The sequence below is a fragment of the Erigeron canadensis genome, chromosome 2 (genome assembly GCF_010389155.1).
Source record: "Erigeron canadensis isolate Cc75 chromosome 2, C_canadensis_v1, whole genome shotgun sequence".
Classification (NCBI taxonomy): domain Eukaryota; kingdom Viridiplantae; phylum Streptophyta; class Magnoliopsida; order Asterales; family Asteraceae; genus Erigeron; species Erigeron canadensis.
In genome coordinates, this window is record NC_057762.1 from 39,342,430 (window position 1) to 39,409,753 (window position 67,324).

Below are 67,324 nucleotides of genomic sequence, written 5' to 3' on the forward strand. Positions count from 1 at the left end.
CTGTTGAAAATCGTTAAAACATGTGAAGAATATGGAGATGATAGACTATGATATTTAGAGAGGGTGTTAAAATTAAATATCATAAGTCTAGAGTAATTGAACTTTGGTTATGTTTTATTTTAGTTGGTTACTTTAAGTTTTTAGTAAACTAGAATGAAGTCATTGTGTTGCCCGATTCTTGTGGATCATGGGCTAGTTTCTAGTTGTTTAGTGGGATAGAAATAGTAGTAGTCAGAGTAGTGGACTAGTGGTCCTATTTTTTAGCATAGTCTCTGCTATTTAAACTCTTTGTCTCTTTGTTTCATATAAATCAGAAATTTAGTAAGTAAAACACTTTGTTCAAGAGTGTGTAAGTTATAATTCTGATTCAACACGTTATTTTCTGCTCAACTTTTAAAGAACACAAAATCACAATCTGCAATATTTTTCTTTCCATCGTAGACTCATTAATACCATGATTTAGATATACATATGTTATGTCTTTCTTTACATCGTAGACTCATTCATACCATGTTCATTTATATCGCGAGTGTAAATTGTAAAGATTAATATATAACCCATATATAAGAAAATTGAGCTCTACCTTCGGAGTGGAATGACCTGCTCTCTAATCTGAGTGTACCGAATCTCCAAGGAGGAGTGACTGATAAGCTGCTACGGAATGACCAAGGAGTGATGAAAGAAATGTCTGTTTCACGTGTTTGGTCATCTATTCGACAGTCTGCTGATAAAGTAGAATGGTGTGATATTATTTGGTATAGTCAGAATATACCTAAACATGCTTTCATCTCTTGGTTAGTCATGAAGAAGAAGCTGAAAACTCAAGACAATCTTGCACATTGGGATGTTAATGCGCAATCTAATAACCCCCCCCCCCCCCCCCCCCCCCCAAGTGTGTTCACTTTGCGAGCATCAACAGGATTCTCATGATCATTTATTCTTTGAATGTCCTTTTTCTCTCCAGGTATGGTCGCAAGTGAGCATCAACGCTGGACTACAAAACAATTCAGGTGTCTTGGAAGATATTGTTAATGAGATTATCCCTTTTGCAAAGAAAAATTCAGTCCAAAGTGTGGTTGCCAAACTGGTCCTTGCGGCTTCTATCTACTTTCTATGGCAAGAACGAAATGCCCGTTTGTTTAAGAAACATAAGAGGTCGTGCTCAAGATTGGTAGATTTAATTCTATCTACAGTTAAACTCAAGTTGGTGACGTGCAAATATAAGAAGACTAAGAGAGTAGAGCACTTTTTGACGTCATGGGAGCTTCCTTTTTCATTAGTCTACAATATGTAGTTTCTTATATTTGATTTGTATTCGTTTTTAGAACTGTGAAAGTGGCATGTCACTTTCTTTTTTCTGGTTGGTGCACTTTTTGTGCATGGGTTGTAAGGCGTCTTGACATTTCATTCAGTCAGTGATATATATAAAATCGAACCAGGGTATCCCTTTTACCCGAAAAAAAAACTAATAAAACAATGTGTTTATCAACTTTAAAATTCCAAAGAGTTACAAATATTTAACAAAACTCATCTCTAAAGAAACCTGGTTGGAACATATTCATTGATCCTAAGAGGAAAGCTGTAAAACTCTTCGTTTCTACTATCACCTTTCTTTTTCTGAAACGGGCCCCACCATGGTATCCCTCTCTCGTCTCTCGCATTGTGTGCGTCTAGTGTATTGTCAAGTAACGCCCCCACTATCAACGCCACCATAGGAGCCGATGCAAATACAGTGTTCAATATATCATCAAACTGCACACACACACATACCGGTCTTAGTTAAACAATCAACATAAAAGTCAAAGGATGTTTTAACTTGACATTTGTGGTTCTTTAATCCTTACCCATCCAGCACCCGAGTGCACAGGTCCATGGCCATTTCCGCCATTGGTGTTGGACACAAAATATTGAGGTATAGATATCCCAAGAAACAGTGCTAATCCCATTATGTAGATGTTCCTCATTGAGTTATTGTTTGTGAATTGAATAAAAGTGACCCCAACGGCAGCTGTTAAAAGGCAAAAACAGATTCTTAGACAGTTATTGTAATAAAAGGAAAATGGTAAAACAAAATCAAAAAAAAAAAAACACACCTACGAGACCATAGAGCACACAGTAAATGGCTGCGAATATCGGGAGTGGAATTGATGCAAAGAAAGCTCCGAATTTTCCTGAAGTAAAACATACAGTAATTAAATTGAGATATAGTGATGTAAAAGTTGTTTTGGGTAAACAAGTCAAAAAGTCAAACAGGTAGTTTTTGCACAGGCTGGGTTAAGCCGAAACATTTTTTTGGTCCGAACTACATACAGTAAGTGGGTCAAATGCGATTACAAAATATATAGTATTTCGAAGTTATGACCTATTGAATAAAATGATTTTAGGAGATTTTATGCATTTGAGAGGCAGAGGCTTGTAGAATGTTTCCATGTAAACCAACTTTTTTTTACTTTCCCCCTCTGGCCCAATTATGTCAAATAAAGCCCATCCTGACCCATCAATCCATCATAAATTCATAAGTAGATGGATCAATATTTCTGGTGAGATGAAAACAGGAAAAGAAGTAAAAAGGCAAGTGAAGATAAAATGCAGACCGAATATGGAGAAGAAGAACATGAAAATGGTGGATATCTGAACGACTCTTCGACTCCCCACGTGTGTTAGAGCAAGAAGGCCAACGTTTTCACTGTATTCAAAAATGTACATGCATTTAGTGTGTCAAAAAAATACGTATATTTGGAGATTCGAACAATAAGGCACGAGCTCTTACACTGATGCATTTGTACCAACGATTGAACCAAATATTCCATCAAGCAGCTGCCCAACACCCTTCAAGATCAAAGAAACACAAGCTTATAACTTTCTTGTAAAGTTGTAGTTTTAGGAATTGAAACGGGCACGATGAACGTGTGTGAACCTGTAGACCAATGCTTCGGCTAAGAACATGTGCTGGAGGAGGTGTAGCACCCGCAAAACGTGATGCAGCTATAAATGTACCAGTGGACTGTACAAAAACCAGCATTAATAAAATATGATATGTATTCGCCATATCTTACTCAAACAAGAATATTTAGATTAAACCTCTACTGTTGTGACTAAAGCAGCTCCCATCATTCCAAAAACATGGCTTGCTCTGAATATCGGCGTACCCCATTGAAACGGATATGGGACCTTAATCCTACGTATGGTCAACACAAGTTTATTTGACTCAAAAAAGACTAACTTTTTGGGCAAAAAATGTCAAATCACTGTAGATGTTTTACCATGGAGCAGATGACATAAGGAAAGAATGGTCGGTCCTGCAACTACGTTTGGTTGCTTCCCCAACATTGTTATAAGCACCGGCTGCAGTCAGGATGGCTGCAAAAGCCCAAACAAGCGCAATGCAGAAAAGCAAAGCAAATCTCTCGAGAATTTGATGTCCAGCCGGATGGAGGCGCTTCAAGTACTACAACATAATATCAGCAATTTTCTTTAAGTGAATACACTTTGACTTACCTAGTTGAACCAAAACTAGGCTTTTTTTCAGTTCATAGATACAATACCTGTTGAAGGACAACCAAAAATACAAGCATAGGCAGGCCAAGCTCAACACATGTTGCAAGCTGCAAATTAATACAAGACACACTCAGTTTTGTTTTACAGAAAACGGAAAAATTTTGAATACAAAAGACTTAGAAAGAATATTAAACCTGTGGAAAACCCCTTCCAAATAATCCAAGACCAACAACACAGACATACGGGACAACAATAAGCGGGGTGAGAAACCTGCACATTAAAATTTCAGCATAGAATAAATATATTATGGAAACAGAAGAAGAAAAAAAGAGGTGAAAGATTGAACAAAGATGGTTATATTACTTTGTGAATTCTCCCCATGCCCTGCTAAATCCAAGAAGCATGTTGATGAATGACGAAATTATCAGGGATCCTTGAATAGCCCTCATAGTGTGAAGAAATCTCTATTATGTAAAGCTAGGATTAAAACATGTCCCCGGTGCACCAAATGGACAAAATTTAAAGTTTGTATTCTATAATATGTGTAGTTATACCTCGTGCTCAGATGAGAAATCTTCATCTTTGAAATCATTTATGATTGATATTACAGCTAAGATATAAGCAAAAGATGGTCCCATGACTGTAGGAAGACGTGTACCAAGTAATGCTTGGAAAAGTGTATTCAGCCCCGACATGAACAAAAGCGCTTGAATAACACGGGCCTTATCACCCTATACCCCTCAAAAAGAAACAAACTTAATCTAAACATGATGAACTTCAACCATACATGTGGCATCTCACATTTTTGCAAGTGTTCAAAAGTATTAAAGAATACATATTCATGTAAGACTCACCGCGCTACCACCCATTCGAGGAACAAGAATGGAAGCGATCATGACTACACTGCCAAGCATTACAATGTAGTGTTGGAATGCCAAGATAGCAGTTTGGGCTGCATATTTTTGATCAACCAAATAGTTGTTAGGGTCGATAATCTCGTATAAAATTAATAGTTGCACCAAAACAAAATATCCAATATACTAAATTTATGTGGTTCCACATTTCGCCTATATCAACTCCTGTTTTAAAGACTTCTATTATATATCATGAGTTTGTTAACATATGAAGAGATTTGTAGTATAATTTAGGACAAGTCATGTATCATTAAAGCTAACAACTTGATGATCAACCTAATCTACCAATATATTAATCTTTCAAATAGACTACAATTCTAAAAGTTGTTAAAAAAAATTCATAAAAAAGACATAAAAATTAATTCTTGTATATCAATTTGGAATTAAAAGTTAGTTTGGCTTGACCAAATAGTCAAATAGGTCAACATTAAACTATATATGTCCCTTTCTTTCTCTACAGCAAAAATAAAGCAGTCTCTAATTCTTTGAATTTCACTAAACCATGCCCTAATAAGAAGTTACAAATTATAAGAATTTACTTTAAAAAAACGTGTTTTTAACAATAAAAATAAGACTCGTAATAAATAAATCAATAAATAAAAAGTTCCTTTAAAGATCCACAAAAGGGGGAAAGAACCATGCCTTTCAGAATTTAAGTACCTAAAATAAAAGATTTTTATGTAAAAAGATAAAAGCTTTGACAAGCCTTTTCACGAATATTCAACTTTTTCAAAGATTCAAAACATATTTCAAAGCTTTCCCACAAAAACTACTTTTTTATATTTTTGTTAAGTTTACAAAAATAAAATAAAAGATTCGAGATATTGTAAATATACATATAAATACAAAAATAAATAAAACAAACAAACAAACCCCATGAAGGATTGGAATGGATGCAATAGTTGAGCTGAAGAAGCTGTTCGGCAGGTGGATAAGCAGGGCCTCTAGCTGAACCTAGTGGCTGTTGGACGGTGGTTGGCGGCGGTGGCGCCGGAGCTGGTGGCTGCTGATGACCGTTTTCTACCATTGAAATACACCCAACTAGTAATAACTTGTAAAATCTTGAAAATTTAAAAAAACGTAAATTACTCCGAACTTGGAAGTAGTGTGTGACGGTGTGTGTGACTTTGTGTAATGAGATAGATATATTCAAAGTATGTATGTATATGTATGGAGGTTTCTTGGAAAAATGAAATGAGTAGTAAATGTAAACTATAAGTAAAATTTAAAAAATAATTTAAGTTGTTTGAATAGAGGAAAACCAGATCTTTAGCATGTTCAGAACTATTAAATAATAATAATGTGTCATATATGTATAAAAATATTAACTTTTTGATAAACAATATGTTAAAAGAGCAATGTCTCTAGACGTAAACGCATGGCCATACATGATACTACTACCATACTGTACTTGGTTTCTCGCATATTAATTAATGTGTTATGGATCACTTAAATGATTGAATTTAGTGTTTGAATTTTACATGAAAATATTCTCTCTGAAGTTACCAAGTTAGTCTAGCTAGACTAGTTAAATCGAAAAGATTTTAACATTTTTTAAGGATTAAGATTTTTCTAATTTGACCAGTCAAGTTGGTATAATTTAAAAAATTATTATCCTTTAATGGATTTTTTTTATTATTATGTAATTGAATTTTTATTTGATTTATTACTATTTGTCTTTATTGATGATTGATCTGTTAGTAAAGTTTCTTGTAATAATTTAAAGATAAGGTAATCAATTAATCATCGTACTTGATATTTTGATTTTGAAAATTCTAACCAATGTTTTAAATACGGGTAATACCGGCCGATATTATCCGTATCCAATGATATTCCGGTATTTTAAGCCCGGTATTTTTTGGTATTTTAACTATTCAATGTCGGCCGTTATTTTCGGTATTACCGTTCTGGTATTTTCATTTTTCTTTAAATGTTTTTAAAAATTATTTTTACGATACTTTAATATTATTTTTTGTTATTTGTGAACTTGAAAACTTATACTTTGTTATAAAATACTTATTTGATATTATTTTTGAGTGAACTATAGTTGTATTTTGATTATTTTCATTAAATTGTAACAAGTTTTGTAAGATTTATATAAAATAAATTAAAATAGACGTATCGGTCGATATTTCAGGTAATACCGGAAAAAATTTTCATACCGATACGACTAAAATACCGGTTTTTAAAACATTGATTCTAACATTATGCTGATAACGGTCTTAAACATCGGTCGTTAACTTGTATGAATAAACTTGTATCTTTCATATTAAAAATTCATACTCAATTTTTATTGTAAAAATACAATTAATTTATGTACGTTAACAAAATCCAAATACTCTGTATTAATAACGAATATGGAGTTATGGATTAATTTCAAGTTTATATTTAATGTTATTTTAGGTTCTTGTATATCTTTTTTGATTTCAATCAACTTTATGTTATTCTTAGATTTCAATGGACCTTCCCTACCTATGTTAGTATACGACTAGTTTGTGACTACAAATGTATATATAGGCGAATGATCATATATCGCATAGTTGTTGTAATCTTTTTTCAGGCCATCATTTTTAGCCGTTATATTTTTAGGAAATGGTGACTACGAAAAACAAAAAAATAGGGTTTGACTTGTTTGACCTGTTCTACCCACATCTAAGCATGAGCACGGTCAAAAGACCAAACCAGACCGGACCAGATCGATGTGGATCGAAGACCGAAGTGGCAGAAAAACAAAGACCAGCCTGATACCTGCTCGGTCGGTCCGGTCCGGTCCGGTCTCGGTCTTCTCCGGGTCGGTTCGGTTATTCTTCGGACAGACCGAAATGAATTGTCTCCGAGTTTGATCGGTTACAAGTAGTTTGATCTAGTTCACTATTACTTAACCGACTGGTACCTATTGAACCAAATTCTTTAAAGAAATGGTCCAATCGAATTTGCCTTTTAGAAAACATTGACTTTTTTGTGTGAAACATTAACCACACTAGTTATATACTGTAGTCGACAATGAATGACCAGACAATTCATTTTTTTATGTCAATTGTTATTTGACACGAGGGTTTAAAACCCGTCTGATGGACGGCAGGATGGAAGGAAGTTGTTTTCATGGTTGAATTGGTTGGTTTTGTTAAACAGTTAAATTATACCGAGTAGATGTTTAGTTTATCTACTAAACAGGAACATGTCCAAAAACACAGATGCACTTTTCTTTCCTGCAACTTCTACTACCTTTTCCATTGATGAGGTTAGTTTTTTCAAGACTGAGAAACTATGGACATTGCAGGGTAGTGGTGGAAAAAAATTTGGTGTGTTGGCCCATTTTGTAGACTCCATCAAATACACAAATCTTAGGACATATAACTGAAAACATTTCAAAACTATTATGATCATCAATTTTCATTAAAAAGTTTTTTTTATATAATCAATAACTCACTCACATTCCTTCCAACAGTTAAGCAACTCAAACACCTTCTCTATTAATGATTTTCAACTAATTAAAAATATAACATGCAAACACGATTATTATGTATCTGATAATAAATAAAGTATAGAATAATAGGACCTATCGAATTTTTAAAAAAAGTATAATATGATATGACCTTGTATATATTTAAATTAATTTATTTTTTGATATATATTGTCTCTTTATACACTGACTAATTCTCGAAAATTGTATAACAAATTAATTTGTATATGTGTAATTAGGAAGAATATTTAGTAATGAAAATTTATACTTTTGGTTTTCCAAAATAACTTTTGCAAGTCATTAACTTTCCTATACACATAATTTCCCTTTGCATCGCAAGTAATTAGCTTCCATGGGTATAACTAATTAACTTCCCTCAACACATAATTGACTTAATTAACATAAGTAGCTTTTAACATTACAATTATTAAGAGAGATAGTGTAGTTTTATAATTGATTTTGAAGCTCAACTTTTACATAGATATATTGATATAGAGAGATTTGTAGAATTAAACCATCATAAATGTTTTTTTTTGATTTATTTGAATGTAAATGTTTTAATTTAAGTCATTTTATATGGTGACCCATGACAATTCAAAAGATGTTAATGCATTACACTATATTACTTACATATATGCATAAACTAAACAAAATACATAACTATTATTTAGTATACTTATAATCAACTTTAATATTTATGTGAATTAATGATCATAATGAAGAGAGAAGTTAAAGTTTTAGAATTGATTCAAAACTCAACTTTTATATTATACTATGTCTTTGATCCGCACGATGCGCGATAATTTTAAAATTAATTTATTTACTTCAATTTGATTAAAATATAGATGAATAAAACATTATAAATAAAATAAGATTGAATATTGTATTAACTGTACAATTCATTAAGCACAAACAATTTATCAAGCACAAGTGTATCAATTCAATCGATGATATATTATACTTGTAAGGTCTAACAACCAACTGATTATCTTAAATTTATTATCTAAATTATTTTAGTTAGTGTAAGTTGATGTAAATATCTAAGTTCTTAAAGCCATACGCATTATGGAATAAAAAGAGTATTCTTGAAATAATGAATAAACAATGATATAAATTTAGAAATCAAAAATAAATAAAGGTTTTTTATAGTTTTAATTTTTGTAGATGTTTGAGAGGCTTGTAATTCAAGCCAAATATCATTGCGTCATATCAAATAAAATTTTTTTATATTGTTAAAAAAACATGGACTTGCGTCATATCAAATAAAAATTTTTTATATTGTTAAAAAAACATGGAGATGTCATTTAAGATAAATCCTACGTGACAATTTTTTTAAATAGTTTTGAGTTTGATGAATGATTTAGAAAGCTAAAATTCCTACTCTTTTTATATTTACTAGGTCTTTTACCCGCACGATGTGCGGATATTTAAAAAGGTTGTTTTAGTTATATGAATATTTATAATAACTTTTAACAATTATAAATTATTTAAGCATGTACATATAAATCTATATTATCATAAAATGAAAATCTTTACATTTATTGAAATAGATAAATCCAAAATATAACTCTTATGATTTATGAAAATCTTTGCATTTACAAAAAAAACATTATAAAATATTCATATTAAATGTCACATATTATACTTCATGCAATACTAATAAACATAAAATTAAGTTAAAATGTAAATGTAATGTAAAATCATAACGATATGTTAATTTTTCAAAGTGATATGTGATCTATTAGAATTTCATCACACTCATTCAAATAATATAGTTTCATGAAACTTAAGTGGTGTTTGTTTGTGACTTAATAAAATAAGTCACGACTTCATCAAAAATACTTATTCCATTAAGTCATCAAAAGTGTTTGTTTTCGTGACTTAATAAACAAAAAATAACTGTAATGACTTAATCCATACAGACATTATTTATCCATTCAGTCACTAAATCAGTTCAGTCACTTAACGGTTAAAAAATAAACATGCCCTTTTTCTTTTATATTTGATATAATGTGTTTTTTTATTTGAAAGTAATTGATATAAAGGTAATTGATGCAATGGTAATTACAATTAATTAAGAACAAACCTATGATTCAAATTAGGTTAACTTAACATGTAATTGATGCAAGTGTCTTGAAATAGTTTTTATAAAACGTAAAATCACCACCAAAAAAAGGATAAAAAATAATTACAATATGATAGTAGAATAAGATATGAACACTTTAAAAACCAATAGTATAAAATATTTTCCAATTTTAAAAATAAAATTTAAGTTCATACGCTTTCTACTATGACATAGGATTTGATTTTTTACTTTTGTTTTTCTTTTAGCTTTTGTGTATATATAGATTTTATTTCTATTTAATCTAATATTATGTTTATATAATAAAATTTAGTGGATTTATTATATTGTGAAAAAAAATATAGAGAAGCCATATAGGATAAAGACTTATGTGACAATTTTTAAAAATAGCTTTAAATTGAAGAAAACTTTAGAAGGCTTAGAATTCCTATTGTTTTAATAATTATATAGATATAGATATAGATTTATAGCCACTATGGTCCTTTTGTATGCCAAACTCGTCTTGTTGAATATATAGAAAGCCCTCATAATGACTATATTTACTCATCTCTTCTTTTTACTGCCGTTAAAAAGATATTTGAAAAAAAAAACTATCCTTTTAAACATTCATGTTCATAAGTTTTATTATTAAAAAAAATTATTATACCTAACGCAACGACTGGTGCCGACGTAAGTTGCCTTTGCGATGAGCTAACGAAACCAATGGGTAGTGGCGTCAGTTTCAAAGTCGGGGCCAATGGACAAATTTGGGACACTTCATGTAAAGTTCGGTGTTTAAATTTATGTTTGTTTTAGTTTTTTTCGGTTTTCCATTAAAGGCTATAATAAAATAAAAGTTGTAATGTCCAGTAAAATAAAGTTTCAAATATAATGCCTATTTTTGATAAAAGTTTGAAAAATTTCAAGCTATTAACACACTCTCAGTCTTACATAATTTACTATAAAACTCAAAGTTTTATTATATATCAACTTTTTATTACTAAGAATTGTATATTAAATTTTAAATCATAATAAATTAACATCTGATCTGATAAAGTTGTAAGCACCGGCTTAATATCTAGTTTTTAACAAAATATTGAAAAGTTTCAAGCTATTACACAATCTCTATCATACATAGTTAATTGTAATTTAAATAATTTTAAGCTATTTGACATTGAAGTGAAAAGTTTTTTATAAAAAGCTTTACTATTGGAGAATGGAGATGCTCTTAATAAAGTATTATTTTGTTTTTTCTTTATATTTTATTTTACAAGAGATCTTTAAGATATAATTAAAAATCATATAATATAACGTTATAAATTGAAAAAAAATATAGTTTTAAGAGGGGTGTTAGGTTTAATTTATTCTAGTTTGTTTATATTTGGTTTATTTATAAACCCTACTTTTATCTTATCATGATTCATAAATTGTTATTACAAAATAAGCTTTTAGATTAGAAAAAAAAACATAAAAACAAAGTTTATTAAACATGAACCAAAACTCAAATAAACAATAAGCTTAAAAATAAGCTAAGCCAAACACAGAAACACTCCTAAAAATGGGTGTAAAAACAAGATTTTTTTCAAATTAGTGTAATGGGTATTTACCAAATTAGTATAGTTTCAAAAATAATTAGTATAATTAAAAGAAAAAAATAGTTATTGGGTTTTCCTTAAAAACATATATAAATGATTTATTATGAATACACAATAATATAATATGTAAATTATTTTATGGTATTTTATCAAAGTTTTAACCATGCTAAGTATTAGTTAACCTACTAATTTGGTAAATGATTTTGAAACTATACTAATGTGATAAATAAATTTACTCATCTAACTCCTTTATAAAAATTATCACACCCCCTATTTTTAAAAAATAGTTACACTATAGTTACAAATTACTAAATTACCTTTAATAAGCACCCACTAGAAAAAGTTTTTATAAAATATCAAATTTTTCCTTAATGACTTAATTTACACCCTAAACCTTTATTTTAATAATTAACATTTTAAAATTTTATCTTCTACAAAATTTCTACCATCACAATTACATAAACTTACAACACTTGACACCGCCACCACCACCACTAGACCGTCTTTCCCATCATTACTGTCATATTGCGCAAATATCATGCTCGTTATACTAATCTATACAATATTATAAAGTAGATTTTCCCTAGATTTTCAACATTGAACTTGAAATTTTCAATATTTATCTAAAATAACTATAATACTATTTCTCTCTCCTCAAATCTCAACCAATCATATTTTTTCCCTCTCATTCATAAATCATTTATTCCTCCAATTCATTCAAAATCTTTTATCTCAAAAACCGTACACCGATAAATTACAAAAATTGTATGGGTGTTCTTAAAATTTCATGCTCTTTCATTAGAGATGTCATTCGATATACTTTCGAAAAGTTTTTAAATCCGAGGGCGGAGCCCATACGGTTAAGGCATTTGACTATCATACTCTATGACATATCAACTTCTATAACCTATCATACTCTATGACCTAGGTATCACCCCACCATCTCACTTCCGCAACGCGCAGGTACTTGCTCTCGTTTGGAAAAAAAACCTCGTGTAAAAACGATGTATTTAAGGCAGCATCATGGAAATGGAGGTTTATTTGGGCCGGTGCATTGAAACCCAAACAACCCAATAGGTTGAAATACGAACTATAAGGTTCCGTGTCAGTACCCACCCAATCACATGGCATGCATCATTTGATCTTCGTTTTCCTTTTCAGCCTCAAATCCTCAATGAATATATTGCAATTTCTGTTTGTGACTTTAATGTGTCATCTAAAGCAATATCGGGTTTTTTTTTTTGAACATCAGCAATATCGGGTTTTAAATAAAGGATTAAAGAAAAAAAAAATATTCTCAAAGGTTTTTCAATTTTTTGGGCAGGAAAAGAAACGATAAAGTGAAGTTTAAATAAGAGCATCTTCAAATGGTTTAGTTTCTCAATATTAGTTAAGAATTTGTTTCTCAACTATTTGAACACATCTATTCTTAGAAAGCTTAAATAAATCTATAGACAAGGATTTTGAGGATGACAGTGATAATCGTACCACAACATTTGATACATCTACCACACTGTATATATATTATAGCAATTTGTACAAGTAAGTAATGCATAAAAATGGTAGATTAATTAAATTATGTGGTACGAATATCAGTTCCCTTTGAGGATATCCTTAGTCCTTACACTTTATTTTTGTTTGTATATAAAAGATGTGTAGTGATATGAAAAAATATAAAAATTATAAGAATGTTTGTATGGTTGAAGATAAATTAATGATATTAAGGATTTTTAAAGATATAATGTGGCTGAAAGATGAGTAAGGATTCCTTAACCATTAGAGATGATCTAATGTTTCAAACGAGTTAATTCGATCCGTACTTCGCATGCAGTTGTGTTAATGGTTAAAAGTAAAGCTAAACGTACACATGCAGGGTTAAAACTTAAAACTAAGTACTAAAAAAATATAAAAAAAATACAGGAATTTTTGAAAATCTAAAAACTTTGGGGGCTAATGTTGAAAATTTTAAAAGGATAAATTAGTTAGTGTAGTGGGCTAACATTATTAATTGATTGGTGGGTAAATTGCCTAGTTGGTTGATTTGAGATTTTATAGAATGTAGTTTTGACCCAAACGTTCAAACAAGAAAGCTATGTGCCTATGTTCACAAATCACAATTGTACTTGTATACTGTAGACTGTAGAATATGTAAAATACACAATCGGAAAAGATACGAAGGCTTTATAATCCCTTTAAAAACAAAAGGGCCCAAAAGGTGAGCACAATCGTCAAATGTTACTCGATTAGTATTGTATTATTTTCTAGCAGAATGACCCAATGAGCCCAAATGAAATCAGAACCTTCAATTTATGTAGTGAGTACTGAGTACTAGTATATGAAGAAGCATTAAATTAACGATGAGAATGCAAATGAAAATTTATATTTTAATCTAAAAATTATGTTTCCCCCTCTTAATATATTCTTTGAACAATAAATAGTAGCATGGTATTACACTACCATCTAGCAAGGTGTTAGAGGATTAATTTACAAGTTAATTTACATATCCAATTGGTCTGTATCAATTTATACACGAACCTTTCCTACTGTCATTCCAAATTCAGGTAAGCAGTAGTATAATGTCGTTGATGAAAGTTGTCAAAACACACCCGGTTATGATTCCTTCAAATAACCCAGGGTGTGGTTTGAAAACCGCATTTAGTTTCAAATTTGAGGTTCAAAGCAGTGTACTAATCCATGAGCCCCGGGAAGGCGGGAAGTAGGAGACTTTTGAGTCATTATATGAAGATTGCAGATTATAAATCGAAAAATGATTGGCTATAAAAGTTGTCAAAGAGTGCCATAAGAAAACTCCAGAGTCCATATGACAACAAATAAACATCTATTGTTGGAGCGTTTAAGAGTATCATTTTTCTTAAACAACAAATAACTAGACTTGTTAATGCTTAAACGACAACAACTGCGAGCTCTATATAAGATTGTTAATCTTCCTAACTGAAAAAATTAATTTCATTAGCAATCATACCTTCTTAACCACATTAAAACAATGATGTCATACTAAGTACTATAAAAGATAAACGGATATCACTGATTGATTGATAACAAAGAGCTACTTATGTCATAATTATAGGTTTTTAAATAACCTATTTAACATTTGTTTTTAAAAAAAACAAAACATTCGTTTAATGTCAGAAACACTCTTAAAGCTATACAGGGCTATATAATATGCTGAGTTAAAAGAGATCACTAAGTCAAAATGATTTTGATATGTATTGACTTTATTTTTTGTACTACATTTAGCCGGCTATTCGTGTCATACAATACATTCAATGGTTTCAAAACTTTAGTATGGTATAGAATGTATAGAAGGGTTCATAGATGTATTAGATAACGTTGTATTCCAAAGTGTTTTTCTCATTAGTCAATTATAACCAAAGAATGAATTAGTCGAACTAATTTTGCTGAAAATGATATAAAATTATGGGCTTTTGGTTTAGTAGTTATGGACTTCTGGAGGAGAAGGTAGGAAACGTTGTTTGTCTAGGAGGTTTTAGACTTAAACCAGAACATAAGTGTTTTACTAATTTAAGGTGTCATCTTACAGATTGATTTAATGGAAAATTGTTGTTTTAAAAAAAAACATAAAATAAATGATAACTAAAAAATGAAAAAACAATTTGACAATAACAAATAAAACCATTCGTAATCATATTTATTTTATTACTTATATGGCCGTCTTTATTAAAAGTAACAAATATAGAAAACATTTTAAAAATTAATTTTATCTTATCTTAATCTTAATATATATTATAAGACAGTTGAACTAATGACTAATTAACCAATCACATCGTTCGATTTCATCAAATTGACTTTTGATGATGTCATCATTTAGATAAACTACAAATTAAAAATCATAATAATCATTATCCAAATATATTATTATATTAATATTTATATTAATTTGTAGAAAAAGTCTCATTAATTTACACTTTTTTGTTTTCCATCAATAATTTACACTTTTTAGCCTTGAATACTTCATTTATATTTATTTTTAGTCATCAACTTGAGAGAATTTTTTAAAATTTACAATCATTTAATTAAACAAAAAAAATTTAACATATGAAATACTTTTTACAAAAAATAATTTGAAAACCTAATGACTTATTAACAAATATTAGAAGAGTCCTAATCATTATCAAATAATATAAAAACAATCATAATTGTTATCATATTATCAAAAAACAAGTGATTGAAAATAAACATATGCGTGTTATGAACGTGCATCATGATTAAATACATATATTTGAGTGTCAAGTACATGATCACAAATATATTTATATTTTAATTCTTAATAATATCAAATTATGAGTACATCTGTTTCAAAATATTCTATAATGGAGAAATTATTATATATAGCATGTGCCTTGTGGAATGACTACGGCAAACAATTTCACCAATATATCTAGGCTAATAATAACAGTGAGGAACCTATGATTATTGTACTATAACTTGCAAAATATAACACTTAAAACCATATTTTTTTAAAATTGTAAGCTTTTATGACTTAAATGTATGGAGATCTAATATTGTTAATATCGTAAATCTCGTGTCCAGTGTTGGACACGGGTCTAAAATCTAGTATATACTAAAAGGGAACTAACATAACCTCAATTAACTAATCACAACTCTCAATTTATCTAATTTAACTAAATTAACACATGTCGTAATATAATTTACATTTTTTTTTGTTTTACATCATCAATTTTAGACTACAATATTGAATTCATTTCCTTAATACTTGTTCAGGGATACAAATTAACATTTACATATGATGATATATATAATTAAAAAAGATACAACCTTTCTAAAGTTTTGTAATCCTAAAACCTAAGTAGCATTTATGTGTTTCGACCTTCATTTCATTTTCTTTTCTTCTCAACTAAATCGTCAAGCTACGTTCAAAAACCTACGTAGTAGGAATCTTAGATCGTCAACGATGGTCCAAACCTCTATTAATAAAAAAATTTATCTTAAAAATTAAATCCAGAAATTCAAAAAGCTGATTATTGGCATATTATTATTTCAAGATATTATATGTAAAAATATAATATGTTTACGTTATAGTCCGAGTGCTTAATGGTTTGTCTTTTTTCTTTCAAATTAGAAATTATTTATCCTGTTAAAATTTAGCCCATAAAGCATCCAAATTAAAAGTCGTACTTGACACTTGACATAAAAATAAAAAATGATGCGAGCATATCAATTTTTAAATGGGAATGGCATCATGAACTTATCAATTTTGATGGCTCGAATTTCTGTTCATAAGAATGTAGCATTACTCGAAATGTATAACGGAGTACAATAAAACATATTACCTTCACCAGATACATTGTGAACAACTTAACTTTAATAGATTGTGTTTAAGAGCGCACATTATCTTCAACGGTGTGTCCAAAACGAGTAATCACTCTCTTAGCTTTCAACTAAGTACGCTTTTTTTTTCCTCGAAAAAGATGGTAAAACACACTTGGTAGCCAAACACTTAAAATTTGTTTAGGTTAATTTTAACAAAAGCTCTATGCACTCACATAGAGAGTTTTTAACGTCGTATGTGAATGACTAGGGCTTCAAATAAGGAAATGGAGATTCGGTCAGAAATGAGCGATTAGCTTTATAAACAAAGGAAGTAACTCTAATAAATGAAATAAGGTAGACATCTGATAGGCTGATCCACATATTTTGCTGAATATTGAAGGCAGTCTTGTATAATGAAGTCATAGTGGCACGCTGAGCAATCAGTGTAACAAGACAAAAAAACAAAACTAAATTATGTATTGTTAGTCAAAGTTAGTGCTGAATCCAGATTTGTTTAACTTACGAAGTTAACATAGATATTTAACTCAAGAAGTTAATATAGACAAAAAAAAAATTTGATGGTAAATAAGATACATTAAACTATTTAGTTTATGGTCGATAAAAGTGTATGTAAGATGTCTTTCATACGTTTGTGATTGATTATGGTACAGTATTAGCCAGTGTAACTATAAAAGGTTAACAGAGGCTCGAGTTCATCAACTCAAACCTGCACTATGAAATAAAGTAAAGATTAATTTTTACACTTTTGCCAAATCTATATATATAGACAGAAGCGACGGTCTATATTGCATCAAAAATAGAGTATAATCAGTTGTGGTGTCACTAACAGATAGATGACGAAATAAAGAAACAAATGAAAAAATATTTTCAGTTAGACAGATGTAGACATGTTCCTACTATCCAGCCTTGGATCAACTTGCATACACTTAATTATTTATGGTATACATATTGAATGGGAGAGAAGGGTTTTGACAAACCTTATAGATACCAATTGATTCCTGGGAATGCATAAGACAAAAACGTCTCTCGCTATATAAACAACCTTCCACTATGTCAGTAACACATACTCGCACCAAACTTGAATATCCCTGCGACACAATAACACACTTCATACAAATGGTAATGCTAATATACTATACGTACATTTGCTTACATACTGTATATACGTTTATTTACAACCAAGTATATGCTAACTCATTGTAGCGGAAAATATCAGGGAATTGCAGGGGATGTCGCAATGCGGCCTCAACACCAGAAAAGGCTGGGTGGGACGAGAGCTGCTCTCTTTGTATATGGTATACTAAACTAGTACATAAGTCAGCATCTGATGAAGTTTGAACATTTTTCTTTTAATGTTAGATGCTTTTGTTGACTGTTTCCATGTGTCTGTTAATTTATGCAGCTACAACAGGGCTCGAGAACATGGCATTCATTTCAACGGCTGTAAGCCTGGTAACTTACTTTTATGGCTATATGAACTTCAGTTTGACAAAGTCAGCTACAACACTCACAAACTACCTTGGCACTGCATTTCTGCTATCGCTATTTGGAGGTTTTATATCTGACACCTACTTGTCAAGATTCAAGGCTGGTATCCTATTCGCCTCATTTGAAGTCGTGGTACGTTAAAAACAGCATACCTCGACAACTCTAAATTCCTTGAGTAGATAAAAATTATTATTAGATGTACCATTTCAGGGCTATGCACTCCTGGCAGTTCAAGCACACTTTGAACAGTTAAGACCAACTCCCTGTAACCCTACCCAAGTAAATCAGTGCCAGCAAGCAACAAGTAATCAAGAGGCCATATTGTTCACGGGTCTGTATTTAGTTGCATTTGGCACTGGTGGAGTTAAAGCCGCTCTGCCTTCATTAGGAGCAGACCAGTTTGATGAGCGGAACCCAAAAGAGGCAGAATCACTTGCAAGCTTCTTCAACTGGCTCCTGTTCAGCATCACAACTGGGGCTATATTTGGAGTCACTTTTGTAGTATGGATCTGCTCCAACCCAGGTTGGGATTGGGGGTTGGGTGTGTGCTCCATAGCTGTTCTTGTAGCAGCTCTATTTCTACTGATGGGAAGATCTATGTTTCGAGATTATGTACCTAAAGAAAGCCCAATTCTTCGTATTCTACAGGTATAATGAATGATAACATTAAAAAAATTCCAATACATTATGCATAAACACATGGAGTAAAGACACATTTTTTCATTGGATTCAGGTATTTATGGTGGCCATTAAAAATCGAAATATACCATTACCGGAGAATGCAGAAGAATTGCATGAGATTCATGACAGAGAAGCAGGAGTAACAACAGATATTCTCCAAAGAACAGATCAATTCAGGTCTGTTACCTAATACTTTCGTTAAATTTTAACTCAGATGTGCAAAATTAATGTTTATCTTTCTGGTTGCTAATATTTGCATTTTACGATCAGATTTCTGGACAAGGCAGCAATAATTACTAGCTCACTTGATGCATCTGAATTGCGATCATCAGGATCATGGAAACTGTGTACAGTAACACAGGTCGAAGAACTGAAGATTATAATACGTATGCTCCCCATTATTTTGAGTACTATATTCATGAACACATGTTTGGCTCAACTGCAAACATTTACCATCCAACAAAGTACAACCATGGACAGAAACCTGCTAGGTTTTCAAGTTCCTGGCTCCTCCATTCCAGTAATTCCACTAGTGTTCATGTCACTTCTAATCCCAGTCTACGATCGTTTTTTTGTTCCATTTGTGAGAAAGTTCACTGGGATTCACTCAGGAATCCGACACCTTCAAAGAATTGGAGTGGGATTAGTTCTCTCGGCCATCTCAATGGCGGTGGCTGGAATAGTAGAAACTCGCCGTAAATCGGTGGCTATTGACAATAACTTGGTTGATTCACCCGGCCCTCTGCCTATAAGTGTTTTCTGGCTAGGTTACCAATATGCAATTTTTGGACTGGCTGATATGTTTACATTGGTAGGATTACTAGAGTTTTTCTATGAAGAAAGTTCACCAGGCATGAAGTCACTCGGTACATCTATTTCATGGTGTTCATTGGCTTTTGGATACTATTCAAGCTCAATAGTGGTGGAGGTGGTAAATAAAGTGAGTAATGGGTGGTTAGCTAGTAACAATTTGAATAGAGACAAGTTAAATAACTTTTATTGGTTATTAGCAGGATTAAGTATAGTCAACTTAGGTATTTATTTGATGTGTGCCTCCTGGTATAAGTATAAAGAGGTGAATATGAAGCAGATTGATACAGGTAGCAATGCTGCTAAAGCAAATGAAGTCAATATTCAGGTGCCTAATGCATAGAGAACTTCCCACATGCTAGAGACCCGTCCTAAGAGTATCCACAAGACTACAAATCTGTATTTTTTATGTCTCAAAAGAGTTTATAACAAATAAATTGTGAAGAGATGGAAATTTAATGCATAGATGCAAATTTAACTTTTCTGTGTATTATTAACTATTACGGGCACGATTGCGATGTAATATTGTAACTATATACTAAAATCAATCATAGAGATTTGCAATCATACGCCACCAAATTCGACCATCAAATCTCTTAGTATAGAAAATCTAACATCTCAATCCAGAGGTCACCATCACAAGAGTTGGTAATTTTTGGCCTAATTGAAGATGGAAGTAAAGTAAAAGCCTAAAAGGGTCGGCTAAATATTCCTTCCCAATTCAATCAGCAAGCATGGTGGGTAGTGTAACATCCAAAGATCATATGCAAATGAAACTAAGAGCAGTAATAAAACAGTTATACCAAAGCAAATCATATTCTTGTTGGCAACAAATCCTAGAATAACTAGGGCTACTTTTCGTTAGATAATATAAAGTTCAAACATATATGATAAAATGCGTCTTGCAATGGAAACAGAAAACTTCTGATAGAAGAACTAATACTGGCAAAGCCTTTGACTTATTTTTTCTTATGCATCTTGGTAGAATGTGACAAGTTTAAATAAAGGAGGTTCATGATATTTATAGAAGAATAGAACCACTAAAAGAGTCTACTCCCGGATGAAAGTCATGTAAAGAGAAAATGTTATTTGACGTTACATTCAAACACCCAATGTAAGATTTTAACAAGTTTCCATGTAGCAAACTATGTGACATTGAATGTTTTACCAAAATATATTCCTGGCTTCATGTATTTCATTGGGTGTATTATGGATAGGTTTCACTTGTTTTTCAAAAAGACCTTATCTACTCTTATGGGTTTAGTTCTAATAAGCCTACTCCAAGTCCCCAACAAGTTTTGATGAAAGTTTTGCCGCTATTGTTCGACATATAGTAAACTAAGTTGCCCCAAACCATCTTGGGGTGCTGGAAAATAGTATGGATATGGTGCTATGTACATTAGAAGATATTATAAGACACAAGATAGTCAGATGAACAATAGACTACTTGGCCAACATTATAACAAAAGTATCATGATTTTGCCTGTTTTTAAAGGGGAACTTAAAGTCTTAGAATAACTCACTTTAAGCTGTTAACAGGTAAAAAACAATTTGTTCTTTCGAAGAAGACTCTCACAGTTGGTTTCTTAATGACTAACTTTTTCAATAAAATAAACTTCTTAGAATGTGATATATTAATATGAAGATCTCCTAATTCCAATATAAGATTTACACTTATCGTTAAGAACACATAAAAAAGGAAGAAGAGGAAGAAGGGAATTATGTAGGCTCTTACATAATATCTTGGAAGAACAGAAGAACTTCTCTTGAGATTGTATACAGATTATAAATCTTTTTACAGCTGTAAAGTGCCACCAATTTAAGCAGCTGTAATTCCATCTTACAGAAAACAACCCGTAATTGTACCTCAAACTGCTCATTCAACCATGGCGCAAACCTGTTTAGATCAAACTATAAGAACCAAATTATATCCAAAATCTTTGTAGTAGAGCATCCAAATGAAAAAAAAAAAAATGCATCCTTCTTCTTTTTCGTTTCTCTATGTAATGTTTGAACTTGTTTTTCATTTCTCTCTATAACAAAGTGTTTGAACTTGATTTACAAAATTCAGACTATAAACTTTTTATACAAGTAATCTGATAAATAATCTCGGGATGAAAGTTATTTCATTCTACAAGAGAATTTCCAAGGGATACATGTACAAGTTTCCTGCCAATTCACATTGTAAGAGCCTCTGGAGCTACTAGGACAGATGACAACTTAGTGAAGGACATATTGGACATCAAATTACTCCAAGCAGAAGAATCTACACCAACAACAGGCTTTTTCTTTTTAACAACTAAGGGCTTTAATCGCTTCCTTTCAATTCTTGCCAGTACCTCAAACCATACATGTTCAACATTAGGCCTTGTACGCCATTCTGCCATAGTTTTCCACCGAGTATCATTCATTCTTATATTCCTTTCTAGTTCCAAATGAAAACGAAAAGTCGTTGACGCTTTAATCTTTGCTTTAAGTTTTGCCCTGGCAGCATTGCTATTAATTCTGACACCTAAAAAGCTTTTCAATATTTTTTCCAGCAGTCTTATCCTCATCCTCAAGGATACAACAGGAAACCGTTGCTTTTTATTGGTATGTTCAGAGTAACATATATCAGGACTTAAATCTATTATATCCTTGGATAGAAGATTTATTGTAATGTGTTGACCAGGATTTCGAGTCCTAAAGGCAACTACAGATGCAGAGCCAGAAATCCTGACTGGAAGTAATGCCATGCATGTCAAATATGGAAAGAACCATTGACGACACTGCTCTCTAAGAGCAATAAGGTTCCGTTCTTCTGGTCGCCCAAGATCAGTTGTTTGAAAAAGAGAGACTTCATGTGCGTTCTTGACTTCTACAGTAATGTCTTCACCAACAAGTATCCGTTTCAGACCAGCATGTGATGTGTTCCACTGAAACATATGATCCAAACGTACATGAGTTTAGCTGGACTAGAACTTAGCATATTAGAATGAGAACAGCACTCAATCAAGTAGATTGACCCTTCATGCATATTATGACAAACTGTAAACAGTGGAACGTGGCTTGTTTCCCTCCCGTCCCCCAACCTCACTCTTTGTAAAACCGACAAAACCAACAGACAGACACAAATTAATGAGCAACTGCTAACACAGTTCATGTAAAAAGCATCGTATCCGCTAAACAAGAATACAAAACACAGGGGAAGGTGCAAAGCAAAAAACCAATCCATATTATCAAGCATTCACGTACTCGAAAGATGAGTCATCATGAAACTAAGGTTGGATCACAAGAGAATAACTGTTATGCAAACTCGCAGAAAAGCAAATTTCTAAAAACTATATCAATCCTGATCATTCAATAAAATCATACACCTAATGATTACTGATAAATAACAACTTTGGGCCGAGCCCTCATGAAACTTTAGTGGTTGGGGCTCGGAAAATCTCCAGTGGAGATCCAGCCATACATTCAATTCTGAGAAGCTACAGTTTTGTGTCCAACAGACCAATGCTCACCTGTGTACCTTGGTTGATTCCAGAGGGAAGGACTTTGTGAATTTAGTGACACAATTTCCAGAATGACACACACTACCTTAGCAGGATGTTGAGTCAGACTTGAGTAAAACTTACGGTCGTCTTCCAATAGTGAGGCGTGAGTGGGCTAGTCAGTAGTGCAACTTTGCAAGGTATAAAAGTTGCACAAATAAATTGGCAAACTGACACTTAAATGAACTTCGAAAGGCCACCAATTAACTAACTATATAAAGCTACAATAATCTACACACATAAACACAAAATGCAAAGCAAGTCAATCACAAAGCTATTCAAAAAATAAAAACCATACCGGCAATGCCAACGACATTTCACCATCACCACTAACTATCAACTCCAAAGGCCCTTCCATCCGAACCGAACCAACGACCGCTCGTGAGCTAACTCGATTAGCCAAAACCTCAAAATCACTTCCTTTATTATCACCTCTAAATCTCTTCCACATCGAAACTTCGTCTCGTAAATGAAACACGTAATCCTTCTTATTCGCTAATAAAAACTCAATCTCATATCTCTGCATATTTCCATACCTAACTTTCTCTATTTCAAGTTTCGAAACCCTAATATCTTCCAACTTCCATTTTTCACTTTCAGATATTGATCCTATTACATCCTATAACATAAACACAGTTAATTTAATATATATATATACATATAAATATAGATAGATATAGCTATATGAACTGGTTAAATTGAACATACCGTGAGGAATTGAGAGGGTGGCGGACGAAATTCGTGGCTAACTTTAGGGAAAATGAAGTGTGAAAGATTAAAAGCGATTGCTTGTTGTGATATAAATAAGAGTAAAAAATTGATTCTATTGATCATCATTATAATATAATGATATATATATATATATATAAATTTGTGTGTATATTGATTGAAAGTGAAAGTGATATGTGTTACAGTATTGAATGATTGATGTTATAACAGTTTTTTCAGGTAACCAGATCTGGTGATGGAGAGAATTTGGTCTGATTTTAGGGAGTTGATTAGGATACATGTTTTCAAGCATAAGGTACAAGTAACTGGAGCGTGACATTACCTTATATACTAAATTTTACAAGTTAAATTGCATAAAGGACAACATAGCTAATGCATCATATCTTATACCTTTTACTTTCTAATTTATCCTTATAGTTTTTACTTTTTAACATTTGACCCCCACAAGTTTTTATTTCTATATTAATCATAACAAACTTTATGATCTCATGTTTTTAACACATAAACTTCACATGTTTACGGTTTTACTCTCAAAAATTATGTATTTGTTTTTTTTGCTTTCTTTCTCATCTCCGAACTTTATAGCCTTATGATTCTCATCCTTACTTTTCCTTAACATTTGGTTTTATCACTTTGAGATGTATTTTTATTATATCGCATTGGAACAATATTACATAGTTACATCCATATCTGGTAGGTTTGTTGAAATTGTTTTTATCTTACTTTAAAGTAGTCATTATCTTTTTCATGTGTATAGCAACAATTACAAGGGCTGTTTGTTGATAATTTTATTATGTTTATATCCAATTTTTTGTCGTTTGAAAAATGTGTTCCGCAGCAACGTGCGGGTAAGTTGATTAGTGTATATTGTTAACAAAGACAAGGCATGTAGAAGTATTGGTTAATTATTAGGTTTAGTACTTTAAAAAATATATATATATTCGGTTTAGAGTGCATTAAAGTTTTATTTTGAAGAGATAAAAAAAGAAAGGGTAAAAAACTTTTAGTTTTTGTATTCTTGAGTTTTTGTTTTAAAAGAAAGGGAAGGGAAAGAAAGAGAAAAATAGGATTTTTGATCCCAAAACTTTCTTGCCACTTTTGACAAAATTTGGAAGGAAAAGTGGTGAAATTATTCTTATACCCCTCAAACTTATATAAAAGTTTTAATTACTACAAGGCTATAAATGTAAAATTGTATCTTTTTATCCTTTCTTTTCCTTCCCTTCTACCTCAAGAATACATTTAACTATCAACTTTCTTTTCTTTTCTTTCAACTCGAGAATGCCTCTTTTTTATTTAATTATCTATCCTTTCATTCTCTATTCAATCTTCTCCTTTCTTTTCTTCTAATAAAAATTCGAGAATACAGTGTTAGTGTTTAATACTCGTGTTTAACTTTCACTTTTCAAAAAAAAAAAAATTTAAGAAAAAAAATTGTTAAAAAATGATCTGCAGACTTTTCCTAAACTTAGGTACTGCCACTTTAAAAAAATTACAAATTAGACCTTTGAATTTGATAAACATACATAGTCCCTTAATTTTACATAATCGACCCCTGAATTTTATATAATACTCCCCTACTTTACATAAAATAGGTACTACATGTTTTACCTCATATTTCCCATTTCATTATATACCTCTGGCCGGTAACTGGGTATGTTATATTATGACCTTTACTTTTTTGTCCATTATATAGTTATTGGGTTTGGATAGCATATTGGGCTCTTATAATTCAATATTGAAATAGTCCATTCAGAGTTTTCAATTTTCTAAATATTTTTATATTAATTTTTTTTTACAAAATGGAGTAAAGTTATATCTTTTTATTATCTTTAAATTTTTTTCATTTTTTGGTATAGGTTTTTTGGCAACATTTTGTAATTTTATGATGATATTGTTTTTGTTTTTTGTACTATAGGTGGTGTGGTACTTTTTAAAAGAAAAACGGATACTCGCAACAACGCGCAGGATGAACCACCTAATTATATATATAGATATAGGGGTGAGTTATTTTAAGAACCACTAAAAAAAAAGAATGCGAGAACCAATCTCAACCCTCCATTCATCAAGATCAGAAAGGGCATGTTTGTCATTATTAAAAAAGTTGTCCAGCACTTTCTTTCTCTTTCCTCTTATTAAATCAAAAAATATCTAAATCATTAAAAAACTTTTATCTCACAAACCGTACATCGTTAGACGGAAAAAAAAGCACGGGTAGTCTTGAAATTTCGTCCTCTTTCATTAGAGATGCGATTCGATATACATGTGTAAGTACAACCTACACATGTGTAGGAAAGACTTAGAAGTAGTGAGTTGTATAACCTGCCCATGCGTAAGTACAATCTGCCCATGGGTAAGTATGGGTAAGTTATTTATAAAGTTCAAAAAAGATAAGAACGCATTGTAAAACCCTAAATGCTAAACCCTAAAGCTTAATTTCTAATCCGAGGGGGAAGCTACTTTCTAAAAACCCTGGAAAATCTAAACCTTAAATGTTAAACCCTAAAAACCTAAAACAGATGAGGGTTCCCACTCTAGGGTTTAGGGTTTAAAGCCCGAGGGTTAGCCTATCGGTTAACCCTCGACCTTCAAACCCTAAACCCTAGAGCGGGTACACGGTACACTTACACATGTGTAAGATGAACGTGATGGAAAAAAAATGAAATTTAAAAAGTCGTCAAAAGTATATCGAATCGCATCTCTAATGAAAGATGATGAAATTCTAAGACTACCCATGCTTTTCTTTTCGTCTAACGATTTACGGTTTGTGAGATAAATTTTTTTTAGTGAACTAGATAGAATTATATTAAAGTAAGAGAGAGAAAAAAAAGGAACTGACGAAAATACTCCTCTAGTGTTGAGAGGAGTTTTTTTATTTTTAATCTTGTCCATCCATTTTCTTTGATCCAAGGGTGTAGAGGAGTTCTTGAGTTTTTTTTTTTAGGAGTTATCAAATAATCCCTCCTCTCATATATATAAAAGTGAGACGAGGTAATATCAATTGAGCTCATATGGCATCTATTTGATTTTTAATCTTTAAAGGTTAAAGGAAATATTTTATAATTTTTTAGTACAATAAGTATGATATAAAGGAAATTGAACAAATAAGTAAAAGCAACCACAAATTCCCATGCCACATGAAACATGATGAACATATCAAAAGCATGTTATATATTAAGTGGAAGTAGGAAAGCTAGTATGTTGTCGATAGGAGGTAGGTCGACCCTCATATCATCGGTTTTGGGATTTGTAGGCATTTATTATCTCTCTATTTTTCGAATGCCCAAGAAGGTTAATCAAATTTCTAATACTTGTTTTATTATACCCAACCATTTATTATTAGTATTATCTAATTTCTAATTTAGAATGAGATGTTAATTTGTTAAAAAAAATTAAAGTATCTATTTATTGGTTTACCCAAAATCTGTGTGATAGACAATCTGCCAATCAAATGGTGTCCCCATCTTGTATAAACAACTCCCTGAATATCTTGATTCATCACATACATATCTCTGACTTCTCCTTCTAACTCTCACTGGTTCACAATCTTAACCACATACAAAAAAATCCTTTTAATTTAATCCTTCAAAAAACTGGTACCAAAGGCAGAGGAAACGCAGTAGCAGAGAAGATACCTGTTGTTGAACTCCCCAAAGACGCAACTGCATCTGATAAGAAGGAGAGCCACACGAATTCAGTGGAGATATACAAGATCTACATCTACAAGAAATCATTATCTCCAGCAAGATGTCAATGAAAAAACAACCCGCTTTCTGCCAAGGAATTTGTAGCTGATAGGTTTTGTTAGTTATAGATCTAGGATTTTTAATTTTGCATTCGATTACTAAAATATATTTGTAATGTTGAAATCATATTATCTTTAGATATATGTTTATTACTCCGTAGTTGTTTAACAATTCTTAAATAATACTTTTAATTTTTCCATAAAATTGTGAATGATGTATCTATGGATATTGTTTTCATTTGTGTATTGGATTAAAAAAAATGGAAAAAACAGGAATTTTTAATAAATTCTTTTTTAAAAGAAGTCTAGTTAGAGACGGATTTGGGATGTTAATTTCCGTCTGTAAAAAGAAACACATCGGTAATTTTGATATCCCATGCCATTGGAAATCCGTTGTAAACTGGCTGTGGCGAATCCGTCTTTAGATGTGTCCGTCGGCAACTGGGCTGTTGCAAACCCATTGTTAATGTGCCATCCTAAATCTGTCCCTAAATTTATGGACGTCTCAAAATCCGTTGTTAAATTTTATCAAGGGCGATTTTAGGGTTGAACATAATCCGTTGAAAATCCGTTGTTAAACGCGATTAGGGACGGATTTGGGACAGATTTTGCCGTTGGTAATCGGAGTTTTTCTAGTAGTGAACAAAGGGTTGTGGCATACGATTGCTGATACAGCTAAATATTCTCATGCACATTCGGATTTGAACATTGATAGTATAAGTCGCAAAGTTGGGAATGGGTTACAAACTAAATTTTGGCTGGACGTGTTTGGTGCGGTGATGAACCATTAATGAATCTGTTTCCTAGACTTGTTGCGCTTGATATGGATAAACAGTGTCTTGTTAGCGAGCGACGTGATGGCTCCGGATGGCTGTGGAAATGGCGAAGACCTTTAAAGTATTCTAGAGAATGTGACCAGGTTAATCAACTTATTAGTAGACTTCCAAGTGGGATTGTTAGTGAGGAACGGGATAAGTGGCTTTGGAATTCACATGGCAAGAATAAATTCTTTGTTGCCCAAGTTCGTAAATCGATCGATCATCATTGCCTCCCGATTGATGTTAATATGAAAACTAATTGGAACTCCTTAGTCCCAAAGAAAGTCAACATTTTTATCTGGAGAATGAGACGAAACTGCATCCCCACGAATGTGAACCTTTTTGCTAGAGGTGTTGACGTGAATACCTTAGATGCCAACACTACCCTTTGGTAGTCGATTGTAGTTTTTTTTTTGCCGTAGTTTTTTTTTTTTGAGAATATGTGAGAGTTTTTTTTCTAGGTTGTATATATAGATAAATAATTTTTGAAAGACTTTTAAGGACAAAAAGAGTTTTTAATTAATAATAAGGTTGATCATTTATTAAATTAAATAAAATATTTAAAATTTAAAGGATTAATAAGCAGAGGGGATTAGGCTCAAAGAGGGGGATTAAGGTGTCAAGTGTACCCTCAACCTACTCTTTTAGTTATATTATAGATTATCCATAAAATTTCTATATCCGTATCTTGTCCAAAAAATTTTATATTTATTAAGTCGACACCAGAGATTATTTTTTAAAAAACTTTTGATATGTTTAATAAATTTAATAGTCCAATAAAATTTACCTTTTTAGTTTTTATATCTCACGATTCACTTGGTCCATTCATAATTGTATGTTTTAGTACACAATCCACAATCTTCCTCCCACAATCCACGCCTTTTCTCTTGGTATTTTCCTAAGTCTTTGTACTTTTTTGTTGGTTAGAAACTATGTATTGATAATTTGAATGACAAACTTAAATTATTAGTGTTATTTTTGTTTGATCCGACCCGATTTAGTATATTGCATGACCATAATATAATACCAGTAACATAACAATAGGGAAAAAAAATTATGGTCCCAACATTAAACTTTTAAGATCCGCCACTGGTTTCAACCATATCAATAACTATTTAACGTAGAAATAAAAGTGAAACCACATAATTACCTGTTATCATCTTCCGAGAGAAATAATATCATTGGGTAACATCTTAAGCAATAAACACAAAGCCTATTTTTTGTGAATGTCTTATCATATTTTGCACGTACTACACTACACCAAAATTGGTTTTTGTCCCTATGCATTTGACAACTAGTTTTGAAGAATCAAAACATACATCTCGATTATGCTATCAAGGCAAGGTTTGGTGAAAAAACATGATGTGATATACGAGGTTTTCAATGGAAACTATTAACTATAGTATACAAAAGACCATGGTCTTGATCAGTTAGAAAATCTATTGACTTCAAAATGGAAGTTAAACCTTTGATCATCACTTCTTACAAAACGATTGTAGGAACTTTGAAAGTAATAGTATTACCTTTAAATAGTTTACCTTTTCATACTTAGTGTAAAAAATTATTAGATAACTGATAGTATACATAAAATTACATAGTATACATACGATACCAAAAGACAACTTTTCAGGTTACCAAAGGATAACCTTTCGAGTTACCAAGGACATCCTTTCGAGTAACCAAAGGACAACCTTTAGAGTTACCAAGGGACAATCTTTCGAGTTACCAAAAGACACCCTTTTAGGTTACCAAGAGACAACCTTTCGAGTCACCAAAGAACACCTTTTCGTGTCACTAAAGGTCACATTTATCACTATAAATATTGAAACAAGCCAGGAAGGAAAAACATTAGAGTTTCAATCAAAACTCTCTAGTACCAAAATCTCTCTGAATAATAAATCTCAAATCATCGTCTATTAATCATAACGAAAACACTTATCATCACCACAGGATTAGATGGCGTAAAACCGTATACATAATACGAGTTACCAGCAGGGAATCGCCACCCAAATATCCTAATCTTCCTCACACCTTCCCATGCTAGGTGGCATGGGATCCGTATAAACCACCCTTATTATGTATAATGATATTAGATTGCATACTTCTAATACGTATATGTTAATCGACGTATCATCAATAACTGTTAATTTTTTTAAAAAAATTTTAATTTTAAAATCAATCATCACCATGATCGATAAATTTAGTTTTATATGTCTTAATTTTATTATACAAAAAGGTATGGTGACACAACTTGTTGCCCGTTACTTTCTATATCTATATAAATTACTATATCTGTTAAAAATGAACTAAGAAATCATTATCATACTAGAACAATAATGAAATTATTCATGAAAAAGACATCATTTTTCGTCTTTAACTGATTAACTTAGTGGTTGGACACCCGAACTTTTGTCCAAGATGTCACAGGTTCGATACTCTCGTCCTGTGATTGTCCGTCAAGATTTTGTCCTGACTTTCGTGTAGCTTTTACCGGCGGGGGAGGGGATCGGGTAGGTCCATGATATCCAGTCTAGATACCCGTAATCCAGCCCTTGTTATTCTAAAAAAAATATCATTTTTCAATTAATAAATCAAATAAATTATTCAATATTAAGATCGTTGTATGTAAAAAACCATGCCATGGTGACTACAAGTCAAATATTGGTCATCACTCATCAGCATCGTAAGATGCTACCCACTATTTACGGACATACATAGCATTGAATTTGTGTGTCTACTAATGCATGTGGACCCCATACATCTTTCTTCAGTCAAAATTTCATCGACCTTTATTAGTATTCTGTAGACGATAGTACCCTCTGTTTAGATATGTAAATGTAAATTCTCCTTTTTAGTTTCAAAGTGTAACACCCTTTGTATTTGTTTCGCAAAAATGTTAGCGTATAAAAGACTAGATTGGTGAACCCTCTTAGTCCCATTTATCGTTTTTGATGTGCAGATATAACTCATGCCCGATAACTCATTAGTCTCATACATGGATAACAAGATATAATTTCATCATATGACAAGATTTGAACATATGACTTACAATTTTCATTTGTGAATTACGAACCAATGTGTTCACATGATGACAGTACCAGTTGATCTTACTTCTATCATTTTAAAGCCACAAACGTTTGATATGTCAAAAGCATTCATAATTTATCAACATACCAAACAACTAAAACAAATTGTCTACTCAAAAAGTCAAAATACTCTCGATTAATTACTCGTTATTTATTTCCTACATTATAAACTCCTTTTAGACCAATTATTTTATATCAATAACTTACATTACATATCTTCAATTTTTTTAGGTTATCGCTATGGTATATATGGTTCCATCATGTTTGTATAATTACGAATAAAGTTTCAAAAATTTATAAAGATATATGATACTAACTTGATAATTAACACACTTTTAAGTCCAACAAAACTATTTTTATTTATCCGTTTGTTAATAAATCTATTAGTATATATCATTATGACATTACCATATCAAAAGCTTTATGTAAAAAATGGTTCAGATTACATCATCTAAGTAGAGGTGTAATCGAACCGAGTCGAGGCAACACAATGCTAAGCTCAAGCTCGATTTGATTTTAAAACTCGAAGCTCGAAACTCGACTCGAGTTCGACCTAGTGTAACACCCCAAAAATATAAAAAGTAAATAAATCAATATTTTATGTATTTTAATCCTTAAAATAATTTCCTAGTATTTTATTTTGAGATTCGGGGTTAATTTAGTTGTAACTTTAGTGGCCAGTGGTTATAATACCCACTAAAATCTAAATGAAACGTGGCAATGGGGAAATAGGTCAGCCAACTTGATTTCTTTAAATCATATTTCCACTAACTAAATTTCCTTCTAAAAAAAACTCTTCCATTCATTCTGACACAAACTTCCTAATTCACAAGTTAGTCTATGAAACTCAATCTCTAATTCACCTCTCTAATTCAAAAAGTTAAATTGAGGGTTTGGTTGCTCTTGTAGATGTTCGAAATTGGCAAGGAAGAAAGGAAGGAAACTTGGAATTTTAATTGTTCTAGTGTTTGTTTACAAGAGGTAAGAATTCTCCTACATAATTGAATCAAGAAATTAGGGTTTTTGATATTGAAATTGGGGTTTTTGTTATTTTTAGGATATTTTTTTAGAAAGGAACCCTAATAGAATTAAAAGGAGAAATTTGGGGTTAATGCAAATGAGTTTTGATGATAAAAAACCCCATAATGATAAACCTTATGTTTTTAGGGTGTTTGGCTAGAATTGTGATATGAAAGTTTTTATGAAAATTGTGTTGAAATGTTTAGTGTAGCCAAACACCATAATGAATGAATTCATGGGGAATTAATTTAGTTGATTGTTAAAGAGTTGAGTTTATAGAGTTCATAGATATATATCGTATATTATATAGGTGGTGAAGATCATCTTGTTGAGCCTAATAGTCATATAGTGCCAAATAGCCAAGTTAAGGTGATTGTATATACATATGATCATGTTCTTGTTAATAGATGTCATGAGTGGGTAAATTCCTATGACCCATATGTTTGTTGAATGAAAAATGCTAGTAGGTGGGTAAATTCCTACTAGCAAGATTTTGATTGTTGAACGAATAAACTAGTAGGTGGGTAAATTCCTACTAGCAACACTTGAATTATGAATATGTAAGTTAGTAGATGGGTAAATTCCTATTAGCATAATTGATGTTTGATGATAAAAGCTAGTAGGTGGGTAAATTCCTATTAGCATAATGTGATTTTGACTATATGAGCTAGTAGGTGGGTAAATTCCTACTAGCCAAATTATATGTTTAAGACTAGTAGGTGGGTAAAGTCCTACTAGCAAATGTCCATGGCCATGTTGAAAATGATTTATGATGATTTTTGTCTTTATGATTGATATGAATGAAATGGCTATCAAAAGATAGGCTATAAATGATGCTTGATGCACTAATGTTTTGGTAACTTGATTATGATCATATGTATATGCATTCACTAAGCATTGTTTACGTTTTAGTTGTTTATCCTTTTTATAGGAATTGGTAGTAGCAAGAGAAATGATTTGATCAAGTGATAGATTTGAAGTGAAAGTTGTTATTGAAGGTATTTTGGCCATCTATATTATGGCTCTTAATACAAACCTTTTCTCTTGGATGAACAACTCTATTTTGGTATAAAAACTGTGGTTATGTCAAGATTTTGGTCATTTGACTTGTTTATAGTCATACTAATGTTAACTAGGTCGTTCATTTGGTTTAATGACCTGTTTAGTCTTGTAAACTTGATTTGTAGCAATGGATGGAACAAAAACTTTTGGAAATGTTGTGTTATGTCTTTTATGTCAAAATGAAGTTGTTTATCATTTGTACGAAGCTCGGTATTAAGTAGAAAAAGGTCGAAAGTTGATTAAAGTGTCAAAGTACGAAATTGCAGGAGGAAGACCTTTGTTTCCAAGGACGGCTCTTGCAGAAACAAGAGACGTGCTCTTCTGTAATTTTTTACAAAATTTTACCGAGGCTTCGTTTAATTTTTTTGGGACCTGAAACTCTTACAATAGACTTATATTAACATGTTAAGAATGTTCCATTTGTTATTTATCAATTTTGATGACTTTGATTTTCGACGAAAATTTGCAATATTTTTCTAAGTATGAAATTGTCCAACTTGTTTATCATAAGTTTTCAAATTGTTGTATACTTTTCGAGTCAAAATGATTTGGGGCGTTACACCTAGCCTAAATTTTGAAGCTCGAGCTCGACTCAGCTCGACTTGATTAAGAATTGAAAATAAGTATTAAATCAAATTAGTCTTATAAATTAAGCTCAGCTCAGCTCGGTAGAACATAAACTATGTAAAAATATATAATATTCAAGGGTAATATTGTAAATAAGTACAAGCTCGGTTAAGCTCGTGAGTTTTTCGAGTAGGCTATATTAAGGCTCGAGCTCGACTCGAAAGTATACTCGAGTAGCTCGAGCTCGGATCGACTAAGACCGACTCGATTTTGAATAATTTGTTAGTCGAATTCGAGTAGCCCGCGAACTGTATCGTCTTGTTTACACCCCTTTCAAACCCACTCAAATCGAAAATATTGTCACTTATTATCTATATCTATACTATATTATAAAGCAGATCTCCTTGTTTACATTTTAAGTTTCAACATTTACTTTCCGAAATGCCCATATATCAATTCTATATTTTACCTACCATCCTTTCTCTCTCCTCAAATCTCAACCAATCTTTTTTTTCTCTCCTCCATAAATCATTTATTCCTCCAATTCATTCAAAATCTTTTATCTCAAAAACCGTACATCGATAAATTATAAAAATTATATGGGTGTTCTTAAAATTTAATGCCCTTTAATTAGAGATCTCATTCGATATACTTTCGACGAATTTTTAAATCCGACGGCGAAGCCTGTACGACTAAGGCATTTGGCTATCACACTCCATGGCCTATCACCCCCACCATCTCACCGCCGCAACGCGCGGGTACTTGCTCTCGTTATTACTAGCACAAATTTGCACATATCTATACTACTTATTAAAGAAAATATCCATGTTGAAAGTTACATGGGAAAAATGTCTAAAACATGTAATAATTACCACATTAAAATATGTAATATTTTCACTTAGTACTAAAATATTTTTACTTACACTACTCCCTAATGATTAAGTTACAATATCAATCATTTATCATTTAAAATATTTCTATTAACACTTTATATCAATAACTAAACCAATCGACGCCTCATCTACCACCACATCATCGCCGTCACGACCACCGTCGCATTGTGCGGATAACATGCCAGTAAACCTTAAGGGGTTAAACAGTAAAAACCGAATTGTCCTCTGTAAAACGAGTAAACGACACACTCCATAAAATCACACACACATCATAACAGAGATTCTTTCTCATGACACTACTTTCACCTCGAGATCACACACACACTAACAAAGCACACTCAACGGCCACGATCACTTAGTCCCAAACTCCTATAAATATATATATTTACACATCACACACTAGTTCTGTCACACCACCAATACAAATCATTCAATTATTTGTTCATCACGTACTTGTAGTCTTTGTACCGACATTCAACATTGTTGATAAAATGGAAACAGAAAGGCCGGAGACGGAGTTAATATCAATACCAGCAACGCCGGAAATATTAACTCCGTCGGGGCAAAGGTCGCCAAGACCAATGTCGTTGTCAAAAGAAGGTGGGAATAAGTCATGGACCCCGACTTCATTTATATCACCAAGGTTTTTAAGTCCAATAGGGACACCAATGAAAAGAGTGTTGGTTAATATGAAAGGATATTTAGAAGAAGTTGGTCATTTGACTAAATTAAATCCACAAGATGCATGGCTTCCTATTACCGAGTCAAGAAATGGGAATGCACATTATGCTGCTTTTCATAACCTTAATGCTGGTGTTGGCTTTCAAGCTTTGGTTTTGCCTGTTGCTTTCTCTTTCCTTGGCTGGTACGTAATTTACCCTTTTTTTCTTTTCTTTTATTATTTTTAGTTTTTGCTCTTTCAGTTTTGATAATTTAATGTTAAGTTTGTTTTGCATAACTGTACAAAATGTCACTCCGATCCATATATATTTGTAATACACACTAAGAAATTTTGTATGAAAGTGAAACCAAAATGATGGTTTTAGCCTTTAAGGGTCTACCATAAAGGAAAATTTAGTTCCTCTTTATCGATAACATAATGAGAAAGCTAGTGCATGTGTCTCGAAACTCTTCTCCCAACATTATTTGATTGTGTTTGCATCGAGATATATGCTAAGTATATATATATTATTATAGTTTATAAGTTTATATATATAGAATAATTAATATACGAAAGTTAAACCTAAAGTTTATATAGTACTCCACTTAATTGTTTATTATTGTCATAACAATTCGTTGTTTGATTATTTAATCTCTCCAGTTGTCTTGTGTAGAACTGTAGTACATGATAATAGAGAAAATTACACTTTTGGCACCTCAAGTTGATAGCTTTTGCACTTTTAGCCTCTAACTCAAAAAATTGCAGCTTTCATACATAACGTTTTGTGCTTTTTTCAGTTTTGGTACTACGTTCATACGGCGTTAATTTTTGCCGTTAACGCCCTCACGTGACAAACACGTGAGGGGGTATTTTAGTCTTTTGGCCCCTTCTTTTTGAGAAAATTACACTTTTGATACCTCAAGTTGTTAATTTTTTTCACTTTTGGTACCTTAAGTTGTCAATCTTTTCACTTTTGACAAACATATTTTTATTACACTCTCAAATTTCCATCTCACATATTGGCATCTATCAAACAACACACACTCAAAAATCAACACACATGATTTTTTTTTTTTTACGGCTCTTAAAAAAACACCCAATGGTGTGTATCCATTCTTGAAATATTATATGTTGTTGGTGTAATTACGGGTGATGATGGAAGAACTGAATGCATTGGTGGATCGATGACCAGAAAAAACTCATGTCGCCGGAATACGCACCCACCGACGATCTCTTTTCTTCATATTATTGAAAACCCTCTCACCCCTAAATTACCCTATTTTTCGATCGGAATATGCTACAATTGAAATCTGGTACAAACGAGATCTGAACGGAATCTGTTACAGATGAATATATTTGCTACAAACGAGATTAGATTGGAATATCTAGCTAAGGTGGAGGTCGTGGTGCCTGGTGGGGAAGGAGATAGTCGGTAACCCTTTCTGGTGGTGTATGATTCATATAAGAGATTTGAATTTATTTACGCATGTTTATGTATTGGATTTGATATGGTATAGAAATATAGGTATACATTGATATATGGATGATTGCAATGTGTGTTGATTTTTGAGTGTGTGTTGTTTGATAGATGCTAATGTGTGAGATGAAAATTTGAGAGTATAATAAAAAATATGTTGTCTACTTGAGGTACCAAAAGTGAAAAAATTGACAATTTGAGGTATCAAAAGTGTAATTTTCTCAAAAAGAGGGGGTCAAAAGACTAAAATACCCCTCACGTGTTTGTCACGTGAGGATGTTAACGGAAAAAATTGACGCCGTATGTATGTGGTACCAAAATTGAAAAAAACACAAAACTTTAGGTATGAAAACTGCAATTTTTTGAGTTAGAGATTAAAAGTGCAAAAGCTGCAATTTAAGGTACCAAAAGTGTAATTTTCTTATTATCTTTTTCTCGTACAAATATAAATTGAAATTAATAATACTACTATGCACAAGTATCAACGGTATCTAGATTATAATGATAAGATGAGTATTTATTTTGATACGAGAAAGTACTAAACATACTAATTTTGTCATGTACGTATATGATTAGAAAAAAATGATTGATAGGTCTCATTGTTTTGCTTAAAAGGTGACCATAAAAGCTACAAAGAAAGAGAAATGTGAGTAATATTCTAGTATCTAAAATAGGTTTATTTCTAAAACTATTTTTTTAAACTTGTTTATCATTACTAATGATGCATCTATACTATATTATAAAAAGAATAGCCCTTTTTATTTTTAGTAATGTTGAAAATATGTAATATTTTCACTTAACATCCCTTAAAATACTTTTATATACACTATCTTCTTAACATTAATGATTAAATTACACTGCCAGTCCTTTATCATTTAAAATATGTCCATTAACCTTTTACATCAATTATATACATAACTCATCGCCGCTCCACCACCAACAGTCGTCCAACCATCACACCATCGCCGCCACGACCACCGCCGTATAGCGCGGGTACTGTGCTAGTATATATTATTCATTATGTTCAAAACTAGTGATATACGAGTATTTAATATTCAGTCGTTCATAAAATGAAAGTCTGTGTAAGATTTATTTATGCTTTTTCATATTTATTAATTAATTGAACCACTGGGTGATAGCCCGGTGGACACCAACAGCCACTTTTCAAAGAGATTTTGGGTTCGAGTCTTGTCAAAAGCAAACTTGAAATAATCGAAAGATTAATAAGTGGTTAAGATTCACCTGTATACTAGCTTGACTGAGGAATTAATTGGTACCATATTATTAGGGATTACCATCCAATTACCTTTTTTATTTATTAACTAATTATTGCCATTATTTAATACCTTTTCTTATTTTTTTTAATATAAGTTTATTGCATGTTAAAAGATTGATTTAGAAATTTGAACTACTTTGGTCCAGTCAACATGCTGACACACCCTATCGTTATATGACTATGTCTGATCACTGGTACCTGTTTCCCTCATTGCAATATTATCCCTCCCAAAAAAAGAAAATGTCAAAAATACAAACATTTTATTTATCAATTATTCTAAGGCTATTTCCAATGAGGCACTCTTAGGCGTCCTTAGGTGCCTTTGAATATCCTTTGTCATTGAAGCTTGTCCAAAACTAAGGATTTTTTGAAGGATACCCTTAACTAGGGCATGCCCTTACTTGTTCTTACCTAAATTTTTTTTTGTTTTTAGTGGAAGGTAAAAGGATATGTAAAGATGTTTGTATGGTTGGAGATAAAATTATAGAATTTGAATGATTTATAAGAATGTATAAGAATTCGTAAGGATATGATGTGGCAGTTTGAGGACGCCTAGCATTGGAGATAGCCTAAGGAGAGAAAATATTCGAATCATTATTTTTAATGGATATATCACAACATATCAGTTTACACCTGATTGTATAATGTATTAATATACCGTTGTAGTCTATCACAAAAATAATACTAATATCATTTCTCGTCATTTTGTAATTAGCATATAAGTTATTTGATTTAATCTAGGAGTATAACTTTTGGACGGCAAAATCACATTAAAAAGAAAGTACTTTTAGTATTGGGGGTATACTTTATGGTTTGACACATTGGGTATGTTTGGTAATAAGTTTTAAGGAGCTTCAAGTTTTTAGCAGAAAAAACTTTTTTTAGCTTCAAGTTTTTAGCTTATAAGAAAAAACTTTATTTAGTTTCATTTGTTTAAAAGAGCTTCAACTTTTTAGTGTTTGTTGGAACTAACTATTCCAACAAAAATGCCGCCAGACTATAAGTCCGTTTGGTAAGACACATATCTAATGACTAATATGGGGTTAACGCAGGAGTTGGGGCATAGTGTCATTAACCATAGCCTATTTTTGGCAACTATACACTTTGTGGATCTTGGTTCAACTTCATGAAGCAGTTCCAGGAAAGAGATACAATCGATACGTCGAACTTGCTCAAGCTGCTTTTGGTACCTATTACATAAATTGTCTAATAAATACATTTGATCATCAAATATGTTAACATTTTGACATTAGTACTAACATGTTATTCATTCAGGGGAACGGCTCGGGTTATGGTTAGCTCTATTCCCCACGGTTTACTTGTCTGCTGGAACTGCAACAGCATTGATTCTTATAGGAGGCGAGACAATGAAACTTTTCTTCGAGATTGTTTGTGGGCCTCTTTGCACTTCAAATCCTTTAAGCACTGTTGAATGGTATTTGGTTTTCACCTCGTTGTGTATTGTCTTGTCTCAGCTCCCAAACCTCAACTCTATTGCCGGACTTTCACTCATAGGGGCAATCACCGCAATCGTTTACTCAACCATGGTTTGGGTTCTATCCGTTAGCCAAGAACGCCCGCCTAATATCTCCTATGACCCTGTGTCAATACCTTCCTTTTCAGCATCCCTTTTTTCGTTTCTTAATGCACTTGGTATCATTGCATTTGCATTTAGAGGCCACAATCTAGTCCTCGAGATTCAGGTAACTACATTAGTGAAATTCTAGTGTGTGTTACAGTTAAACTATTAAGTATGTCGTTAAATTTTAAAGAAGTGTTTTTTTTTTAATTTCTATGGTGACTCTTTAGTCTACGATGCCATCAACGTTCAAGCATCCGGCTCATGTGCCAATGTGGAAAGGAGCAAAGGTTGCATATTTCTTCATTGCAATGTGTTTGTTCCCTGTGGCAATTGGTGGTTATTGGGCATATGGAAACCTTGTAAGTCATGTATCAAATACTCCGTACTATAAAATTTTTGAAATGGTGTGAATGAAATAAAAAAAGCTGAAATGCATTTGTGCTGTCTAGATGCCCTCAGGAGGGATGCTGAATGCACTTTATGCATTCCACAGTCAGGATATATCAAGAGGGCTGCTAGCGATGACATTCCTACTAGTCGTCTTTAGCTGCTTGAGTAGCTTTCAAATATACTCAATGCCTGTTTTTGACAGTTTTGAAGCCAGCTACACCAGCCGCACTAACCGGCCATGCTCTGTATGGGTTCGGTCTGGTTTTAGAGTGGTTTACGGGTTTATCAATTTCTTCATAGGTGTCGCACTCCCTTTTCTTGCCAGCCTTGCTGGTTTGTTAGGAGGGCTAACTCTTCCAGTTACATTTGCTTATCCATGTTTCATGTGGGTTCTTATCAAGAAACCTGCGAAGTATAGCTTGAACTGGTACTTTAACTGGACACTCGGTTGGCTAGGTATCGCCTTCAGTTTAGCGTTTTCGTTTGGGGGCATTTGGAGCATGGTCAACAGTGGACTTAAGCTGAAGTTCTTCAAGCCTAACTAATGCTTGCTTGCAACTGTTTAGAAAACTATATGTTTGTGGAAGTAAGTTATTCGAATTCTAATGTTAATTATGTGATTCATTATATGAAGTTGATCATATTATATTCCCATGTTCTTAATTGATCTTTTGCTGCATTGAAGATGCAACTTCTCTAACATACCGAAATACTTTATTTTGCATGGCAAGGAAACTATTTTAATAACCGTTTCCCAAATAGAGATAAAAACAAAGAAACGATCAGATTCGGTGTCTTAAGAAGAACAACCTAACAACAGAGATGCTGATTGTTTCTTTTGCCTTTTCCCTATTTGGGGAGTCTACTAAAAATTGATTTCCTTGCCGTTGGCTTCAGGCCCTTTACAACCACACACTCAAAGCTCACAAACTGTAAACGAGAATGAACTTGCAGAAACAAAGATAAATGACTTTAAAGAAACTATTTATATATGTATGCAGAAGGTAAATAGGAGAATAGAAAAGTGATCCTTTATTCATAAACAACTGGCCTGTATACATAGCCTTACTCGCACAAAACGTGGAAATATTAAACCAATAATATTTAAACCAAATGGCCTATAATAGCATGACTCGTACCATTCAACAATTCAACGTAGACTTCCAACTGATTCGGTTAAAGCTCTGCCGCCCCTTTTATTCAAAATGAGCCGAAACCATACTGCTAAATAATTTAAACCAAGTTGACCCGTACCTGTTAAACTCGTGACCTGGTAAACCAAACCCGATTAACCCAGCACATCAACAGTTCTATAACATACCGAAATACACATAACATACTATGCAAGTATATTATATTTCCCTATTGTATGTTTCGTGGCTTAATGATAGCAAGCATTGGATTAAGCTTCTGTGTGGTAAGTGAAAGCGTATCGAGATCTTTTCCAGTATCATCTTTAAGTCTCCAGTCAAACTCTTGCACCATTCTCCCCATCCCCATGCATGCAATTAACATAGCCTGTGTAGCCCCAGCACACACTCGTTTCCCCCCTCCAAAAGCCATGGTTCTATGCAGGTTGATTGGTCCTTTCTCCTTGAGAAATCTCTCTGGGTTCCACTCTTCAGGGTTCTCCCAACATTTTCTATCCATATTACATCCATAAATGCTTATAGCCAGCTGCAAAAATAAAGTAAGATATAGTTTTCATATTTAAGATACTGATATATATATCTTATCATCAATATATAGTTTATGTTCATTTAAACAAACCTCGGTCCCAGCAGGAATATTATACCCTCCAAGCTCTGGATCCTTGTGCACATATCTTAATGGGAGTACTGGAACAGGACTATATCTTCTCAATGTTTCATGGAAAACAGCCAATAAGTATGGCATCTGCCCTAACTTTTCTTCTGTGATCTTTTCTGACCCACAAACATTTCGAATTTCTTGATAGAGGTAATCCTGTTTCTTTGTGTTTTTTGCAAGTTCATACATTGCCCATTTGATGGTGATCATAGTAGTATCTGATGATTCGATGATCGTTTCCCAGAGTGACATTAGCAGTTGTGTTTCTGTTAATGGTTGTGCCTCCAACAGCAAGTAATCGATGCAACTATTTAGCCTCTATTTATTGAGAGAAAATATAATTAGTTGAGCACAAAAACTGAACTTTATATATAGGGTAATTAATATTATCAAATCATGAACTGGAACGGTTTACCTCGCCAGAATCTATTATTTTTTTATGTTCTTGAGTCACGGCTTTCATTACAGCCTTTCTTCGTATATCCATTTGTTGGATTTTGTTCTCAAAGCCAGGGTTGGGGATCCACTTGAGATACGGAAAGAAGTCTCTCTAGTCGACTTCTATGGCCCCCATAAGTGGATCAGTTACCAAAACCTGAAACATCTCATCTTTTGTCATGGTGGTTCCAAGATCACTCACGTGAATGCTTTTGACATCCTTTACCGTTGCCTACAAAATAATATATTTATAAGAATCATTATTCAATCATCTTACAAATAACGAACGATGTAGAATCATAAAAAAAAAAGAAGAAGAAGAAGAAGTGTTGAATTATCAACTTAATTCTTGGTAACTTATGTTTGTTATTTATTTTTGTAGGTAAATAAGGAGTACAAGGACTCATTCTGCCAAGATTGAAAAGACCAAGGACCAAAGTGGAAGAGCTGTGCCTATATATTCATCACTACCTGCGACCTAGGGATCCGAACATTCCCTCTGTCTTTTCAGCCGTCGTCACATCCTTTTCTTACCGTTATGGTTTCTGTTGTCATGTTTATTCACCTGAGGGTTTTGTTCCATATATCTTAGATTTAATTATTTAGTTTTATTTCTCTTTTATTATTTGTATTAAAACTCTTTTATCAATCAAATGAATCCAGTAGTTCATTAATATCTTGAGGTTTAATCTTGCATCTGGTTTCTATATCTTGATTTCTTCATGGTATCAGAGACAGGTTCACTCAACATCTCGATTCAAACTTGGGTTTGTATCGATTGATTTTTCCGCATCTTATTTTTTAGGGTTTATATCGATTTGGGGATTTCTCTTTTTAGGGTTTCTTTCTCAAATCGATTGATTATATAAAATATTCTGTTTATCTATATCTCAGTTGGATATTACTCTCATTAGGGTTTATATTCATCTGATCGATTCTTATTTTATTAAACCTGATCTTCTTCCCTTTGTATAGGGCTTGGAGTTTTGTGTGTTTAATATTATATATTTGTATCTGCTTATGTGTGGGACTCCTCTTTTATATAAGGGTTGTAGTTTTGCCATTTTAAGCGGATTTATTTTTGATTCAGTTGTTTGATTTGATCTATTTAGATCTGGTCACTTCTTGAATCCTTATTCTATCATATCTGTCCCTTCATCAAAAGTTTGGATTTACCCACTGTAAGTTATCTCTCCTACTTCATCAGTAGCAAATGTCTTCACACTTGGAGGGCTCTGAATCTGGAGTGTTTGGCCTATAGGTGGAGACATCTCTTGTTGTTTATCTTCTCTTTTTTGATTAAATGCTATGTGGTGTATGTACTCTTGGTGATTAAGTGTCTCTGTCTGCTCTTTGTTGATTATTATCTATTTGTCTTTCTTTATTATTGTTCTAACCTTGTTCTTGGTAGAAGAGAGAGCCCCAAAATGACACTTGTCTTGACACTTTAGTGTCCTGAATCTGGTTCCTCTTTTGGTTGCTCTTTAGGTTGGTCTCTTGTTTAATTTCTTGAATTCTTGTTCTTTGTGTCTTGGTTATTTGGTTTCTTATATTTGTTTCTGTGTGTTTAAGTGGCTCTTTGCTTGACAAAATGGCTGATATTAATAATCCTGATATTAATCCTGAAAATGCTGAAAACCCTAAAAATGATTATGAAAGTGAGGAAAATGTCTTTGCCACCTTGATAAGCAAACTTGATTTTGGTGATGAATTGTATCTGCATGCTAGTGACACTGTGGGAACACCTTTAATTAACTTCAAATTAAAGGGGACTGAAAATTATAAGGTTTGGGCTTGTGCCATGGAACTTGCACTTGAAACTAAGAATAAAATGGGATTTATCACTGGTACTTGCATGAAATCTTATGATAGTGATGTGTTAGCTAGGCAGTGGGATAGGTGTAACTTTGTTGTGTTGTCTTGGATTCTTGGATGTGTAACTGAAGAACTTTATCTGGGTCAAATTTTCTCAAAAAATGCTAAAATTGTTTGGGATGAATTAAAGGAAACTTATGACAAGGTTGGTGGTTCAATTACTTTCAATATTCATCATAAAATAAGTACTCTTTCTCAAAATGGCAGACCAATTTCTGAATACTATCACAATCTTAACTCTCTTTGGAAACAGTTTGATGCTCTGGCTAAACTCCCTACCTGTACTTGTAATGCTGCTAAAGAAATTCAAGCTCATCATAATCTGTTAAAGCTTATGCAATTTTTAATGGGTTTAGATGATATTTACTTACCTATAAGAAGCAACATTCTTACCAGGGACCCCTTGCCAAGTGTCAAGGCTGCTTTTGCTATTATTTCTAGGGAGGAGTCTCATAGGGGCATTTCTCCTATTGAGACACCTACCAGACATCAAAGCAGTGCCTTCTTTGCAAAAGGTTTTGATTCAAAAAGGAAAAATTTTGGTTACAAGAACAATTTCAAAAGTACTGAAAGCTTTGGTTATAAAAACAACAACTTTAAAGGGTTTGATTACGAAAATTTTGAAAGCAAAAGGGGTCCTAATCTTAATCTTCAATGCATTGGTTGTTTTAAGTATGGTCATACTGTTGATAGATGCTTTGATGTGGTTGGTTTCCCACCTGGTTATGGTAGGGATTCCACTGCAAGAAGGAATGTTGGTCAATCTCATCATAAATCTGTGTCTAATAACAATGTGATAGGTAATGAGATCCATGAAACTGGTACCAATGTGGCTTCCACTTCTGGACCACCCTCTCCCAAGACTCTTACCCCTGGTTCCAGCTCCATGACTCTTGCCTCTGATCAGTATAACAGACTCATGGCTCTTCTGAATGAAAAATCTCTTCCCAAGGGTGCTCATGCCAACATGGCAGGTAGAATATTCAGTACTTGTCTCTTTTTTAACTCAAACAAGTTTTTTAATTCAAACTTTAATAGGTTTTTCTGCTATAACATTTCAACAAAATCCATACAAATCAGTTTTGGATGGATTGTTGACTCTGGTGCTAATCAGCACATGACATGTGATGATAAGAATCTGTTTAATGTTGAGGATATTTCTGGTTTAGGTCTTACTGTTGGACACCCCAATGGTACACAAGCCAAAATTCTTAAAATTGGTGATCTAAGACTTACTGAAGATGTTGTCATTTTTGGTGTTTTGTTTGTGCCTGAGTATTGTGTTAACTTATTGTCTGTGCACTGTCTTGCAAGAGACAGTAAAATGCTTGTTTCTTTTGATGAAAATAACTATTATATACAGGACTTGAAGTCTAAGACTCTGATTGGGAATGGTAGGCAAAGTGGTGGTCTATATATGTTTGAATGTAAAGGTATTACACCAATGTTCAATTATGTTAATCCTGTATGCTATTTGTCTAAAAATGTGTGGCACAATAGACTTGGACACCCTGCTCACCCTGTTATGGTCACTCTCAATAATAAACTCAATTTAGACATGAAATTGACACATCTCTCACCTTGTGAAATCTATCACAGAGCTAAACAGACTAGGGATCCTTTTCCTTTGAGCACTCATAAGAGTCATGATCTTGGTGAACTTGTTCATCTAGATCTTTGGGGACCCTACAGGGTCTCTAGCAGAGAAGGATATAAGTATTTCCTCACTATAGTTGATGACTATAGTAGAGGTGTTTGGGTTTATCTTCTTAAAAGTAAAGATGAAACATTTGAAAACTTGGTCTCCTTTTATAATCTTATCAAAAACCAATTTCATAAAAATGTCAAAACTTCCAGAAGTGACAATGGTAGTGAGTTTGTTAATCAAAGGGTAAATTCTTTCTGTAAAATGAATGGGATCACTCACCAAACTTCTTGTGCCCACACACCTCAACAAAATGGGGTGGTTGAAAGGAAACATAGGCACTTGCTTAATGTTGCAAGGGCCATCATGTTTCAAGGGGGGTTGCCCTTATATTTTTGGTCTGATTGCATTCTAACTGCCACCTATTTAATAAACAGGTTACCCTCTCTTGTCTTGTCTGGAAGATCTCCTTATGAGTTAATTTTTAAATCTCAACCTAAACTCTCTCACCTTAGGGTATTTGGTTGCTTATGTTTTTCAACTGTTCTAAATAATAGTGATAAGTTTTCAAGTAGGTCTCAAAAATGTGATTTCATTGGGTATTCAAATGAGAAAAAGGGATACAAACTTTTCTGTCTTGATAATAAAATTGTTTTGTATTCTAGGGATGTCAAATTCTATGAAAACATCTTTCCTTTTAAAATGCTTAATGATTTTAAAGATAATAATAAAGTTGATTACAATTTTCAACCTTTTGAGTCTGTTTTTCTGGAAAATGATAACACCAATGCCCAAAGACCCAATGATGAAGGGAGAGTTTCTTCTACATCATATGGTGATGGCAGTGTATCCCTTGGTGGCACACCAAGTGCTACCAGGTCTGCAACACCCATTGATGACAATGATTCTTTTGAGGGCAACAATATTGACACTCAAAACATTACTATTCAACCTCATGGGGATGATCAAGCTAACCCTCCTGACCTTAGAAGATCTAATAGAAACATTAGAGCTCCCAAGAAATATGAAGATTATGTGCTCAATAATAAAACCAAGCACTCTATTTCTAATGTTGTGTGTTACTCTAAGTTGAATTCTGAAAATTTGTGCTTTGTGTCTAATTTGAATAAACTGCATGAACCTTCTTCATACTTAGAAGCTAGCAAAGATCCTTTATGGATTGATGTTATGAATTCTGAGATGGAAGCCCTCTATAACAATGGTACTTGGGAACTGACTGACCTTCCCCCTAATAGAGAAGCTATTGGGTGCAAATGGGTTTATAAGATCAAATATAAGTCTACTGGGGAGGTTGATAGGTATAAGGCTAGACTTGTAGCAAAAGGTTACTCTCAAATAGCAGTTATTGATTTTGAGGAGACATTTTCTCCTGTTGTTAAAATGGTTACGATTAGATGTCTTGTTTCTATTGTTGTCTCTAGTCAATGGCCCATTTATCAAATGGACATTAATAATGCCTTCCTTTATGGTGATCTTGAAGAAGTTGTTTACATGAAACCACCTCCTGGCTATCATTCTGGTCCTGAATCTAAGGTATGCAAACTTGTAAAGTCTTTATATGGTTTAAAGCAGGCTCCTAGGAAATGGAATGAAAAGCTTACCAATGCTTTGATTGAACATGGGTTTGTTCAGTCAAAAAGTGACTACTCCCTTTTTACTAAAAGTGCTAACAATGTTTTTGTTGCACTCCTTGTTTATGTTGATGACATTGTCATAACTTGAAATTGCAACAAAGAGATTGAAAACTGCAAACATTTTTTGAACTCAAAATTCTCTATAAAAGATTTGGGAAAATTAAAATATTTTCTGGGAATTGAAGTCATTGACACTGATGAAGGTGTTTGCATGACCCAAAGGAAGTACTGCCTTGATTTAATCACTGAATTTGGACTCCTTGGGTGCAAACCTTCACAAACTCCCATTGATTCTGGTCTACTTCTCCCCTCTAAGATTGATTCTGATAGACCAATTGAAAATGTGAATGGATATCAAAAACTGGTTGGCAAATTAATCTATCTTACCCTTACCAGGCCAGATATCTCATATGCTGTTCATATATTGAGTCAGTTTATGCATAAACCTTTTGAGTCTCATTTAAAACTTGCTCTTAGAGTGATTAGATACCTAAAAGGGTCCCCTGAAAAAAGGGATTCATTTTAAAAGAAACACTGACCTCAATCTCATTGCAAATGTTGATTCTGACTGGGCCAAGCAGGTTACTGCCAGGAAGAGTATAACAGGTTTCACTCTCTTCCTTGGTGGTTCCCCCATATCTTGGAAAAGCAAAAAGCAGCCCACCATTTCTAGATCCTCTGCTGAAGCAGAGTTCAGGGCACTTGCAGCTAGCTGTTACTTGTGAGATAATTTGGGTTCTAAAAGTTCTCAATGACTTTGGTGTCTTTTATAACTCTCCTGTTCAAATCTTGTGTGACAGCAAAGGTGCAATTAAAATTGCATCTAACCCTGTCTTTCATGAAAAGACTAAGCATTTTGAACTAGACTTATTCTTTACTAGAGAAAAGGTAAATGGTGTTATTGATATTGTGAAAGTGAATTCTGAAAATAACATTGCTGATATTTTTACCAAAGGCCTCACACAGCTGCAACATAGTTCTCATTGTCAAAAACTGGGGCTTTATGATGTTTTCCAGAATCAAGTTGAAGGGGGGTGTTGAATTATCAACTTAATTCTTGGTAACTTATGTTTGTTATTTATTTTTGTAGGTAAATAAGGAGTACAAGGACTTGCAGTGATATTATTCAAGAAAGGACTCATTCTGCCAAGATTGAAAAGACCAAGGACCAAAGTGGAAGAGTTGTGCCTATATATTCATCACTACCTGCGACCTAGGGATCTGAACATTCCCTCTGTCTTTTCAGCCGTTGTCACATCCTTTTCTTACCATTATGGTTTCTGTTGTCATGTTTATTCACCTGAGGGTTTTGTTCCATATATCTTAGATTTAATTATGTAGTTGTATTTCTCTTTTATTATTTGTATTAAAACTCTTTTATCAATCAAATGAATCTAGTAGTTCATTAATATCTTGTGGTTTAATCTTGCATCTGGTTTCTATATCTTGATTTCTTCAAGAAGAAAACGATGTAGAATCAGTATCTGCAATCATTATCTTATGGTTTCCGGATAAAGCTTGTGAAAACTCACCAGTTTGAATGCTAAAGAGAAAAGTTGAGACTGGAAAATCTTCCTGATGTTTACTGCTTCATGTAGAGACCTTGCAGCCAAGGCATGAAGTTGGGTTGAAACATTTTCAGCCATGGTGTCTCTATGGACTTGATGTTTCTTCTGGTATTTTTACAAAATATTAATCATTAGATATTAACATCAAACAGTTTAGAGTTTTAGCATTGGGAGCACCAACCTGAGCTGCTGGTCCTATGACACTAGTAAGTGTGTTGCGTTTGGCAGTTCTGTGATAGTCGTTGAAATCACTCATTGCAACCATGGTTTTATCAGCCGTGAGGATTTTTAATGCCTTTGAAAGCCTTCTAGTTGAAATGGACACAAATCTGGTCACCATAGCCTATCATATGACAGACAAAAATGCTAGAATAAAACTGACGACTTACACACTCACGACCGATTGATCAATTTGAATCCAACTGGAAAACTTCACAAAAGAATTAAAGATACCTCTTTAGCAAGATGATCAGAGTTAACAACCACCATGGAGGTGGCTCCGGTTTTGATTGAATAAATCGGGCCATAAGTTTCTGCCCATTTTGTAAAAGTCTTGTATGGCTTCTTCTCCTTCAACTGAAGCAGATTCCCCAACAGTGGTACTCCTGGTACCTCTGCAGTCTCCATTTACACTTACTAATGCAGGAGCATAGTCAAGATTATCTAAAGTTCTGAATATTATTCATTTCCTTAATTATCGAGTCTTTTGTTACTGATGATTTTTTATAAATAGGGTCTTGGTGTTTTGGGTTAAATCAGTTTTGAGATTTATAAGAAAATAAAGAACTTTGTTACTTTTGGTTCGTATTGGTTCCCAACTTGTAATACTCGGTATTTAATTGTTTGCGGTGAGAAACTACATCACTTACAAGCATATTTACAGTTTTTAGTGATTAAGTTTGCTCTCCTTGGAAAGCTTGTTTGTACACTTACAAGCAAATTTCAAAATTATTTTACGAAAAATCATTTATATCTGTTGTAAACATGTTAAGCTTTCAAAGTCGAAATTTGTGGTTTCCATTATGTAGAACTGATATGAACTAGAGAGAAAGAACGTATACATACCAGGAACAGGAGGGAGATCATTCCGATTACCACGTTGCTTAAAACGAAAATTTTTGAGACACGAGAGAGCAATAATAACAGTTCAGCGGCGGCCCTGAGAATTCAAACACCCTGGCCGAGCAAAGAAAAAAATGCCCCTGATTCTTACCGAATTCAAATATATAAACAACTTCTTTTTATAAATAATAACTAACATTATAAATTATATATGCATAATAAGATCATAATTTAATAATTAGTATCAAATATAGTAGTTAACTATTTACATTTTAGACATTCATTAGAATGAAATCAAATATATATTTATACTATTTAGACATCTTTTTAGTATATTACTAGATTTTAAACCCGTGTCAAATACACGGGTTATACAATATTATCAATATAAGAATTAACATATGAAAAAAAATTTACTTATACGTTAAAATGTAAAAATATATTTAAAAAGAAATTGAGATGTTCAAATATAAATACTGAATGCTAAATCATATCAAGAATGGATGATAGTAGAATTCGGGGGACATATAGTTTATCAAAATCGGTCGATTTATTTAGAATTTTAGTCATTCCAAATTTGTGAACACAATCTTAATTTAATCATTGTTGAAATTTTTAATTTAAAAAAATAAATAAATTTATAATACTGTATGAAACAATATGTATGAGATATATTTTGATTATAAATTTATAATGATAGTACGTATATTGAATAAGTTCAATTATAATCCGTTAGGTTTCTTATATATTTATATATTATTATTTTTTTAATAACATAATGTCGATTAATCTATAAAAATAATATAAAATAAAGTATTTATATAAATATTAATTCGTATTAATCCAAATGTTGTAACCTCTCTAATTTTTAGCTATATATTTTGTTATTAGATAGACATTCTGTGATAAAGTATTAATTATTTTTAAATTAATCAAAAAGTGTAAATTAAAATCAAAATTGAAAAACAAAAGTCAACTTGGGGAGAACAATAATAATAGAATTACTTTATAATCTTAAATATATTTACATTGAATTTTATTTATTGAATTTTATTTATTTTTAACTGATTAATTCGTATTTATAAGATAGATTGGACTATTAGGATATATATTAACTATTACTCAATTAGATATACATTAGCTACTCCCTGCGGCCCATTTTAATTGTCTTATTTTGATCGGTCAAGTCTTTTTCTTTCGACTTTGACCATAAATATCTTTGTTTGAGTTATATATTTGTTGATTAAAGTTATATCAATGAAAAGTACAATTAAAACTCAATCAATCCATATATGTTATATCAAGTGTTATATAACACAAACAAAAATATTGATGGTCAAAGTTGAAAGAAAAAAACTCAAACAGTCAAATTTGGACACTTAAAATGGGATGGATGTAGTATTATTTTTGATTTGTTATATTAAAATTATTGGTTAAAAATGTAACTAAAAGGTGTAAATTGACGATTAAAAAAACATGTATATTAAAGTTAAATTTGAAAACGAAAGTCAACTTAATAGAATTGAGAGCCGATAAATTCTTAGGGCAATTTTTTTTTTTAGTATGTTAAAAGAAATTTAGTTCTATGTCAGTTTTGTACCCAATGAATAATTTGGTGTTTTGTAACCGTTAATAAAAATATATTCGTTAATGAAATATTTGTTTTTTATTTTAGTCATCTTAAATATTAAAGAGTTATGTTACAATGAATTTTAAGTGATGAAATATTACTAACTTGATTTCATGAAAAAATATGACGACGTAAATTAACAATTAATTTGTTGAAGATTATATGCTCATAGAGTCATAGTATAATAATAATTCCAAGTTATTTATATCTATCTATTTGGGATGGATATGTTTTGGAAATTAAGCTATATACTATCCCAGGTGGATATGTATTGAAAATTCAGCTATATACGGTATACCTCCTGTAACACAAAGACGACACACTTTTTATTATAAAGTTAGTTTAATTAATTATAATTAAAGATTAAATAAATTGTAAAGGTTTAAATTGTAAATATAAAAGTGACATCATCAAAATTTAATTTTATCAAATTGACTTTTGTGATTGGTTAATAAGCAATTAGGTCAGTTATCTTTTAGTATATATAAAGATAAAGATACTATTAGATCTTACCGAATGAATTAGACTTGGTTAATAATCATTTGCAAGTTATACTTCCGTATTACACAAGATTTGTGAAATCAAATGTTGTTAAACTAGGTTTATTTTAGTGCAATATAATAATTGTTAACTAGGTAAATAAGCCTATATATATATATATATAAAATTCACTAATATTTTGTTGATTAAGTGAATTTTAGGACAATTGTCTAATTAATATTAAGATAAACTTTATTAAAACAAAGTTAATGTATAATTTCAAATTTTAGAGTAATACATGGGGGAAGTTCACAAACAAAGTTTACAAAGGTTCTATTTTTACACAAAAATGATGCAAAATTTTGTTGCATACAATGGAGAAGCCCTAACTGGTAGCGTTGAGATTTGATGCATCACAGTTGGAGGATTTTGTCACCTTCTATTCGCGAACTTGACTCAACAATTGTCTACAAGTTGTCGTTTTCTGTTGTTAAAATCGGTTACTTTTAAAGAATTTGTGGGCATAGGAAACCCCATCAGCATAAATACACGGATTTCTTGTCTGACATTGCTCGTATTACTGAGTTTTCATAGACAAATGAGCAAAAATATGGGTGTCGGTGGCGGAGGCAGATTGTAGTGGCTTGGTGTGGACATGGACGAAGCATTACCGATTGGAGAGAATGACATTGAGATCATCTTAAGTTGATCCAACTTTATAAAGTTGGATCAACCTTAACCATTGGATTAAAGATTTAAACATCAAGTTTTATTTATGACCATTGGATTTAATCCAATGGCTAAAATTGATCCAACTTTACCTCAACTTCAAAAGATCTTATTCCGAGAGAATGATTGTATTTCTTAAAAGAACATTATATTGGATTATTGATGGGGTTGGCCCACGATCATTTCCACTTCCCAGATTAAAAGACTCATCAACATTGGTGAGAAAAAACCTATTGAACATTTATATATGGAGTATATAATATTGGGATTAATTTACTGGAATGTAACTATCTTTGACCGAAAAAACTAAAGTTATGTATTGTATGTAAGCAACTCGAAAAAATGTTTATTGTATGTAAGAAAACATACGTGGCAACCATATACAGGTGCCACTTGTTAGATTTTAATTGATTGAAACGAAATTCTTACATACAATAAACATTATTTCGAGTTGTTTACATACAATACACACAACTTTAGTTATTTCCTACTATAGACATTCGTTCAAAGTTTTTTACAATCCAGGAAACTAATCCCTATAATATTTTATTTTAAGGGAATATGTAGTTTTAACATCTTGTAAATATGTTACAAGATCAACCCTAAACGAACCATATACCAAATGTGTTAGCCCATGTCAACCCTATAACCTAAACCCAATTAACCTCAACCCAAATTCGGTTATTCGGTGTAGTATTGCCACCCTAATAACTAGTAAAGTTTGGCCCCGCGTTACGGGACTTTTAACTGTCGTATTGAAAGTTGTATGATTCTAGTTTAATTAACTAAATATCGATATGTCATTGATAAGTTTGTTTATGATATATATTTAATTAAGGGCAAACGATGGTTTCATTTATTGTAATTATGTTTTGTTATTGATGATGTGTCGCTATATATGTTTGTTAAAAATATCGGCGTATGAATTAGATATTTGTCTAAAGTCAATACCACAAATGCTTTGAAAAGTTTATAGTAACAAATACATATATTTTATATGTGCAACAAACCAAAGTTCAACAATAAAAGAAAAATTAAAAGAAAGTTTTCAATATATTTGTTAAACTCTAAAGAAAAAAAATTAAATAGTGGTACATAATGGTATGGGATTTGACTACAAAAAAGTTATAATATATTGGTTAGGAATCAAAAAAGAAAAAATATATATATAAAAAACCAATAAGTAACCTATGTTTAAAATTTTGAACGGTATACGATGTAACAAAATCCGGTCGGTGGTTCGAGATGTATCGTGGACGAATAGTAATGTGCCACATAGGCAGTTACTATTCATGATCCATTTCCTATTAATAATATATATATATATATATATATATATATAATTTTTATTGACAAATTCTAATATAGATTTACTCTTAATCTGAGTTATACTAAGTTAGTTTTCAGTCGAGCGCAATACGTTTAATCATTTATTCATATCCCTTTTTAGTAATGAAACGACAAACTGATACAGTAAGAGGGATAATATATTTGATATTTGAAGCTACCATAATGTTAGTTTCTCGGTTTTATAATAGCAAGCATTGGATTAAGCTTTTGGGTCGTTAGCCCAAGCGTATTGACATCTTCTTTCTCGCCATCTTTAAGCGTCCATTCAAACTCCTGCACCATTCGCCCAATCCCCACACAAGCAAGCAACATTGCCTGCATAGCCCCAGCACACACTCTTTTCCCCCCTCCAAATGCCATTGTTCTTTGGAGATCTATTGGTTCATTCTCTGCAAGAAATCTCTCCGGGTTCCATTCTTCAGGGTCCTCCCAGATTTCCTTCTCCATGTTACATCCATATATATTTATCACAAGCTGCAATAAATGGTGGTATCAATAAACATATAAGTTTCATAAATGTATTAAAAATGGTTCATATATTCATCTAAACAGACCTCGGTCCCAGCAGGAACATGGTACCCTCCGAGCTCTGTGTTCTCGTGCACGTATCTTAGGGGGATTATCGAAACAGGACTATGCCTTCTCAATGTTTCATGGAAAACAGCCGATAAGTATGGCATCTTGCACAACTTCTCCTCTGTGATCTTTTCAGATCCGCAAACACTTTGTATTTCTTCATAAAGGCGAGCCTGCCTCTGTGGGTTTTTCGCAAGTTCATACATTGCCCATTCTGTGGTGACCATAGTGGTGTCTGATGTTTCGATAATCGGTTCCCAGAGTGACATCAGCAGTTGTTTCTCAGTTAATGGTTGTGCTTCCGACAGCAGGTAATCAATGTAGGTGTTTAGGTTCTGTTTTTTTGGGGGAAACATAAACTAGCTTAACATAATATATGATTTATAGTCACAATAACTATGAATTAGTACGGTTTACCTCCCCAGACTCTATCCGTTTCTTTTGTTCTTGAATTAGAGTCTTCATCACAGCCTCTCTTCGGATATACATTTGATTAATCTTGTTCTCGAAGCTGGCGTTGGGGATCCAGCTGAGAGAGGGAAAGAAGTCTCTCCAGTCAACTTCAATGGCACCCATCATCGGGTCAAGCACCAAAACCTGAAATACCTCTTCCCTGGTCATGGTGGTACCAAGATCATCCACGTAAATGTTTTCAATATCGTTCCCAAGTGTCTGCAAATTAATATCAGTTTATTGAGTCATTCAAAAAGCAACTGCTTTGCAAATAATTAAGGCTCAGTTAGATAAACTCACTTGTTTCATGGCTAACGAAAAAAGTTCAGACTGGAAAATCTGCCTGAGGTTTATTGCTTCTCGAGAAGAATTTGGAGCCAAGGCATGAAGTTGGCTTGATAGATTCTCCGCCATGATGTCTCTAAGGTCTCGGTGTTTTTTCTGGTATTATTCAACATCATTAGTTAGTATGGCCGAAAGGGGACAAGCAAACAAACCTTCATGTAAGGAATTTAATTAGCAGAAAGAGCACCAACCCGAGCAGCTGGTCCTAGCATACTCGTGAGTATGTTTTTCTTGACAGTCTTGTGATAGTCATCATAATCACTCATTGCAACCATAGTTTTATCAGCTGAGAGGATCTTTAAAGCCTTTGAAAGCTTTCTTGTTGAAATGGAGTCAAATCTGGTTACAAATGCCTACAGCATTGTATGATAGATATCATTATAAGAACGAATATAGTCTTATAGAATGAACTGAGGAGTCCTGCTACATGTAAACACGGATTTTAAAATCGCCTTGATTGACAAAAGATACCTCATACCTCTTTAGCAAGATCATTGGAGTTCACAACCACCATGGAAGTGGCTCCAGCTTTGATGGAGTAAATAGGACCATAAGTTTCTGCCCATTTTGAGAAGGTCTTGTATGGTTTCTTCTCCTTCAATTCAAGCAGATTCCCTAACAATGGCACTCCCGGTACCTCTGCAATGGGCTTAATATTAATGTTCCTAGTAGCATATGCTTATATAGCTCATTTTTTAAAAAAATTCTTTATTCAATCATGTGATGAAATTCTTGTGAGGGGGAAGCTAGCAGCATTATATTTGTTTTCCCATAAAAAAAATTGTATAAACTCTTAAGAGTGTATTTATAGATATTTATTTATCATCTTCTACTAAGGTGCAAAATCAATCTGACAACTCCAATGATTTAAAAATCGGTATTTTTAGTCATGTCGGTATGGAAAAAAATTTCGGTATTATCGGTATTACCGGTCAGTACGACTATTTTAATTTATTTTATTATATTTATAAAAATCCTACAAAACTTGTTACACTATAACAAATATAGTCAAAATACAATTATAATCCACTCAGAAATAATACCAAATAGGTATTTCATAACAAAATATAAGTTTTAAAGTTCACAAATAACAAAAATTAATATTAAAGTATCATAAAAATAATTTTAAAAAAAATTCAAAAAAAATGAAAATACCGGAAATACCGGCCGGTATTGAATAATAAAAATACCGGAAAAGTATCGTATCGGTACTTAAAACATTGAACAGCTCATCGTTTGCAAGTTAGCTAATATGATGTTTAAGTTGTGTATGAACTATGAAGTGAGCAAAATAAAGTACTACAGTAGTAATTAACAAAAGATTAACACTTTTTTGAGATTATTAAGTGTTGAAAATTGAAATGAAAGGGAATGCATCAAAATTGTTGACAAAATATGAAGATTGAATCATGGTATCTAAACACTAGCCTTGTACCCGCGCGATGCAGCGTGGCATTGGAAAAAAACGTTGGTTTAGTAGCGGTACCGTGTTATTACGTGAATGTATGATTCAACTCAAGTGTTTCTTAGTCCGGCTGAAAGTGCAAACCGCCGTTGTTGTTTTAGAGCAAACGTTTTTTTATGTTGATTGATTATTAAATTCAGTAACGCATGTGTGTTATTTTGGTATACTATGTGAGCAACTTCAGGGAAAGGAAGGGAAGGGATTTTTTTAAGGGTAGTTTTGGAATTTCAGGGATGAAGTGTTTGATGGTAGTATAAATTAAAAGGGTAAATTAAAGATTTTAAAGGTAGAGTGTTAAATTTTTAGGGGGTAGTTTGTTTATATAGATACTAGCTTTAGTACCCGCACGATGCGGCGGGACATAAGAAAAAAACACTGGTTAAGTAGCGGTACTGTGTTATTACATGAATGTATGATTCAACTCAAGTGTTTCTTAGTTCGGTAGAAAGTGCAAACTGCCGTTGTTGTTTTAAAGTAAGCGTAATTATGTTCATCGATTATTAAATTCAGTAACGCATGTTTGTTTTTTTGGTATACTATGTGAGCAACTTCAGGGAAGGGTGGAGACACGCGTAAGGTTTTTTTTAAGGGCATTTTTGGAATTTCAGGGATAAAGTTTTGATGATAGTATAGATTAAAAGAGTAAATCAGATATTTTAAAGGTAAAGTGTTAAATTTTAGGGAGGATAGTTTGTTTATATAGATAGTATAGATATAGATATCTAAACATAACTAAAAAAAAAAAGAAAAAAAGAATGTGAACAACAAAAAAAATAAAATGAACATCTAATAACGAAAACATTAATTCCTTGGTTATAACGTTTGGCATCAAACATGGAGTTACATGAAATACAATTGCAATCGCATGTCAGCATGGAACATAGACAGAGCATATATGATATATATATATAAAGAATTTACAAGTCAAAGAAAGTAGTGGAATTCAAAATAAGTAGTTTTGACTTGAAAAGCAAAAAATATAAAAAGGAAAAGAGAAAGGAGAGAAAGAGAGGCATAGTACCAGGAATGGAAGGGAGATGATTAGGATTACCACTACCACCACCTTGTTGTTGTTGTCGAGAAAGAAAAGTTTTAAGAGCCAAGAAAGATACACCACCGGCAACCGCCACCGCAGGAGCACCGAATGTTGATATTCCCACCGCTGCCACATCCATCTCGATCGATCTCTTTTTTCTTTCTGACACGAATTAATTAATTAGAAGAATATAAGATGAAGACAAGCTAGTGAGTGTAGAGGAATTTAAATTTGATACCATATTATACAAAGATCCATGTAAGTGGTTTGATACTTGTTCCATTTAGCAATTATTGTCGTTATTTGTGAAAACTTATTATTAGAGTACATTATATTATGTAAAAACTAGATTTTTTTTTTAAAAGGTGAATTTCGATGAAAACTTCGTGTCGCGATTCGATAGTGGAAGGTCTAGCTTACGTTGTCTTAACCGGGCTCGCGCTAGAGAGCTCACTCGAAGTAGAAATGCCTATTTCAAATACCTGATGGAGAAAAACGTCCTACTAACCCGCCCGAAGGCACGACAATTAATAAGGGTAAACCCTGCCCCTTCAGATTTAAACATGGGATTACCCAAGCCAAGCCCTCATTAAGAAACTTCTTATGTCCTCCCCAAGACTTGAACCCAAGACCTCTCACATAGGGGGTGGTCTTTCAACCATTGAGCTAATGCTAACTAGATGACATGTAGCTGATAATCGAATTTTTTTTCCCATATATTTATGTTCATTTGATTAAATAGATAATAGTATAAATAAAAAAATTGAGATAATAATAGATATGCCTAATAAATATGATAAAAATATGTCTAATCCATCTAATTTTGGCACATGTATTTTACATTTTTTACTTTCTTAATCTTCATCATTAATATTGTCATGTATCATTTTTCCATTCTAGTTACATGTATTGGATCTCTAAACTTCTTATTATTGAAACAACTAGTTACTTGTCATCAACCAATCAAATTAAAAATCGTTGGTAATTAATAACTTTAGTTAGTAATTATTTCCATTATGAAAAATAAAAATGTAATTTGATTGGTTAAAATTTCTAAGGTCAAAAGCTTGTTTATATACGTTTATATTATAGGTTTTTTTTTTTTTTAATTTAGAAAATTTAATAACTTTTTATAATGTAACAAAACTTTAAGTCATAACCTACAAAGATAATAAGATATCCTGGTTCAATAACTTTATTTTGGAAATTAATTGATTGTTTCAGCAATATTTGAGAGTTGACTTTAGAATGGATTATTATTATGCGATCAATTTGAGTTTTATTTTATACGAGTAATTTGATTACATATTAATTAGACATGCGGGTTTTTTTATTATTACTAGATTGGTGTCCACGCAATACAACGAAGGTAAGATGGTGGCGGGATGGTTATTAACGTAATGTTGGCGATGTGATGAATTTTTGTGGATGGATGTGAAAAGGAGGAGGGGGGAGACAAGTTGTAAATTAGGTTTTTTGTTATGTGTTTCTGCATAAGTGAAGGATATAGATTGAATTTTTTTAATGACATTTTATTAAGTCTATAAAATAGAAATAAGAATGTATTAAGATGGAGGGTAAATTAACATATCAAGTTCTTAATATTAAGGGATTAAGGTTCAGTTTCTTTTATAAGGGCGTATAAAAAAATTGTTTGATTCTATTTTTTCCTAACTAAAGATATTTGATATACTAAGAGGGAAAAATGAACATGACAATCAGAGCCGGCTTAAGTTTTTGGTGTTTTGAAACGAAATTGATTTTGAGGGCGTAATTTATTAACGTACAAAGTAAAGTAACTGCTCGTCACTGGTCTATTGGTCACCTGGTTTGCCTTTTTAGCGGTTGTTTAATTCTTGCCTCGTCCCTTCCTTTTTTTCTTTGTTTTTTTGCCATCCACTTATTTCACTTTTTTAAGAGTTAGGGCTTATTTCTTTTATTTGTTATATAATATTTACCCAAATGTTATAAACCTTAAGCCCGCCATATAAAAATTGGGGGCCTTGTAATTTTAGAGGCCCAAAGCAATTGCTTGACCTTTTGTACATTGGAGCCGGCTCTGCTGGCGATATATGAGCCATTGTGACCGATAAATGTTTTATCACAATATTTTCTAAAACATAAAACTTTTGACAAATTAAAACGCTTTGTAATGATTTTACAGCTAATTAAGCATTATTAACTTACAAAATACACACAAAACAGTAGGATAATTTAGCATTAGCAGATTGTTAGTTTGTCGTGCATTTAGAAATATACTTATGGAAAATTTATGGTTTAATAGATGAGAGACAACTTCATATTTATTTATTTTTTAAAAAATACTTATATAATTACAATAGTATACTTATGATCATACAACTTTATTCCATATATATATATATATATGACAGATTGACACATAATCTACGAACTTAAAACACATATAGTCATGCATATTTACCAATAAACTAAAACAAGATTGAGATGTTTTTGAAACGATGCGTGACGTAATCCTTGATCGACATGTGTCATTTTAACTTATTTATTATATTCAGTTAGCTTTTTTAATTGTATATTGATTCAATTCCTTATTAGAATAAAAAATAATACTCTAACTTTTGGCTTATAGATACAATAAAACACATTATAATCTTATTTGATTGATGTTTTTTTCATTAATAAAATTGTCACGTTTTCTTTTCTCATTTTTTCAACTCCTATTACTTTATTACTTATAATAAGTTATTAACATGAAGATTATAGGAATTTAAGTGTACGATCCGAAATCACAAGACTATTTACCGTCATCCACTATGTTTCCATACAGAACTTTGACCTTTTATTAACTATCTTTTTAAGCAATCTCTGAAACTTCATCGAGAAACTACGGTCTACGGTAAAGTTGATGGGTAGAGATCCCCTCAGGTTATCCCAATTTGAAGGGTAAAATTGATAAGATCCTGACCCTTAATTTAAAATTAAGGGTTAAGATTCAAACATGATTATTTATTCTTGACCTTTTATTTAATTTCAAAGTTCAAGATCTTTCTAATTTTATCCCTCAAGTTAGTAGGAATTTGAGGAAATGCTTTCCCAAAGTCAATAGTTGATACTTGATAGTTCGGACTAGATGGTTCATGGGCCTAAAACTGGGCCTTCAATACGCTTATACATGGGTTATCGGTCATTCACCTATACATGGAACATGGTCATTACTTTTAATTAAAAAAAGTCAACAACAAAACAGACATAGTCATCAAAATAATTTGAAAGATCAATATAATTAGAAGCATATTTCTACAAGACAGATTATAATAAAAGGTAATATATTTATATAATATTCTTATTTAAGAAAATATAAAATACTTTTCCATAAAAAAGTAGGTTTATAAATTAGCAACAACAAAAGGTAATATCCTAAGGGGCAGTTTGGTTCGCAGAATATTTTTGAAGGAATTGGAATTTGCTAAAGGAATTGAAATTTAAAGAAATTGGAATCTAAAAGTTATAAAATTTGTGTTATGTTTGGTTGACAGAATTTAATAGAATTGATTTAATGGAATTCAAAGATAAAATATATAAAATGTCCAAATTAACCTTTGGTATACTTTTATAATATAAATCATTTTTATTTTAATAACTTATTATATACATAGACTATAATAATAATAACAATAATATAAACAATAATAATATACATAGATATATACGACATAATCACACAAACAAATTAAACAAATAAGTAACAAACACCTCACTTTCTTTTTACTGTAAAAGTAAAACCTCCATGGATCCATATCCGATATCCCCCCTTCTCTGCACACACTCTATCTATTACACACATGGAGTTTTTGTTCCAGCATACAAACAAAATTGATTCATCTTTTCGCTTGGCACATGCTATTTTCTACACATACATCTTTTGTTTTTCAAGCCGCCGTTTCCGTCTATCTAAAAGTAAGGTTTTTCCGGCAGATCTATGTCTATAACAAAGATTCATGGACTGTTTCCATCTTGTCCTTAGAGTGTAACGAAGATCTATGGTTATTTGCATCAATCGTTAAGGTATCTCCGACAGTCAACGACGTTCAACGATGTTGGATGTTGATGGTGGTTTTTCTATGATGGTGGTGGATGGTGATGAATTTCAATATCGGTGGTAAGAGACCAGGCATGACTAATCCTATCATGTCTTATTATTTTGTTTTTTTATTGTTTGATGGGTATTTTAGTAAAAATGAGCCAATTCCGTTGGAATGTAAAACTTTCCTTGGCTATATAGAAGGAATTCCAAATTCAATGTTTCAAGGAATTTGTTGGAAAGTTTGAGATCCAATTCCATCATGTATCCCAACCAAACATGGTTATGAATGGAATTCACATTCCAATTCCAAGGAATTTTTGAGAATTCCATGAACCAAACACCCCCTAAGAGTTATAGTTAATGCTTAGAAATATGAAACTATGAACTTTTAATATCAAAAGTTCACCCTAAATTTTATAGTAAATATATAATTATTTTATATACCTTAACTATAAACTTTGAACATGTATTTTACGAAATCTAAAAAACTATTTTGGATTATATATGTTATCTTTTGAAAAAATCTATTTGAGATAATGTTACATTCTTTCAAGACTAATGAAATTAAATTAGTCTTTTCTGACAACAATTAAAGTGATCAATTATTTAAATAAATTTTTTTTAATTTCTTTAGAATTTACTCCTTTAAAAAAAACTGTTCAGTGCGGAATTCTACGGGTTTTGGACCCCAATATCCTGACGGTGTATGGGGAGGTTAAGATGTAGGCAAATTTTACCTCTACCTAAGTAAAGAGGTTGCTTTCATTTTTACCTAAATGATAGATTAGACTAGAGTTGAGTATGGGTCGGTTTTTGTCTAATCCGAAATCCGAACTGATCCATTCAGTTAAAAACAAAACAATTGGATTCGGTTTTTGTTCGGTTCGGTTTGTCGATTTTCCGGTTCGGTTTGGATCGGTTTTGGTTTTTATTATAACTTTTTTTTTTATACTTTTTTTTGTTTATTATGTTAAAAATTTAACTTTTAATTGTTAAGAAATAAAATATGATATAGAAACTAAAATATAGAGATGTTTTTTATTAATTAATTATATTTTTTAGGTGTTAAAATTGGTATAACCTTTATAAAACAAATTGATTTTATTGTACGTTCTCATATAAAACATACAATTTATATAGATTTGTACATTAAAAAGACAAAAAGTTTAAAAATATAGACATATTTACAAATTATAAGTAATAATTATAAATGTAATATGATATAAATATAAAATAAATAAAAATATATTTCGTTGGGTTCGGTTTTAATCGGTTTTTTGGCATATGAAATCGAAACCCGAACTGATCGGTTCGGTTTTTAGAAAATGAAAACCAAACCAATGGATTTTGTTCAGTTTTCGGTTTTTTCGGTTTTTGGTTTCCGGTTTGGTTTTTGCTTACCCCTAGATTAGACCCTCCAACTTTTGCATAGGATGAGAATCGAATCCAAATTGATTTGTTTTTGTCCCAAATAAAACTATTTTTTAATACAATTATCATGTTTTATTTATCTCGAATATATTGAACATTGTTAAAATTGATACGCATATATAGTATTAATTTTTTTTATTTTGTTTTGTTCATAGTTGAACTGTTGAAGTAATATTCTTATTTTAAAATATAATAAAACATTACAATAAGATCATTTATATTGTAATATCATTAATGGTGAAGCTAATGAACAATTATTTTATTTTTTTTCTGTTTATTTAAGATAAATAAATTGTGTAGCAACATTAGAACAAGAAGAGAAAATGGTGTAGTGGTTTGTTGCCTAATTGTAAGGCCGGAGGTTGAGGGTTTGAAACCCCTTCCAGCAACCCTTTTGTTTTTCTATATTTTTTGAAACTTTTGGGTTTTACATAATGTCTCCTTTCTTTTTATTTTATTGTTTTTCTACCCTCCCTTTTACTCTTGGATTTTTTTTATTTTATCCATTTTGTTACCTTTTGTGTTTTTTGGTTTACTTATAATCTTTTTTATATTTTGTTTCTTTATTTAACATTGTTTTTTATAATTTTTTGTTTTGTTTTTGTATTTCTATTTGTTCCTTTCCTTTTTTGTATTTTTTTGTTGTATAATATTTCTTTGTATTTTTTTATCAATTTGTTTTTTGTCTTTTTATTTTTACCATTTGGCTTTTTTATACCTTTTTTCTATTTTTTTTCATTTGCTTATTTGGTTATTATTCTTTATTCTTTTGTATTTGGTTATTTTTTTCTTTTGCTTATTTGGTTATTATTTTTTCGGTATCTTTGTATTTTTAACATATGTTTTCAATACATTTTTTACATTTGGTTTTTGTATTTTTTTCCAAAACTCGAAAATGTAAATTTCTAATATATAATATACAAAAGGACGATAATACTTTCAATATTTCATATGCTATTAAATACACATTCTGATCATTAACAAAATTTCTTTGATGCCAAAAACATCCAACTAAGTAACAAAATATATCGTCGCCGCCGCCCAACGGGCGTGACGCAAAAGGAATAAAGATAAACAATTGATTCTGTTGATTCAACAAATACCCAGAAATAATTCTTCTAAAATTCGTTGATTCTAAAAAGAATACCGAAATTTAGAGATTTTCACACAAACACACACATGTGTAAGGGGCAAAAAAATGAATATTTGATTTAACATGAACTGATCATCTTCCCATGTCCAGATACATACAAATAAAGCTGCAAAATTCGAATGAGCCCTAAAATACAAGTGGGCCGAAAGTTATAACCAAAAGAAAGTCCAAAAAATCATAAAAAACAGACAAAATGGACCAAAACTCATAGAAAAATGCCGTTTCGGGGGTCGAAGGTCGACCAAACTGCCTTTGGCTATTTGCAACTTGATGCGTCTCATTTCTGCGGTCGTTTTAACTGGTCACATGCCCAAAACGGAGCCTTCTAGCAAAAGTTATGCCCATTTTTGTAGCGACCTCTTTTTGTCTTGATTTTCTAAAAACAAAAGGGTCTGGTCTTCAATGGTTGGGCTTGGGCCTGCATCAGGGCGGCACTAAACTTTCTAGTACATAACATTTGTGTGGTTATGAACAGTGAAGCAAGCAGGCTGCTTGCTGCGCAGCAGCCTGCCAGTCTTTTTTTTTTAATTTGTCTTTTTACTTTTTGTCACATAACTTTAACTCTTTTAATTTTGACACAAAATATTTGTTTTATTTAATTTTTAGTCTTTTATCTTTCTAACTTTTGTCACGACAGTTTCATTCTCTTTACTTTTTATGACACAAATTTACTAAAGTTTTCGCCCTTTTACTTTTTGTCACATCGCTTTCGTTTCTTTCACTTTTTGCAAGAAAGTTTTGTTTTATTTATCTTTTCTACTTTTATTTTTCTAACTTTTGTCACGAAAGTTTCATTATTTCACTTTTCACCACATAACTTTTGTGAACTATACGAAACTTTTAACTTTTTTACTTTTTGTCACAAAACTCTATTTCTTTTATTTTTGGCACAAAAATTTGTTTTATTTAGTTTTTAAACTTTCATTTTTCTAACTTTTGGCACGAAAATTTCATTCTTTTTACTTCTTATCGCATAAGTTTACTAAAATTTTCACCCTTTTACTTTTGCCACATCACTTTCGCTTCTTTTACGTTCCGCACGAAAGTTTTGTTTTATTTTACTTTTTATACTTTTATTTTTCTAATTTTGCCCAAAAAGTTTAATTATCTTACTTTTCACCATATAACTTTTGTTTTTTTAATTTTTGTCAAGCTTTTTCCATTCCTGTCATGAAACTTTTAACCTTTTTACTTTTTTGTCACATAACTTTATTTCTTTTATTTTTCGCACGAATGTTTCCTTTTATTTAGTTTTTAAATTTTCATTTTGCTAACTCTTGTCACGAAAGTTCCAATCTCTCTACTTTTTATCACATAGATTCCTTAATTACCATGAATTGTAAATTTTACATGTCGTTATCTTTTTCGGGGCAACGTCCAAAGACTGTGGGATGACTAGTGCTTCTTTTGTCTTCTTCTGCTTTTATAGCGCATCCGCGATTGTTGCAGCCCGCAACGCGCGCGCTGAATTTTCTCGTTCTACAATAAGATCGAGATACCAAAGCGCATTTCATATACAATAATATAACACGTGTGTCCCAACTACTGCCTCACCATGACCATCGTTGTCCGTCAATTTTTCATGACTTATGATAAACCTCACACTCTTTAATCTAAGGCTATGGGGAGTAAGGGGGTTTAAGAACCCCTTTTTTTCTTAAAATATGACATGTGTAATTTCTTGTAAAAGGGGGTTCCTTTGGCGTTTCAGGGGCGTTCCCTGCACTTTGTGGGCGTGTCACTAGTTGCGAACGCGTTACTCCTATGGCCTAATAAATGTTTAGCATTTAGATTTTTTAAAGACAATAAAAAACATTCCACCCAAATAACACACATATAAGATTCCTTTTTAATTTTTAGATTCGTTTAAATCTAAC

The 67,324-nt window shown here is 32.1% G+C and overlaps 6 protein-coding genes and 1 pseudogene across 7 annotated transcripts; 3 read left to right on the forward strand and 4 right to left on the reverse strand.

Annotated features, from left to right (window-relative positions):
* Positions 1-1,463: 1,463 nt before the first annotated feature.
* Positions 1,464-5,526, reverse strand: LOC122589442 (nucleobase-ascorbate transporter 3-like). The gene is made up of 14 exons (XM_043761735.1): positions 5,286-5,526; positions 4,353-4,450; positions 4,053-4,229; positions 3,862-3,962; positions 3,693-3,768; positions 3,546-3,605; positions 3,264-3,448; positions 3,082-3,178; positions 2,918-3,004; positions 2,771-2,829; positions 2,595-2,686; positions 2,094-2,171; positions 1,845-2,008; positions 1,464-1,752 (listed from the first exon to the last, which is right to left on the reverse strand). Exons 1-14 carry the CDS (start codon positions 5,437-5,439, stop codon positions 1,534-1,536), a joined length of 1,647 nt encoding a protein of 548 aa, XP_043617670.1. The 5' UTR covers positions 5,440-5,526; the 3' UTR covers positions 1,464-1,533.
* A 12,345-nt stretch (positions 5,527-17,871) lies between these two features.
* LOC122590006 lies at positions 17,872-24,317 on the reverse strand. Of its 2 annotated transcripts, XM_043762344.1 has the most exons (5): positions 24,084-24,317; positions 23,674-23,994; positions 22,185-22,760; positions 21,581-21,742; positions 17,872-18,996 (listed from the first exon to the last, which is right to left on the reverse strand). In XM_043762344.1, the coding sequence occupies exons 1-4, from the start codon at positions 24,210-24,212 to the stop codon at positions 21,722-21,724; spliced, it is 1,047 nt and encodes a 348-aa protein (XP_043618279.1). In that variant the 5' UTR covers positions 24,213-24,317; the 3' UTR covers positions 17,872-18,996; positions 21,581-21,721. The 2 variants fall into 2 exon arrangements, with proteins under 2 accessions (XP_043618279.1, XP_043618278.1); XM_043762343.1 differs by lacking the exons at positions 17,872-18,996; positions 21,581-21,742 and having other exon boundaries at positions 21,853-22,760; positions 24,084-24,311.
* On the forward strand, positions 18,053-20,301 carry LOC122588242 (protein NRT1/ PTR FAMILY 4.5-like). The gene is made up of 5 exons (XM_043760362.1): positions 18,053-18,161; positions 18,269-18,486; positions 18,565-19,002; positions 19,088-19,212; positions 19,306-20,301. The coding sequence occupies exons 1-5, from the start codon at positions 18,053-18,055 to the stop codon at positions 20,186-20,188; spliced, it is 1,773 nt and encodes a 590-aa protein (XP_043616297.1). The 3' UTR covers positions 20,189-20,301.
* A 4,322-nt stretch (positions 24,318-28,639) lies between the features above and the next one.
* Positions 28,640-29,062, forward strand: LOC122588243. The gene has a single exon (XM_043760363.1). It carries the CDS (start codon positions 28,640-28,642, stop codon positions 29,060-29,062), a length of 423 nt encoding a protein of 140 aa, XP_043616298.1.
* Positions 29,063-35,724: 6,662 nt separating this feature from the next.
* Positions 35,725-41,305, forward strand: LOC122589768 (lysine histidine transporter-like 8). The gene is made up of 5 exons (XM_043762091.1): positions 35,725-36,160; positions 39,762-39,895; positions 39,985-40,412; positions 40,519-40,650; positions 40,741-41,305. The coding sequence occupies exons 1-5, from the start codon at positions 35,787-35,789 to the stop codon at positions 41,224-41,226; spliced, it is 1,554 nt and encodes a 517-aa protein (XP_043618026.1). The 5' UTR covers positions 35,725-35,786; the 3' UTR covers positions 41,227-41,305.
* A 738-nt stretch (positions 41,306-42,043) lies between these two features.
* LOC122588244 lies at positions 42,044-50,818 on the reverse strand (annotated as a pseudogene).
* A 4,154-nt stretch (positions 50,819-54,972) lies between these two features.
* LOC122589190 (ent-kaurene oxidase-like) lies at positions 54,973-58,997 on the reverse strand. The gene is made up of 7 exons (XM_043761441.1): positions 58,783-58,997; positions 56,775-56,935; positions 56,488-56,649; positions 56,252-56,392; positions 55,916-56,170; positions 55,477-55,833; positions 54,973-55,396 (listed from the first exon to the last, which is right to left on the reverse strand). The coding sequence occupies exons 1-7, from the start codon at positions 58,934-58,936 to the stop codon at positions 55,088-55,090; spliced, it is 1,539 nt and encodes a 512-aa protein (XP_043617376.1). The 5' UTR covers positions 58,937-58,997; the 3' UTR covers positions 54,973-55,087.
* Positions 58,998-67,324: the final 8,327 nt, after the last annotated feature.

Bases quoted from the DNA above. Each gene is read 5' to 3' on its own strand.
- LOC122589442 (XM_043761735.1), bottom strand. From the start codon at position 5,439: ATGGTAGAAAACGGTCATCAGCAGCCACCAGCTCCGGCGCCACCGCCG. The intron at 4,230-4,352 runs GTGAGTCTTACA...TGAGGGGTATAG, and splicing joins CTCGAATGGGTGGTAGCGCG to GGTGATAAGGCCCGTGTTAT. The intron at 2,009-2,093 runs GTGTGTTTTTTT...GCCTTTTAACAG, and splicing joins TGTGCTCTATGGTCTCGTAG to CTGCCGTTGGGGTCACTTTT.
- LOC122589768 (XM_043762091.1), top strand. From the start codon at position 35,787: ATGGAAACAGAAAGGCCGGAGACGGAGTTAATATCAATACCAGCAACG. The intron at 39,896-39,984 runs GTACCTATTACA...TTATTCATTCAG, and splicing joins ACTTGCTCAAGCTGCTTTTG to GGGAACGGCTCGGGTTATGG. The intron at 40,413-40,518 runs GTAACTACATTA...GTGACTCTTTAG, and splicing joins ATCTAGTCCTCGAGATTCAG to TCTACGATGCCATCAACGTT.
- LOC122590006 (XM_043762343.1), bottom strand. From the start codon at position 24,212: ATGATGATCAATAGAATCAATTTTTTACTCTTATTTATATCACAACAA. The intron at 23,995-24,083 runs GTATGTTCAATT...TTTATGTTATAG, and splicing joins CACCCTCTCAATTCCTCACG to GATGTAATAGGATCAATATC. The intron at 22,761-23,673 runs GTATGGTTTTTA...CATATGTTTCAG, and splicing joins AAATGTCGTTGGCATTGCCG to TGGAACACATCACATGCTGG.
- LOC122588242 (XM_043760362.1), top strand. From the start codon at position 18,053: ATGCTAACTCATTGTAGCGGAAAATATCAGGGAATTGCAGGGGATGTC. The intron at 18,487-18,564 runs GTACGTTAAAAA...GTACCATTTCAG, and splicing joins TCGCCTCATTTGAAGTCGTG to GGCTATGCACTCCTGGCAGT. The intron at 19,003-19,087 runs GTATAATGAATG...CATTGGATTCAG, and splicing joins CAATTCTTCGTATTCTACAG to GTATTTATGGTGGCCATTAA.
- LOC122588243 (XM_043760363.1), top strand. From the start codon at position 28,640: ATGAATCTGTTTCCTAGACTTGTTGCGCTTGATATGGATAAACAGTGT.
- LOC122589190 (XM_043761441.1), bottom strand. From the start codon at position 58,936: ATGGATGTGGCAGCGGTGGGAATATCAACATTCGGTGCTCCTGCGGTG. The intron at 56,936-58,782 runs GTACTATGCCTC...AGCCCATTGCAG, and splicing joins TCATCTCCCTTCCATTCCTG to AGGTACCGGGAGTGCCATTG. The intron at 55,397-55,476 runs GTCTGTTTAGAT...CATTTATTGCAG, and splicing joins ATGTTCCTGCTGGGACCGAG to CTTGTGATAAATATATATGG.